Genomic DNA, 72,089 nt, shown 5'->3' with positions numbered 1-72,089 from the left:
TTACTTTACGGTATTACAAACATCGTGACAAAACCCAATATACCCTGTTCGTGGCATAATAATATGAAATCCTTAATATTATATATTCAATGATCTGAGGGAATATTATAGAAGAATAATAACAGCATCTAGCTTTACCGTTTACTTGATGTTTGGTGAGGTTTCATAAAATTAAAAAAAAAAATCACTTTCGAACTAAACCTCAAACTTTATAATTGAAATTACGAAGTCATATGGATGTCAAAATTTCCACATGGTGATGAGTTTAACATATTTCAGTCTTTTTCCCTTATAGGGTATATTCTAATTGAGAAATTTCACTATTAAAGATATTTACTTAATTATACCCTGAACAAAGACCACACTCTCACTCATTATTCCCGTCCTGCTATATGGTGCAGAGGGTTGGACGATGACAACATCTGATGAGTGGGCGTAATGAGTTTTCTAGAGAAAGTTTCTGTGGAAGATTTCGATGGCACGATGAACTGCACGAGATATACATTCAGCCTGAGCATAGTTCAGCGAATTCAGAGACAGTGTCTACGCTGGCTAGGTCATGTCGTTCGAATGGATGAAAACACTACAGCTATGAGAGTATTCGATGCAGTACACACCGGAGGAAGCACTCCGTTGGAAAGACCAGGTCGAGAAGGACTTAGCTACACTTGGAATCTCCAATTGGCGCCACATAGCAAAAAGGAGAAACGATTAGCGCGCTCTTGTTAACTCGGCTACACGGTTGTCCGGAAAGTAATGGAACTGACTGACTGATTTCGGTAGAGGGCGTTCCTAGCTAACGAACGATGGACTGGAGAGTCAGGACTACCATTTTCGCGCCACGTGTTTCTGTGAGTGGTGCAAGCCGAAAATGCAGCGTTCGTTAGAGCTGTGTGAAACTCGGTAAGTCTGCTACAGAGACGTTCAATACGATCAGGCAAACATGCCCAAATGTTGCTTTAGCACCAGACTGCTGGAAGACCTGCGACTTCGACAAACACCGACAATGTGACTCGAGGTCACAAAGTTTTGAACTCAGACCATTGACTAGGTATTCGTATAATTGCCCATATGTAAAATGTATCAAAATCTGTGATTCATGACATTGTGACGGAGCACTTGAACATGCGCAAGGTGTGCGCGAAGATGGTCCCAAAAATGCTCACTGACGACCAGAAATCGCGGCGAGTGGAAATGCCAAGACAATTTGAACATGTCTGAAAGTGACCCTCCAATTTTTGAATAACGTAATCACAGATGACGAATCATGGGTCTTTGAGTATGATACCGAGACAAAGGCAAGCATATATGTATGTATGTAGTGTAGCATAAAAATGAAGTTCCAGTGTGGAATATTTTGTATTTAGGAAGGGTATTATTGCTTCGGTGTAACCGAGCTTAACTTTGTCTTGCTTTAGGCACTCGTTTACAAGCTAAACTTGTGGGAATCGGGTATTTATGTATATGTGTATTTATCTGTATCCATATTTGACCTTGAATATTGCTAACAAATTTATTGAATATTGCTAACAAATTTAGTGAAGTAGATTTACTCAATGTAACTAATATTTTTACAAGTGAGTCCTGTAGGAATCGCCAAATCTAAGAGCGGTATATAAATACTTGATTCCGATAAAATGAACTCTATTGCAAGGAGATAAAATCTTTAAAAATAAAAAATCAGGAAGCTCCTGCTGCTACTCTCTTCTAAAATTGATCTTATTGGCATAATCTTCCTTAGAAAATGTCCAAAATTTTGCTCAAAAGCCTTTTTTTTTCGTTTGAGAATTTTTTTTAGATTTCAAAAAAAGTCGCTTGCTCATATGTAAATACTAAAACTTAGATCAAGTACCATTTCAACACGTACCCACTATTTCTCTCAGTGCACAACGAAATTTTAATACTGTGTACGATGCGTTGTGGGCGTATGTTGATTATGATAAACTGGCGAATTATGTTGTCATTTTAAATTTTGTAGTGTGCACAATACAAAAACTGCATTTTCCATTCTTCAAGCACATTTTCCTGTGCACTCACATACACATACATATATACACTCGCAGACATGAAAACATATATTCTTAAGACGGAGACACATAAGAGGCATGCTAAGGCAGTGCGGACAAAAATTAAGTATCTCGGCATGTGTGCGAGTATGTATTCTTAATGTATGTTTGATTGCGTCTTTGTATGTAACCTAACGTAAAGATATGTAAACGGTGCAGAAATTATAACAGAAGCAACAAAAATGCAGCATTTCCATTGCCACCATTAGCCTTTTGCATTGTTGTTGCTTTTTGCTGCTGAAGGGATTTATGTTGCAAACGCACAAAGCACGCAAACAAGCTTATATGTGTATGTGTGTAGCATGAAGCGAATGTTTGTAAATGGAATATGCAAATTTTTGAGTTGTCAACTTGTTAAGTTTCAAGAATTATAAAGCATTCAAGTGCGGACGCGTAAATCGAGTTGACACGCTGCTGGCAGACAGCAGGAAAAACACCGCTAAACACTCAGACACACACATACAGACATGTTTATATGGCGTACAGGTTTCTGCAAAGCGCAATGTGATAGCTTGCTATAATTGCAGTCACCCAAAAGACAAAAAATAACAACAAAATAAAAAAAAATCTGTTAATACAATATCTTAATAGTCTGAACAACACACTGTAGCGCAGCGAGCGTTATTATCTGGCTTTTAAAAATAGCAAACAAGAACACTTGAAGTGCATACATAGGCCAAAACTAATAGCTTTTATGTTTAAAAATAAATGTTTTACCAAAAATCACCACATCGCCGACGACTAAAAATATTATCGAATTTTCACATAATTTCCAAATTTAACTCGCGTGCCTCATGCACCGCGCCGTGGCGTGCGGAACATTAATTTGTAAACAAATAGCCGCGCTAGGGCGCACACACACACACACGCACGCACACGTACAGTGACGACGGCACAAACAATGCCTAATTAGATTTGACGGCTGTTACGTCAATGCTCATATATTGCACTGCTTGACTGATCTATTGAACAGCGTCTGCCCCAATCGTGCCCACAAGCGCATAACACACACAAGCACACACACCAAAATGCCATATTCGTGCAAAAAATCGGTGCTAACAATACTACGCGGCCGCCGCGTCCAAATTCATCTTGTCTAATTTTAACGCGCGCGCATGAACAATACGGACAGCAGCGTTGCCACATCGCGGCACCGCAACTCACAAATGTTGCATCTCATGTCCGCGCTGCTGACGTCGTCGCTCATATACAATAACAAAACTATGTATTTATGTCTATACTTGCATATATCGAATAAACGCCGAAACGGCCGCTTTGGCACATAGTTTCGCCCGATTTAGTCGTGTCTCGTCATCGCCTGTCAAAACATGTGATCGCCCAGCAAATGATCCGCACACCCCGCTAGCCATTTAAGCGTCCATTTGAAAAGGTGATTGGCGCAGCAGCACGCCGCTCTTCAGCGCACCGGCGAAACCCGCACAGCGCGGATTCGTTGGCATTTCCGAATTTGTGAAAACAAAACGATTAGCGGAGAATTACGTCAAAGAATTTTCTCTTTCAATAAACAATGACGAAAATAGCAGTGGAGCATCATCGTCGACAAAATGCAAAATAAATGTTTCTACTATATTTGTATGTATGTATATACCAAGGTAGTGATAGCGGGCATAGCTGTAAGTTCGAATGTAGCGAGAGTGTGAGCGCTCGGCATGAAATGAGAATTTCGTACATTCTTTCATATTTTTGTTTGCCGGTGCGGTAGCCTAAGCGATCTCAGGTTAGTACGCCAAAATTTGCCTTGACGTAAGGTCATTTCTTGCTCTCGGAGTTGTGCAAACTTTGGGTTTCAGAAAGAACAAAATACCATCTTGCTCAAGGGAACGAACATTCAAATGCATGGCTTCAAGCTATGTTAAGGCCCTTGAAACGTTGGTCTCTACACTTATAATTCCTACTCCTCCACATAAACACAAGCCAATTTATTATCCTCGTTTTCGACACATAAAATATAACTAAAGACAAATTGATCACATAAGTCTGCTCGACTTTTCGAATAGACGGCTTTCTCAGATCCGTAAAAATTTGCAACAGCGCATGTAGCGATTGCGGCCCAGGGCTGGCCAAGCTACCGCAAAGCCCAGTTATCAAGCAATAGAGGAGAATACGAAAGCACCGACCCGCTCCCATTCTACCGATAGCGGTTCTTGGGTACATTTTCTTGCTAGCACATTTGCTTTGCAATTTCCTGCGATTCCGATGTGGACCGGCTTCAAACCAGTCTTATCACAATGATACTCGATGCTATTGATAGCGAGGTTGGGCACTCCTCGACCAACTCTGCACATACTGTGAATGAGTTCAAGGTTAGTATCGGCGCTCTGCTATCTGAGCGAAAGGTCACATCTCTGAAGGAAGCTGCACTCCGGAGCAGCAAATCTACTCCCACCTTAATGGCTGGAACTTCCGCTTGGAAGACACTGCAATAGTCAAGAATTTTGAAGCTCGAAATGATGGAGATCTCCTAACAGTAAACGCCTCCACCAACCTTACCCCCAAGAAGTTCACTGCCTCTCTTCTCCAACGTCCTCTTCTCACCCACAGACATCCCACCGAACTGGCGGGAATAGAAATTAAATGAAAAATTATATTAGCATCACAAAGGACTACATTAACAGTACACGTGCTATCTTCGATCAGCCATTTAACAACTTATGTTTGCCACGAAGAAAAGGTTGGAGGCCTTATAAAACTATTTAAACTATCAGCATGACGGACGGAGTTGGTTTAGCCATGTCCATCTGTCTCTATACATAAATACCCTTTTTTCCTTAGGAAGCTACTCATTTGTCGGAAGCACCGTTATCGTAGCACTATAACATATAGCTGTCATACAAACTGATCGATCAAAATAAAGTCTTTGTATGAAAACTTTTTGATTTGAGAAAATATCTTCACGAAATTTGACATGGATTACAACTCAAGGTAACGTTATAATCTCCGAAGAAATTGTTTAGGTCGGACGACTATAGCATATAGCTGCTATACAAATTCATCGATCAGAATCAAGTTTATGTATGGAAATTAATTCTAAAGGTTATTTTTCTTGTTTTTATACTCTTGCAACAATGTTGCTAAGGAGAGTATTATAGTTTTGTGCACATAACGGTTGTTTGTAAGTCCTAAAACTAAAAGAGTCATATATAGGGTTATATATACCAAAGTGATCAGGGTGACGAGTAGAGTCGAAATCCGGATGTCTGTCTGTCCGTCCGTCCGTCCGTGCAAGCTGTAACTTGAGTAAAAATTGAGATATCATAATGAAACTTGGTATACGTATTCCTTGGCTCCATACGAAAGTTAAGTTCGAAGATGGGCAAAATCGGCCAACTGCCACGCCCACAAAATGGCGGAAACCGAAAACCTATAAAGTGTCATAACTAAGCCATAAATAAAGATATTAAAGTGAAATTTGGCAAAAAGGATCGCATTAGGGAGGAGCATATTTGGACGCAATTTTTTGGAAAAGTGGGCGTGGCCCCGCCCCCTACCAAGTTTTTTGTACATATCTCGGAAACTATTATAGCTATGTCAACCAAACTCTACACAGTCGTTTTCTTCAGGCATTTCCATATACAGTTCAAAAATGGAGGAAATCGGATAATAACCACGCCCATACAAAGGTTATGTTGAAAATCACTAAAAGTGCGTTAACGGACTAACAAAAAACGTCAGAAACACTAAATTTTACGGAAGAAATCGCAGAAGGAAGCTGCACCCAGGCTTTTTTCAAAATTGAAAATGGGCGTGGCCTCGCCCACTTATCGACCAAAAACCATATCTCAGGAACTACTAGACCGATTTCAATGAAATTCGGTATATAATATTTTCTTAACACCCTGATGACATGTACGAAATATGGGTGAAATCGGTTCACAACCACGCCTTCTTCCAATATATCGCTATTTTGAATTCCATTTGTTGCCTTCTCTGTATAATATATAGTACTTTAGGAACCAATGATGATAGCGGAAGAAAACTTTACACAAATACGGTATTTGGAAAATATGTAAATGACGGATAATGAAATCTCGATTATGACTTTATCATGCGAGAGTATAAAATGTTCGGTGACACCCGAACTTACCCCTTCCTTGCTTGTTATATATGTGACCTGGTCTACGGAAAGGGGACTTAGGTGTCAAAAAAAAGGAGAACAATTAATGAGATAACGAGAAACTGACGATTATTTTTAACAGCTTTTCCCAGAAAACTAGTTTTCGCACGTTAGCTCCCTTTTCGTAGACTAGGTCACATATAAGTTTTGCGAGAAGGTTTGGACTACCTTAAACTAAACTCTGAAATTAGAATTATCCATATGTACTTAAATACTTAAATACATCATTAATAATATGTAGATGAGAACTCGTTATAAATTACTATTTATTACTTTAATATATATATTTCTTGATAACAATATCAACACTTTCAAAACTAAAGAATACAATCGCTAAAATAAAATCAAATTTACACTATTGTAAATTATATTAGAGGCATTGTTGAGATTGTAAACTGTGTTCGTGGTATGAATAATGTCAAGCGTGGGTATTCAAGGCACGCTTCAGTATCAGCTCGGCAAATTAAATGAGAAAATGGAAATATCAAGCGTGGGGAGACGAGTTGAAATCACACACAGACACACGCACACATAGGCAGAAGCATGCCTGTTCAATAAATATGATAACAACAACAGAAACTGACACTTGGCACGCGCCTAATAGTGGAAATGAGCGGAAAGAAAACTAAATGCGATCACAGATTCACCTGAAGTGGAGACCAATGCTGCAGCCTTACCAAAGACATTCGAAAATTAGCAAAGCAGCAAGGTGGCAATCATTACTAAATCCATCGTGTGTTTGACGGTTCGTGCGGTCGCAGGCAGGGCTCGCAGACGAGCCTACCCACACATGCGAGTGAATGAAACGAAACCGGCCTGCCTTAAATGGTGAAAATACAAATACAGCGTCTATAAATCAATTTGAATCAGTGTGTGTATGTGTGAATGTGTGTGTGTGTTTGTAACTTCCACGTATAGGAGAATATCAGTGGGTTGGCAATGCAATTAAATTGAAGTGATTTTTGCAAAACAAACAAAGAAGCACAACACCGACGACAACAATACCAATGGAATAACAAATACTATAAATATTTGTGTTCTTTAATATATGCAGTAGATTACAAGTATATGTATCACAATTATCGCAACAAGCCATACCGATCAGTATGGAGTTAGTTTTTTAATTTTATAAAAGTAACAATCGCCGAAGAGTAGGGGCAAGCAATAAAAGCCGGTGCGCGGAAATTCAAGCTGTTAAACCTTACCTACCCCAACTTAAGATTATCCAATAGAATCATCTGCTTAAGTATTACTTTGTGGAAGTTATAAGTCACTAAAGTCTCCTCTAGGGCACGGACTGACGATCGCCAAATCTGTTCTCTGTGGCTCGCCTCCAAATCGCCGAAAAGTATACTTATATGCTTACTATTGTTGTTGTAGTGTTAAATATATTTCCAAGTAATGTTGACGAGTTGGCAAGCCTTGGTGAACCTTGGCCCTTTTCGGATTGTTGGCCTAATCAGGACAGATTAGGTTAAGAGGTCAAGGATTACCTACTGATAAGTAGGTAACTGTTTTATAAGTTGAGGTATGACATCACTTCCCAGTTTCCTGTACAGTCAATCAGCCTCATTGATTAAGAGCGATATACGTTTTGGATATAATGGGTAGTCGAAAAAGTCTTTTCGTATTTCGTATTTCTCATCAAACTTCAACTTATTCTTTTTTTTTACAATGAACCAAATATGTACCATTTTGGTCGACCACTTTTTCCCATTTTTCCGCTAGTGACACTATTCCATCAGTGTAAAACTTTTCTGGTTTCTCGGCGAAAAACTACGGCAAGTAATTTTCACAGGCTTCTCTTGAAGCCAACTTTACTCCATTAAAGGAGTTCTGCATTGAACGAAACAAATGGTAGTCCGATTGTGCAAGGTCAAGGTTATATGGTGGATGCATCAAAACTTCCCAGCCAAGCTCTTACAGTTTTTGCCGAGGTATCAAAGATGTGTGTGTGGTCTAGCGTTGTCCTCATGGAAGACGAATTCCTTTCTGTTGATCAGTTCTGGCCGTTTTTGTTTCGATTGCTTGCTTCAATCTCATTAGTTATTGACAATGAAATAAAATCAATCGCGTGACCAGGCTGGAGCAGCTCATAGTAGATGATTTCTTTCCAATCCCACCAAACACTCAGCATATTGCGACCATTTGTTGAGCTTTAATACGTTTGGATCATGATCTTTTTCGCACATTATTGTATTATTTGATCCACTTTTCGTCTCCTGTTACCTATAATTCGCTTCAGAAATGGTTCGATTTCATTTTGTTTCAGCAAAGAAACGCAGAATTCGGTCCATTAAATTTTTCACAGACAATTTAGCCTTTTTTAAATGGTTCAAAACCGTTTGATGTAGAATGTTAAGTTCCTTAGCGATGTCATGGCTGCTTATGTGACGGTCCTGGTCAATCTTTTCGATAATTTTTTCGACTTTTTGAACGATAGGTCGACCAAATCGTGGTACATCTTTCACATCGAAATTTCCAGAAGGGAAGCGAGCGAACCAGTGTTATGCTATACGAACTGATACAGCCTCATCTCCGTAAACTTCGCAATTTCAACTGACCGACTGCTAATTCCCACGAAAAAAATAGAATCAAATTCAATAAATTTAATTAGATGAAATATATATCTAATTTCAAACCTTCAATGCCTTCCAAATCTCAAAAACTTACAACGGCTCTCAAAGACCGACCAATGCCTGTTTGTCTTACAAAATTAAATTATTGAAAAATCCAAATTGTTTGTGTACTTGTATTTGTAAGCTTTTTGTGCGTTGGGCTCAACTGTTTTTTGTGTTTTTTATTCAGTGAGATTAGCGGCAAACAACAACAAAGCTAGCTGCTCGAATAGTTGCAATGTCAATAATAATCTATCAAGAGACGTCTCAAAGCAACTTTTCCTTTGCAAATGAATGGAGAAAAGTTTAAAGCAACAAAAAAAGAAGAAATCATGTAAAAGAGAAACGTGTCTCAAGCCAACATTTGAGGCGGAACGCGATGCCAATATATGCATGGCCTTTTCCAGCATTTTAACTCCACCTCTAATGCTAAACTTGGTCATAACTATATATGTACATGTGTATGTGCGTTTGTAAACAGCGAGTACGCTTAGTAACGCATACATATGTATTTTTGTATTTAGGTTTGTATGTATGTATGGCAGCAAATGCTGAAAGCACTTGAGCTTTCAGTTTTCTTTCTTGTTATCAAGTATTTGCATTGGTTGAGTGGAGTAGAGTTGAGTTGAAAAAATAACACGCAACAGTTATCGCCATAAGCAAGTTATTGCTTTCCACCTCACACACTTCACAGACAAACAGTTTTATATGTGTATATGCATAATTATAAATTTTATACAATTATAATTTCTTTTACTTGAAACGCCATTCAATTTTTATAGCCATGGCTACAGGCTTTTGAATTGTTGTGCAACAACAGATTTGATAACGTTGTTATAGCTGCGCTGCTCTCTTTCTCTCTCCGCGTAGATGGATGGTTATGATTACGCTTCGCGTTTATTTATCTTTGAGCTTCAATTGCTTATTCGGCCAATGGAGCCCGTCGAAAGCGCCAACATCTTATAATAGACTTGCAAAGGTAACAACAATATTTATGTTCTCGCAACTTGTTGCCACAGAGCATAATAGTTTTGTTCACCTAACAGTTGTTTGTTACAGTTAAATCTAATCGGGATAGATATATACAATCAAATTAATCAGGATGGCGAAACGTGTTGAACTCTTAATGTCTGTGCATCCGTACTAACGAGATATTATGATGAAATCTAGGAAGGTTGGTATTTCAGTTGAGCGGTACTGGACCATTGTCCTACTCACTGCCCTTAATCGATTAAGAGAGAGGAATCTGTGTTTTCAGACCGTACTTAATTCTACTTATTGTACTTATTCCGATATTTCTAATATAATGATTTCCGATTCCCTGTTTAATGATTTTCTCATGTCCCAAATATATTATATTCAGCCTTTTTGTAGCGTTTATATCATATATACACTGTATAGTGTATATTGACTTTGCCACGAAGTTTGTAACACTCAGAAGGAATTGGCGGAGATCTTGCAATCCGGAAAGCTGAGTCGATTGCGCCACGTCCGTATGTCTGTCTATATATACGCACACTAGTTCCTCAGTTTATGAGATCTCTTTTCGAAATTTTGCACAAGTTCTTTTTTCTTCAAGCAGCTGCTTATCTGTCGCAACGGTCATTATAATCTCCGAAGAAATTGTTTAGGTCGGACGACTATAGCATATAGCTGCCATACAAACTGAACAAATCAAGTACTTGTATGGAAAGCTTTGTCATTTCACGAGATATCTTCAAGAAATTTGACACGAATTATAAGCTAAGGCAACTATGCAATATCTGAAGCAATTATTCAGATCGGACCATTGTCGAAAAAGTCTTTTCGTATTTTTAATCAAATTTCAACTTATTTTTTCATATTTATACTAATAAATAAATAACCAAATATGTACCACTTTTTGCTATTTTTCCAAAAGAGACATTATACCATCAATGTAAATCGAAATTTCGAAATTTCCAGAGCGGAAGCGAACGTACCACTGTTGTGCTACACGAACTGTTACAGCATCGTCTCCGTAAACTTCACAAATTTCATTAGTGGCTTGCGTGACATTCTTCCCTTCTTTATAAAAAAAATTTCAAAATATACCGAATTTCTTCATTATTTTCACTCATTTTTGAACAGCTGTAACTTTTTTTCTACTTCCCCGAATCTAATTTTTCTTCGTTAAATGAAGCTTAAAATCTCCCCTTTCCAACACATAGATGGTATGACAAACAGTGATTGGTAGCACTGGAGATATACGACATCTATTGGAAAATTACGAAAAGACATTTTCGACTACCCAAAAGCATATACATACATAGCTGTCTTACGAATGTACCTTTTACCTTCTTATATAATATGATTTTTTTTTTTTGTAAAGGGTATTCTACATTCTTTGTTGCTTGAACAACAGAGAATCTAAAATGTTCGGTTGCATCCGAACTTAGCTCTTCCTTACTTGTTTTTTATTTAATTTCTTCTTGCTAATTTAAAATTTTTTTCTTTATTTATTTTTTTTTCCTTTTATTTTATTGTAAGCTCTTTCAACAAATGGCGCACAATGGCCACTATTTATATATTTTATTTTTATATTATACATATATATATGTATATATTTTTTTTTCTTCTTCCTATTTGTTAACCACTACATTGGTTTGCTGCAGAGGTATATTTGCCTGCTTTCTGTCTTCGTGCGTCTTATAAATTTGTTATTGTTGCGATAAATTTGAAGTCAACACGAGATTTACTACCGGAAAAGACAATTACGTAAATTTCGTATTTGCGACCGATTTCTCGCTGCTTGAGCGCGCTTAAACCTAAGCCACACACACATTAGCACAGAAATAAGCAACCCAACCAGCGGCAATTGCCTACCTTTGCTCACGCCGCCTGCGCCTTGCCCCTTGCCATAGCCTGTTGGCCCTGCCTTGAAGGCGCGCTTTAATAGTAGGCGTCCAAACCTCATTTCAATAATTCAATTGTCTTCGATTTCATTACTTTACAGTTGGCCAGCCATAAACTGTGTACCTATGTACGAGCATAAATAAGTTTGCTTTAAGCCTATATACTAAACTTATACAGCATACATACATATGTATATGTTTCTCGGTAGCATATACATACATATCTAAGGCTTGTTTACGTTGCAAACGCTGTGTAGGCTTACATAAGTATGTATACCCATATACATATATAAATGCACAAATACATAAATATATATACATATATATATGTATAGCTAACATTCGCAGCGGTTTGATAGATTTTTCAAACAAACAATTCGGTGACAAATAAGATTGTTGCAATAAATATGAAGTTCATTCATAAAAATCGATTTGCACTCAATTCAATTGGTGGCATTAGGCAACATATTTACGCCAAGAGTTGCGGCATTATGGGCATATAATGGCTTGTGGCACCAGTTGCACAAGGTTACTGTGATTTTGATTGCATAAAGGAAAAAATAACTAAATGCTATATGCATAACTACATACATACGTAAGCGCACAGTGGGTTAATACAGACAGTGACTACGATAAGTCTCATTGAGATAATGCAAAATCAACAAGCGTTTTGGAATATTAGTAATCAAGTTTTTTTTTTTTGTGTGTCATCTTAAATGTTAGTATGTATTCCATAACTTAGGCAGTATTTGCCTAATTTTTCCTTTATTAATCCAGTATTTTTTAAATGCAACATCATTCACATGGCTACCTTTACTAGCTGCGGGTTAATTTTTCTTTTTGGGCTTTTCATTAACTTTTTGGGTATCGCGGCCCATATAAGGATATTTTCGGTACCGAATACAATACTTCGTATATTGATAGAATATATGTATGTATTTTGATTTCAACATAAAATAAAATCAACAAAAAGGACTATTTGTGTTCAAACAGGATATCTGGTTGGCCAGTCAATGTATGTTTGGAAGTGTTTTTGGTTTGATTCGTAGGGTTCAGAGATGCTATTCCAGACAGGACTCATCAAATCAATGTTTTGAGTGCTCAAAAATCCAGTTGTTTCAGGCGATCAGTGAGAGTTCGCATTGTCGTGGTGAAAAGTGATCCGTATTCGGCGGTTGCTTTTCCTAGCCGCCATAAATCGGCCTATACTGCTGCAATTTCACGTTCCATATTCGTACGAAATTGGCATAGACCGTAGACTTGACGTGCATAGCTCCACAGGAAATAGTCCAACGGCATCGAATCGCACGACCGAGGCGGCCAAATGACAGGGCCATTTCGTGAGATAACACGTTCCCTAAACTTGGGTTTCAATAGATCGATTGTGACATTCGCTGTGTGGCTTGTGGCGCCGTCCTGTTGGAACCACATATTGTGCAAGTCCATATCCTCCAAATTCGGGCCAAAAATATGCGGTCATCATTGAGCGGTAGCGCTTTCCATTTACGCCCCAATGACGCCGCCGGCCCATAAACCGCATCAAACCGTAATTTTGTGTGTGGATTATTGACGAAGCCATTAAGCCAGAAATGAGCTTCATTGCTGAAGAAGATTTTTCGGTGAACGTGAACGTTCACATTGTTTCTTAGCCTAATTCACGGACATACGACGATTCCGGTGGTCAAGCGGCTTTAGTTCATGCGTCAACTTGATATTGTAAGGATGTATGTAAAAAAAAGAATTCGCAAAATTCGCCACAACGACGTCACAGAGAGGTCCAACGCTTGAGAACGACGTGTGAGAGACCGATTTGGATCTTCCTTAATTGGCAATATTCTCAACACTACGTGCACTTTTTTGTCTTACTGGCACGCGAACATTTTTTACTGTGTCTGTAGGTTCTAATTTTTTCACTAGATCCTCAATTGTTTATCTAACAGGATGATTATGACGACCATAAATTGAACGTAGCGCTCTCAAAGTTGCTGCCACAGGTTCCGAATTCCGGTAGTAAATTTTAATGATTTCGACTCGTTGTTGGATCATATGTCTTTCCATGATGAAATACCAAGCCTTCCTGAAAAGAGATGCCAAAAGAACGGTAAAAAATATGGCATCGGCAGCTATGCCTAATCGTCGTTAATATCAATACTTAATTCGCAAGACCATGTCTCTAAACAAGTGTGACTCTCACGACGGTTAGACTTGACTAGAACTAGGAGAGTTCCTCCAAAAGACAGACATACCACAATGTGGAGTAACTTCATAAAATCTGAAAACAAATTCAAAAAGTTTTCAAAAATGCCCAAATGTAGTATGCTGTGCCAAAGAGGAGCTACAATGCCAGCATTCGACTACTCAACAAACTTTTGGCACGCGTTGATTACGCGCCACATGCCGCCACCTTTTCAATTAAACAATGTGTAATCTTGCTAATTTCTTTATAGACATCCATACATATGTAGATATGTAGGTATGTATATGCGCACATATGTTTAACTCGCCAAACGCATAAATGTCCGAAATTTTAGACAACCATGAAATCATGGGCCACAGCGAACGCATGAACTCATTTGGAATATTTTTTTATTAGCAACTTGGCACAGTTTGTGAAAGATAAACAGCATTTATGCGCTAAATTCGCATACATGCATATGTATGAATCGCATAACGCCATATTGGCAACACGCGTCGTCGTATGGTTTCCGCATTTGCGGGTATTTCGGCAGTGCGCACTAATTAGACATAGCCAAGAATAAACGCACACGAAATATTTGAGGAATCCCTGACGTCGAACGAGCGCTGACCGGTGCGTCTCCGTATTTGTATGTATATTTGCATATATGTGTGTGTGTGCGTGCAGCGCTGCCGGCGAAACCAGCAAATGCCCGCCTGCTTGGCTAGTTAGTTGATATTGAACTGCCGGGTCGTTTATGATCGCCGGCAAACGCATGAAAAGCCATTTATTTGCAACGTTTTACGGCGGTCGTCGGTGCGTGCGCCTGTGTGTGTGTGTGCATGTAAACAATTTCGCATTAGCCACGAAGGTAAATTCAAATATTCAATTGTGCGCTTATTTGCCTAATATTTAGCACAGCGTATTTTTATTTGTTTTTTGTTTTTGTTTTTAAACTGTTATTTTTAGTTTTTTACTCAGCGCGCGAGCAATGAACGCTCACCTAGAATGTGTATGAGAATTTGGTGCGAAGGTGAAGGTGAGTCGCCGTGAAGCGCCCGCAAGGTTTCCTTAATGGGCAGGCACACACACACACACACACATACAGGCACATAAACATAATTGTGTGCTTGTGTGTGCGCGCTAAACTTATTCAACGTCATCACTTGTGGTGCCGCGTGAAAGTGTTCTTACGTAGCCGTTATTACGTTATCAGAATAAACAAAGTTGCTACAAGAAGTACTTTCGGAGCGGAGAGCAGAGCGTCGGTGTTTTTACAGAGAGAAGCTCGGGCGCGGTCAGCTACCAATTGGCACATACTAACAAACACCCACCCACCCGGTGTAGGTAATAAGTGACGTCGTAAGTTGTTACGTCATTATGTTGTGAGATATGTGGGATATCCGTACACACACACACACACACGGCACTAGCACTGCCACAGCGCCATAGTGGTTGGCATAGGCGCGTTGCAAACAGACACCCCAACGAAACCAACTAAGTACTTGCATTAATTTATTATTAGTAAATAATAGCAACTCAGCGTTTATTTGAGCGCCATTGGTCAAGTGCAAGTGTTTGTCAGCGTGTGTGTATATACGTACATATTGGCCGCACTAGCTTTCAATAATCTCAAAATAGTGCAATTATCGCTCGTGAGGATGTTTTTAAACAAATTATTTTTAATTTAGCTGCACGCCGCACACTTCACAGTTATTTTTAGCGCTGCACGATTGCCGTGGCCTCATCCGCAGATGAACTTGCCCATTTTGCGAATCTCAATTTTTTCTGCTCGATCGTGTTTAAAAATAAATGGGAAACAAATTTAGTGGCGTTAGCACAGATAGCATGTGTATGTAAGGGGGAGGGTGAGGTGTTGTTCTGCACATGTGCTGCAAATTGCTTTAGTGCTCTTCAAGTCATATGTTGAGAAAGCGATTTATAGCAGTAAGGTAGCTTCGTGCTCAGGTGCAAACGATAGTGATGACGTAACTGCTGTACAATTGGCTGCTACATACATACATACATATGTTAACATTAGATTGGCTGCAGAGAGTCTCGAAAAGGGTTAGTGATTTTTTGCGGCAAATTGTAGAGCATTTGTATGAATTTTAGGAACTGACTAAGATATTATAGTAAAGAATTTTTATTGGAAAATGGAAGAAAAATGCTTATTGTTTTTTTTTTTCCTTTTTGGGTTTTGGACAGTCTATATCAAATAGTAACTGTTCATTATCTGGTTTGGCTGTATTATTTTCTTACTCCTGGCTTCTGCTAATATATGTATATACAACCGAAATTTTTTTGCACACATGCTATTCTCACCAAATTAGTGAATACCGTACTAATAGGGGTTACAAGAGTTTCCTCGGATAAAAAACAGCCCTTTTAAAATTTTTTTTCTCATGTAAAAAATTAAATATTTTTTTAGAATTTTTTATTGTTACAAACATAATCGACTAACAAAGAAATTCTGAAATTTTTGAAAAAAGTATTTCAAACTCGTTCATTGCGACGCCATTTCCTCCTCGGAAAAAAATGTGCCCAGGATAACTCCTTGCAGAATCATCTAAAGTGAAAAAATACGTGTTTTAGTTAAAACCTTAACTTAGAATTTGGATGAAGAAGAGGAAAAACTGATAATTGGATTTTTGGCAGACAATTTTACAAAAAAACTAAAATTTTGTGCCTTTTTTCAAATGGTTGTAGTTGAAAAAAAATCCTTCGTCCAATACTTTAAGATTTGTAACTAAAGGACCTGTGTACAATTTCATGAAGATCGGTTGAGTAGTTCTTGAGTTTAATACTACTTTGCATAATTCTTCTAATAAATAAATAAAATATTTCTGAAGTTCTCGAGAAATCTTACCAACCGACTTCAGAAGCACAGTTTGGGGTCTCCGAAACTATTACTCGGATCAACTTGAAAATTTAGGACAATACTCTAGAGATGTAGAATTTAATAAGACAATAAAAAAATTCGGTTGTTTGAAACCCGTAAACCCATGTAACCCCATAAAGCATATAGCTGACATAAAAACTGAACAATCGAAAATATATCCTTGAATGGCGAACTTTTTTATTTGACAAAATATCTTCACGAAAGGTAATTACACAAATCCGAAAAAATTTTGAAGATTGATCCAGTATAACATATAAATGTTTTACAAACTGACGGTTCAAAATCGAGTTCTTGTATGGAATCTTTTGTGTTTGTGAAGGGTATTACAACGTATTTTTGTATTTCAATGCATATCATGGGCTGGGAAATATTTACTCGATAACTGAGCTTCCACCAAGCTAATTCTTCAGTTTCGACAGCATAAACTGCCACAGGAAGTCAAATCTGGAGAATACACTAATTGAGTGATAACCCAAATTTCTAAAGAATCTGTGATTGATTGAGCATGCTAATTATTGTCATGGCGAAAAATCTACGAATTTTCTATCCACCAATCATATCACCCACCAAAAATACCAACAAATCAGGCAAGTAGTATTGACCATTTGAGCCAGTGCAACGAATTTATTATGAACTACAGGGCGGTAATCAAAGAAAATGGTGAGCATCACCTTCGTTTTTGAACGACTTCGACGTGGTTTTATCGGTTTCGGCTCATTTTTGGATTAGATTAGATTAGATTATTGGACAGTTTCGAACTCAAATTCAGTAACCCACAGCTTCTCACACTGGTAATGATGCGTTCGATGATCGTACGGTGCTCAGCTACGTTATCAAGCATCATTTTTGAGACCTCTAGTCGAAGTCGTTTTTGCAATCGATTTGAACCTAAAATCGACATGCTTTATATCCAAAACTTTAACCAAAAGGTATTAAGTCGATTCATAAGAAATTTTAAGATCCTCTGCGATCTCACTGATTTCGACATGTTTTTTTGTTTGGTTTCCGTTAATTTTTGGGGCTGCCATTTGCTAGATTAGTTTATTTCGACGTCAAATTTATAAACGTACAGTTCGTGATTGGTAATGATGCGTTGGATGAATATACGGTCGTTTTGCGCCCTCTACACGAAGTCCTTTTTGCAAAAGATGCATGTTTTTTCGTAAGAGTCTAAAATCGCCATGCTTCATACTCAAAACATTAACCAAAATGTATTGAGTTGATTTTTTAAAAATGTTAAGATTATCTGCGATCTTTCTGATTCCAACATAACGATTTTCCAGTACCGTTTATTTAACTCTTACGTTCTTATCGTCCGTAACAGAGGTTGCTGCACAACTCGCAAAAGGAAAATTTTCGATGACTTCGCGACCTTTACTAAATGCTTTGCGGCAAATACTTATATTCCTTATAAAAAATTTAGACTGCTCAAAACACTTCTGCAACAGTTTCCACGATACCGTAGCCGTGATTCCATCGGAAACACAAAATTTTAAACAAACTCGTGGTTTATTTTTGTCATGGTTAAAATCGCCACATAAATTTTTTTCAGCTGTCAAGCATACACTAATTGTCAACTGGAAATCAAACTTCACAGGAGCATAGAAAAGTTGTACAAATCTAGGAAAGCAGTTTTTAACGATGCTGTTACGTACTAGGTTTTTTTGTATCGCTCCGGCTCAATTTTGATCAAATGTTGTATATAAGCAAGATTAGCACAAACGTTCAATAAAAGCACCAGCAACATTTTTTTGGGGTCGAGATTGAACAGAAAATCAATTTAATTTCACAAAATTCACAATTTCCTCAAACACATCTCTTAAAATAGCTCCTAAGGTCTTTTGGGCCCCAAAAAAAGTAGTCAATAATTTTCATCTTTTATATGTTATACAAAGTCTCTAGTATTATTCCACCAAAAACTACTAAAATAATCAGAACTGTTATATAAATTTTGTTAAAAGTACGAAAATATTACAAAAATTTGCAACAACAAGACACGCTGCTCGTGCTTTGCCTTTTAAGGCATTCTAAATTTCGTTTCCCACCAAAACGGTCAAAATGATTCAGCCACAATGCCGGCAAACACTAAACAAATATTCACGAAATTTGCGAATACATTTTCATTGATGACGTCGGTGAAGGCTAAAAGCCAAAAGCCAAATAACTACACCTCACAGCGGACACACAAACATACAGACATTTGAAATAAACAAAAGAAGAGCCGCTGCGTTACGAGTAGAGTATCTGTAGCGCATAGAACAAATTGTATATATGTATGTACATATGTTAATATGAATGCATGTATTGTATGTAAGTATATGCGCAAGGCTATTTGGGGAAAATTAGATAAGACTGAAGCACAATATATGAGAGTCTAGTGTAAACAGGAATAAAATTACGCTAATGAGCAATAGTAGCAAATGAAGGAAAATTTAATACAACTGTTTATTGTAGATACTATGTATGTACATATGTATTTAGCGCAATTTAGCATATTTAAATAAAATTAGTGCCAGGGAGCGCACAAAAGTACGCGCTGATCAGAAGAGCGGCAGCCAGCGAAATTTCCTGAGAGTAAAAACAAATTATTAAGGCACGAAAGTTTTTCTAAATACAAACATATATTTATATGTTCTTTATATGTAGTATATGTAAGTACATGTGCCTGTGTACAACGAATTCGCCTAAGCATGCATGTATTGGCATTTTTATATGCTCTTTGCTTACGCTGTTGCTTATTTATAGTTGCTGTTGTTTGTGTTGTTTACACAAGCAGAAACAAACTGTTGATTGGCTGTTGTGCGCTTGCGCCAGCCCCGTCTGCACGAAAATGGCTGCACAACAGGGAGGTGACCCACACTACGATTGGAGCTACGCGCCGCCGTTCCCCGCTCAATGTACAAAAACAAAACAACACACACACACACATTTATAAAGCAACTAACTAAACCAGCCTGCACAAGTGGCAGTGTGTAGCGTGTTTTTCGAAGTTCGAAAAGCGGCAGCTCACCGCACAGGGGAAACGTTGGCGCGACTCTCGCCGCGGCGCTCCCAACACCAGCACTGAGCGCACCGGCCCCTCACACACGACACACAACCAACCGAGCCAGTCGGTATATGTAACTACGTAAGCAAACATTTCGCTGTGCTGTGGTTGGGGAGCACGCAAGCCGGCTAAACGCATACAGCGACAAGTCGTTTGTGTGTGTGTGCAGCGCCGTACAGCGGCATTGCTAGTGGCTGGCTGGCTTGCTGGCTGGTGGCTACCGAAGCGGCTGCAAGTTGAATTTTCATTCATAAAAACCAAATGTGTGCTCTTCGCGTGCTTCAGTTGTGTTCGAACAAGCGCGTCGGTTAGTTCTCCAATTGCTTCTAGCAAGCAGGCAGCAACTGTTAATCTGCATACATACTTACATGTATAAGCAATTAAGTGCAGCTAACACATATATAGCAGCATACAAATTTTAATAAAAAAAACAACAAGTTAAAAGCAATATTTGTATCAAAAAGTGCGAGCGAAAATTTGCTAAAAAAACATCAAGAAAGACAAGCAAAGTTTAAGTAAAAAAGTGTGCGAAAAATCTGTGACGGCAAAAATCGCAGTTTGACAGACATTTTTAACTACCGTTAATCTGAAATTGTTTGCGTGGCCACTCATCTATTGCAGTTCGGCGACAGCAAGCAAATGTGCACAAAAACAACATTCAGTAAACAAATTTTTTGAAAAAACTACCCACTGGTGGATTCTAAAACTCAAACCGAATACAAGTGTAGCCAAAGCAGGATTTCCTCAGTGCCAAAAGCGTGTCGAGCAAAGTGAATTCGCCACAATTAACGCCAAAAGCAGGTGAGAAGCGTGAAAAAGAAAGTGCTTACCCCGCCCCCACAGGCGAACAGCGACAGTTTTTCGTTTCTCATATGCACACATGCCTGTATGTGTGTAAGTGTGTGGTGATTTGATAAAAAGTGAAAGGATTTTTTATTGCTCCAAATAACTGTGTAAGACAGGCAGCCTCGCAAGCGGCTCGACTGTCACAAGAAACAATTGTTGTTTTCAATAATTTAACTCGCTAAACATATGTATGTACATATGTACCGTATGCAACTAATACATACATATGTGTGCAATAATATACTTAACACTTGATATATATTAGTGCATGTCTATAGGTATATACATACATAGAAGTTTGCTGGTTTGCCGAAGCGGTCATACGAATACCGCCTACACCCCCACAACGCGTAAACGCCGCGTATCAGCAGCAACAGCAACAACAAAAAACCTGCAAAACAGTGTTGAATGGACGCATGAATGAATTGCCACACACGACTATATACTTACATACATACATATATGTATATGACAGCAATAAATGAAAATATTTGCACATACCAACAACACACACGCTAGTGTATGTGCCGTTAGATAGCAACTTTTAGTGACGTATTTGTACGCATACGCTGCTGATATCAGCCGCCCGGTCACTTCTCTGCATATATTTATTTATATTGTTTTTGTTTTTGTTTCTGGCTAACGCTGCACTCGTTGCTCCTCGACAATACGTGTACGCGCAAATTTGTTATCGATTTATTGCGCGCAACAGCAGCAAACGCACACAGACACATACACCCACATATTCTATATTCTACAACAACCACATAACTGTGTATTACTAGTACGGGAATTTGCAGCCTGTGTGACTTCAATTCAAATAACTCACGTCAAATGTACGTCACACACTTTGCCGGCTTGCTATACCGTTATCCTAACCACGGCCATTGCCACCTAGTGTAGCGCCAGCAATTCGTGAAATTTTTGCCGTTCGTGTCTAATTCGCGTGTGACAATTCCAGTTGTGAAAGTCGAAAGTGCAAAGAACAAACCCAAGTGTTTGACAACAACAACAACAATAATAACAAAAAATATATAAAATACATTTTAGCCAACAAGCAAAAGCCGTTTAACTTAAAGGTCCTGCAAGTGTTGTGCAAGTAAAGTGTGCCGTAATACACGCACACGTAACAACAACAACAACAGTAAAGTTCGTTGAATTCTTCTATTAGTGCCATTCATATCCAGGTGAGTGCAAGTGGAAAGTCGCGTCTCCAAAAGCATCTCTCCATATAAAATCATAAATATATTGTAAATATCAGCATTTGTTGTTGGAAAAAAGTAGTTGCAAATAAATTAAATAACGCATTCATTGACTCACACGCCTTAAAAGTATGTAGTTTTATTTCACCCATTTATCCTAAATGCCGTAGTGTTTGTATGTAGTGAGTATGCAGTTGATTGTTGGGAATGACACTTAGAAATACTATATATGTATACTATATGTACTTAATTAGTTACGTGAAAAAAATGGTGATAAAAATTAACAAGTAAATACAAAAAAATATAACATATACTTTTTTCGTACTTTAAAATAAATATAAATATATTGTATAGTTATTTTTTTAATTTTATATATAATTATATTTAATAATTTAACAATATTTGCCTTAAAATGTATGAATTTATTTTTATTTAAATTGAAAAAAGTTATCTTAATTAAAAATTTTTTTAAACAAAAGTAAATTGAGAAAACACTTAAAAACAATTTTGGAAAAAAAGGTAAATAAAAATAAAAAAATGCAAAATTAAAGTTTAAAATGTTTGGCCAAAAATATTGTTTATTTAAATAAAATAAATAAAAAATAAATAAATTATTTTAAATAATACAGAAAATTAAAAAGTTTAATTTAAAAATAATATTTATTAAAACAAATATATAAATTTTAGTTTTTTATTATTAAAACGAATTAAAAACTTTTAAATGACAATTAAATTAAATATTAAAGTAAAATACAAAATTTATGATTAAAAACTATATTTTTTATAGCTTTAAAATAAAAATGCAGAGAATTTTAAATTAGCATTGAAATATTTTTATTTATTATATTTATTTTTTTTATTTTATTAAATGAAAAATAATAATACAATTATTATCTTACAGAGTAAGAAGCACTAGCTGCCAGGGCTTACGGCTTTGAAATATTTTTTCTGTGTTTATATAAAAATAAATTGATAATTTATAATTTTTAAATCACAAATTAAATTAGTATCAAAGAAAAAATAAAAATATTGCTAAACAGAAAATATAAATATAAAAAAAATTTAAATTTTTATTACTAAAACAGATTAATATTTTCTAAATTACAATTCACATTAAATAGTAAAGAAAGTGTACATTTTTAATTAAAAATTTAAATTTATTTAATATTTAAAATTTGTATTGAAATATATTTTTTACTATATCTTTTTATATTTATATACAAATTTTAATATTAAAAAAATAATAAAAAATTTGATTTACGAAATATATTTACATGCAAAAATATAAATAAAAATTTTTTATAATTAAAATAAATTAATAATTTTTAAATCACAATGCATTTGCCAAGAAAGCGTAAAAAAATAATTTAAAACAATTTATTCATGTAAAAATATGTATATTTTATAATACAAATGCGGAAAATATTAAATTTGTATTAAATTAATATTTTTTATAAACTTATATAAAAACAAATTGAAAATTTTGAAACCAGAATTTAAATTAAATTTGAAAGGAAAATAAAAACATTGATAACCAGCCGATATTAATAAACAAAAATGAAAAGTTTTAATTTTTTACTGCATAAATAAATTGATGATTTTCAAATAATACGAGTAATTCTTTTTTACAGTTAAAGTCCTTTGAAAAAAAAATATATATACATATGTATTTTATAGGAAGGAAAACTGAAAATCTTAAATTGGCATTAAAATACATTTTTGTATACTTATATGAAAATGAATTGATAATTTTTAAACAATAATTACAAAATACAAATTTAAACCTTTTATTATTGATTTTTTTTTAATAATTTATATGTTTTTTTTTTATTTGTATTTATTTATATATTTTTCTTTGATGATCAATTATTAATTTTATTTAGATTAATACAAAAAAAATGTATAAAATAACTAAAAATATATGATTTTGTTTATTTGCTTTTAACTAAATTTTAAGTGAAATTTAATATTGGGGAAAGGAACGCCAATATTAATTTCACTTAATACTCACACATCCTTAAACATTTAGCACTGTTAAAAAAAATAATGCTGCCACTGTATTCATAATTTGGCATGCGTTGCAAAGATTTATACCATTTTTTTAATTAAATAATTAGTTAATTAATATTTAGTTTTTTTTAGAAATTTAGTAGAAAGTAGTCATTTATTTTCATATTTCACACATTTTAAATTTTTCTGTCAAATCAAAGTGATGCCAAAAATGAGTGTAGTCAGTAAGCCATCTTATATTTTGGTTGCTTTTTACATTGACAGGGGAAATCTTTAATTTTGCACTCACATGCCTTGATTCAGGATATGTGAAATCAATTCCGAAATATATTTAATAAAAAAAAATATTTTTTCGTTATAATATGTTTTTCTTCTGATTAACGCTTTCAGCGACAAGAATTTCAGAAATGATCTACCACCTTGAGCGACAAGAAATTTTTTTTTTCGTTTCAATCAAATTTACTTTATTTAATATAACGTCATTTTTTATTGTTTATTTTTACAAAAACTAACACTAATCAATATTTTTGTGCTAGAAAAATGTACATTTTAAAAATATAAAAAATTTTAGACATATATTTGTGCAATAAAATGGCTCAACATACAAATTGTTAGAACATACTAAATTATAAATTAATCCACTATAAAACTATTTTTGCAATATTTTGCTGTCTTATAAAATGCAAATTCCGCAAATTTTTTCTTTTATTATATTTTTCAAATTAAATAAGTACATTTTGATTACACTTATAAAGTTTACTTTGTATGCTAAATTCGAAATTCTTACAATTTATTTAATATTTGGCAATAATTGTGAACAAGTGGTTAAGATTTTCATAAAAACCACAAGTGTCAGCTCATAAATAAAAATATATATTGAGATATACATTTGAATATACTAAACTGTAGCAAAAAATATAAATATATACGTGCTTACATACATATGCATGTATGTATAAATATATATGCATGCATGTATGTATGTGTGCGCTTATTGTTTATTTATAAATAATCAAAAAATATTGCTCTCTTCAACAATTTTCGTTTTGTCCACTGCGCTGGCCAACTAACTTGAGCAAATCGACCGTGTGCTAAATATAGTTGGATAAACAAAAACATATTTCAAAATAATAATTCTATTTTTTATGAATTGTCGCTTGAAATATTAGCATACATACAATAATATATATGTATAGGGTGATGTAGTAGATTTTTATTTATTTATAACTATATTTTTTGTTTAATTTAAATTTAAATAATTTGCGTATATTTTGTTTTTAGTTTTATTTTTATTTTTTAATTTGTAACTAACTACGCTTCTATTATATTTTTTTTATTTTATTTTATTTAATTTTATTTAATTTTTTTTTTTAATTTTTAATTTAATTTTTTTTTAATTAGTTAATTTTTTTTAAACTTATTTAAAATTTTCTATTATTAATTTCTAATATATGGCGTATTATATTACCGTTACATACAACAGCTGCGCGTAACTGTTTATTTTTAAGGCTCTTGCCTCATATGTTTCACCTACTATATTTATGTTTTTGTACGCTCCAATCGCAAAAATAAATCTCATTTAGCCTTAACGTCGCAATAATTCAAGCTTAATGCAAAACTTTCAATAGTTCATTGCCGGCGCAGCAGGACACAATGCGGCAAATTTAAATATTTTATTGTTTATTTAGAATTTATTTACTAAGACATTTATTTTATCGCATGCATATACTTTAAATTAGTTGGGAAATAAAAGCCACACACACACCCAACTATCGTCTATATGTGTGTATGTGTGCATGTGTACACGCTTACTTAAAGATAGTTTGCATATTTTACACCTGAGATAATTGAAAGCGCCAGCCATATTGAACGCTACACCATCTAAATTACGCCAATGACCACACAAGTGTGTGTGTGTGTGTGTGTGTGCGGATTAAAAAATACGTCGCTCGCTGGAGCTAGAGCAGCGGCTCAGCTGTGTGCAGCACAAAAATAAATGCAGTTAGCGATTTCTTGTAGCTTGCCGTCGTTTACGGCGACTCCTGCCTGCCTGCCGCATGGCCTGACTGCCTGCGGGGCGCAATTTGACGATCGCACCGCAACGGCTATGCGACTGTAATTATAGTTTTTAATAACAAATAATAAATAATAGAAATAATTTAATCGTTTCACAGACGCTTAACGGGGCGTTGCACACACACACACACAGACACACTTGCAACTTTTATTAGTTACGCCATATGCAAAGTAACTGGGTATTAGATTTTATTACACTACATGCATATATTTTTTTATATAAATATAGCTATAGAGTAGTTGTGGCTGTAACTGTAAAAGTATTTTTTTAGTTTTAATTTAAATTTGAGGCACACATTGTTGCATATTTCGCAAATGTTGCCTTAAATCTTAATTATTACATGCTCAACGGCATAGATTGATATGCAGAAATTTGCAGAACATACAGTGATGGCGTAATAATTAGTGAAAATTGCAAAAACTAAGAAATTAAAATATAGCAAAGGTGTTTGGTAAATACATATTAGTGAAGATTTTAATTTTTAGAGATTCAAATTTTTTTATTCGGTTAGGTTGAGTAAGTACTTGCGAAAGCCTAAAATCATGAAAAAATTTAAAAACACTAATTAACCCTTGATAGGTACGATTTATTATCGTTTAGAAGCTCAGCAACAGCACAAAATTTTTAAATCTCCCTTTCTTCCTTCCCTGGCTACAACATATATAATTATATTTGTAATAATAATTCATTAAAATTAATTTTTTTTAACTATTTATTTTTCCAAATTCGATTTTCGGAATCAGTTTCACGGAAAAATATTTTATGAAACAAAAAATAAATTATTTTTTTTTTTTAAATACTTTAAGAAATACATGAATTTGAAAATAAAATTTCTTTTTTTTACTTTTTCTTAAAATATTAAAAAAAGAAAATTATTTATTTTTGTTTCATAAAATAAATACATAAAACTGAATTTATTTTTTTTTTAATTTTTTTCTTAAAATATTTAAAAAATAATAATAAATGAAACTGAATTTATTATTTTTTTTTCATAAAATATTTTTCGGTGAAACTGAATTTGTTTTTTTTTATTTTTTTTCTTAAAAATTTTTTTTGGTTTCTATTATTATTTTTTTTTTGTTTTATTTTTTTTTTTTCTTAAAACTTTTTTTCGCAAAATCGTGCCCAAAATCGATTTTTTATTATTTTTTTCATAACATATTTTCGATTCCGAAAACTGAATTTTTTAACGTTTTTTTTATTTTTATTAAATATTACATATAAAATTATATCAATATTTTAGCCACCATAGTAAATACTATTTTTATTTGTTGTTTATTATTTTACTTTAACTAAATGTTGCGAGCAAAATTTGCAAACATTTTCGCTAATGACTGGTGTAAGTAGTGTCTGGTCACTTGGCTAAATGATGCAGAAATGTAATTGCCGGCATTCATGGATGAAATTAAGATACACACAAAAGCCAAAAAAGAATATTGCTTAATTAAAAGTAGTAAAAATTTGGTGAAACTGTGAGAGTTTAGCGCTTGCGTACAGGCACACACGCTGCACGTGTCCATACATACCGAAAATAATTTGCAAAACGGCGAATTGTACATACATAAGTATGTACGTGTATGTGTGCAAAGTCATTTAACGCTCAATAAAAATTCGCGTGCTATGAAAACAAAATAGCGGACGAATTCCGACCAGCAAAAAAAATCACATCAAAAAAAAACCGACGCTTTTACACGAAATTGCCAAAATACACAGAGACAAATATATTTGTAAGTATATATAGTATATTTGTAGTAATTTGACTGACTGCCGCGTTGGCTTGCCGCGCGTGCGACTTTGTAGTCAATTACAGCGCTGCAACGCCAACACACCCGCGCCTATGCGAATAAAAATGCACATTTACCACTAATAAACTGCAACACGCCGAATGGCCAACAATAACAATTTGCCCAAAACGAAAATGTTTGAGCGCTTAGCAGCGACAAGTGATGAGAAAATCACATATTATTTTTTTTAATTTTCTTTTTTTCGCTTTTTTTTTTAATTTTGCCACTTTTCTCATATCTATTTGCCTACAATTGATGCTTGAAAAAATTGCTTATAGACACACAAGCGTATTTGTGGCAGTGTGGCAACATTGTCGGCGTGTCTGCAGCGCTCGCTGCGACATTAGCGACGGAAAATATGAAAATAGTCAGCCATAAAAATATTTATAGTTTGTTTATCGGCGGCTTAAATATGCGGAGATTTTCTTTATGCGCACACCCAGCAACACAGAGAGCGCTGCACAACACATTCAACACAAACAAATTTATGTGGCAACAACAATGCGGCAATAAATGAACAATCAATCCACATGACCACTGGCCGATTAACGGCGGCAACAAAAGCGACAACGGCACGGTCAAATGAGGCGATTTCGGCCTTGTTTTTGTTGCTGTTGTTATTGTTGTTGCAACTCATATTCCCATATAAACGCTTTGCGGGAAATTGCCGTCTGTAAATATACATATGTGTTGCGTGTGCATGTGTTCGTAAGGCATTTGTGCGTTTAGCCCGAGAGAGTTTATCGTCGAGTTTCCCATAATGCGCGCGTTTGAGTTGAGCTTGAGTAAACGCTTATTGTCTTTGACCAGCGCATTATGCCACAACTTGTGTTGCCTTAACAACTTAACAAATTGATGATTGCACAATTAGCCAGCCACAGGCGTTGTGTTCAGAACTCATCGTTATTTACTTAAGTATTCAATAATAACGGCAAACACTGGTGGCAATATAAAAGCAGCTTCTCACGTCACTTTCGTTGCGAATGCAATATTTACAACAGCACACACACACACACGCATGCATAGCTGATATACTGTACGCACAAGCGCGCACCTAATAGCCAACAGTAGCCTGTTTAGTTAGTGCCTCACTTGGCCGCCGCGCATTTAAATTTAGAAAAAATAAAATAAAAAAATAGAAAAAAATAAAAATAAACTTTTGACACATCACACGTCGCTCGTGTGGCCGCAAGCAAATATTTTCGTTTCTAATTTTTTATGAAAACACACACACACATACATATATGCACACATACGCAGAGCAGCATGCAGTGGTCGCCACTTGTCGCCGCCGGCAGCTGCCGCGCTGTCACACGGGCATGTGAATGCAGTTGTTTGTTTTATTAAATTCTACTCAACGCACAATTTCTGCATTGTTGAATATCCATGACATGGAAAAAACAAAACAAAAACCAAGAAAAAACTGTAATACAATGTTGCGCTCCGGCATAAGCAGGCAAAGACCAAGAAAACGCGCTGAAAAAAGTGATATGTTAGGCATTGTGACACCTTAGAAGTTGGACAGTCGTTTGTAGTTGTTGGGCTGTAGCGGAAAAAAATTGTTACTGTATGTATTTGTGTTTGTATGTATGTAAGCCAAAAGTGCAATATACCAGGAATTTTAGTACTTTATAAGTTCTAAAAAAATGTTTCGAGTAGTGCAGAAGCCTTTGAAAGGTATAAAAAATGAAAAAAAAAACATAACAGTTAGAACTGAGGTATTTTTTGCATTTTTTTAACAAATTTTCCATAGTAATGTACTTACCGTCAAAAAGTAGAGACTTCCACAAATATTGGTTAGTCGAAAAAGTATTTTCGTATTTGTCAATAGATGTCGTTGCAGTCGTATATCTCCAGTGCTATCAATCACATTGTGTCATACTAAATAGTGTTGGAAAGATGATAAACTTCAAAAAAAAAAAAATTAAATTCGGGAAGTTGAAAAAAAGTTACAGCTGTTCAAAAATGAGTGAAAATAATGAAGAAATTCGCAATATTTTGAAATTTTTGTATAAAAAAGGGAAGAATGCCACGCAAGCCACTAATGAAATTTGTGAAGTTTACAGAGACGATGCTCTGGTTCGCTCGCTTCCGTTCTGGAAATTTCGAAATTTCGAAATTTCGATTTACACTGATGGAATAATGTCTCTTTTGGAAGAAAAGCAAAAAGTGGTCGACCATATGTACCAATAAAATATAATAATTTGTTTTTATTTATTTATTATATTTAGCATAAATATAAAAAATAAGTTGAAGTTTGATTAGAAATACGAAAAGACTTTTTCGACTACCCAATATAATGCTTAAGGTTCTTTAAAAAAATTTTGACTTGCGATTTTGTGATTGAAAACTAGTGTTTTTTTCGATATTATGTCAATATTAGCGGAATAAATTTATATTTTAAATATAAAAAAATACAGTGTGCACATATGAAAGTAAATTTTCACCAGCTTCTGTGAAAAAACACAATTTTTGTAAAATATAAAAATAAAAAACCCAAAAAACTGGATTATTTGAGTTTACCACACAATTTTTGGTGTTATGTCAAAAATGTCTGTATGCAAAAGTTATAGACCTTTTTCTTACCAACGACATTGCCATATAATATTTCTCTGTATGACTCGTAGTTTTGCAAGAAATTGAGATAAACCATTCTTAACCCTTAAAATTCAGCAAAGCTCCTCTTCCCTGTCCTTTTCCCAACCACAGATCACCCGTAAGCTATTTTTCCCTAAAAGTTTGTTATTTTATCTTAATTTTCGATGAGTTTGGTCCCACAATGATTATTTTTTGTTTTCAAAAATTATTTAATTGACCACTTACTTTGTACCAAACTATCCATACTTATTTATTTATAGAATATATCGGGGTTTTTGTTATAAGAAAATCTTAAATAATCTTAATGAGTGCTGCCTGTCAGTTTTCATGTAATTAGAAAGGAATTTATTAACAGTACTTTTTCAAAATTATAATAATTTTTTTAATACAACCAACAACCATGTTCTGCAGTCAAATGTGAATTCTTAATTCAATGTGGTCATAAAAGCTGCACATTACACACATAACATACTTGCGAGCGTGTTGGTCTTTTTTCGTTAATATCTAATGTGCGCCTGTGTTCAGCTTCAAGATGTCAACATACTCTCATATAAAATTAATAAAAATTTTAATGCATCTCGTGTGCGAAATATATTGCTGAACTGACAGCAGAGTGACAGATTGTTATCAAAAATTGTGGAAAAATCACTGGCACAGGTAGAATTATGACTGCAACTGTGCGCTGTTTTATTTGTAACTGCAATACAACTGTACTTATTATTATGTTTTTTTGGCATTGAGCGCGATTTTCTTTGTTTTCGTACAAAAATAATTGCCTAAACATTGCAGAAATTATTCGTCTAAGCTGACCAGCACTACATATTCAAATTAAAAACTTTGATTTCTTAACAACCAAATGAGGCAACTGACCACTTATGGAACTGAGTGAGCTAAAAAGCTGGCCTTAAAACAATAGCCAATTGCCTCAAGGTCGAATTTGAGACGTAAATATGCAAATACACAACACGCAAAAAATATTAAAAAAAAAACAAAAACAATAAACTAAACAAAGCACGTTGTATTGCAGTAAAATTATTTTCACTTCAGAGGAATTTATGTATATTTTTATTTTATAAAAAAAAAAAAATTTGTTTCCATTTTTTAACTTTTTTTAATTTTGATTAATTTTTTTTTTTAATTTTTTTAGTTTCTATATTATTTTTTTCTCATATTTTCTTTAACGCTTTTAATTTAATTACTCATTTTTATTTTTTCTGTTTATCTATCATATGTACATTTATTTTTTCATTACTTTTCTTTTTTAAAAATGTAAAATAATTTTAAATATTTAAAAAAATTCAAAAAAATTGTTTTAATAATTTTTTAATATTTTACAAAAATCAAAAAAAAAAACATACTCTTTTTATAAAACATTAAAATATTAAAAAAATTGTTTTTTTTTATTTTTATCTCTTCTGTTTATTTATCATACCTTTCGTATTTTAAATTTATTTTTCCATTATTATAATGTTTTAAGATTTTGTAATTTCTATAAAGTCTTTTCTCATATATAAATTTTATTTTTTATTTTTATACTTTTATTTATTATATTTTTAATTAAAATTTTATTTTTATAATTTGTGTCTTATATTCTATTTTACTTTTATTTTCTTTTTATTATTTTTGCCATGTTTTTTATTACTTTTTTTATTTTTTTTTATATTTTGTTTTTTGTAATTTTTGCTAAATTCACACCTCACCTTTTTTGTTTTTTAATTATTTTATTTTATTTATTATATTTTTATTAATTAATTTTTTTTGTTTCTATTATTAATATTTTTATTTAAATTTTTTCTTTTTTTTGTAATTTTTGGTAAATTTTTCGTTTTTATAAATATAAATTTTTACACCAGCGCCATAAATGCCAAGTAATTTTGTCAATAAATGTTGAAGTAAAAATACAAGAAATATTTTTACATAAAATCGCCAGCGTAATGTAAAACTTGCCGATAGCAACAAAAATGCGCAAGCCACACTTTCAATACGCGGCACTAGCCACAATAATAATAATAATAATAGTAATAATAACACAAATACAATAAAAACAGCAGCATATCACTCTTTATGGAGCCGTTAAGTAGCCGATATGCAAAAGTCCAAACCGGCGGCTGGTCCGCAACGATTCACTTCACCTCAAGCCAGCCAGCAGTACGCTTTGCAGCAACTTGTGGCGCACTTTTTTAAATCCACTCAGACCGCCAAAAGCAACACACAGCCGAGGGCAACAACAATAAAAAATACCAAAAACACCAAAAATAAATAAACATTGATATTAAAACGTTGTTTAATATCCACACACACACACGCAACGACTCCAAAACAATCATGTAGCTGCCTTTTTGCTACAAGAATCCATTGGCTCAAGCAACAAAAACATCAAGTAATAAAAGTGTTCAAAATAAATATCGCTTAAAAGCCATGGCAAAAATCACAACATCGGCTTAAAACATCAAGACAATCGTTGCAAGGCGAATGCGACAGACGAGCCACCAAAAGCGTACAAGACAGCCACCACCGCCTCCAACGGCAGCGCAGTCGACGACACAGCGACGTAAAAGGTGCGTCTCGGCGGTGCGCTGTTAAAGTGCTGTCGTGGACGCTTGGCGGCGGGAAAGAGCATAAGAGCCACACATCGTCCACAGCCGGTGACCGTAAGCCACAGCAACACAACAACAATAACAAGAGCACAAGCCAACACCATGGCGCAGCGCAACAGTCACAGTTCAAGCTCTAGCAGCTTCTCATCTTGAAACCGGTTGCATACTTAATTAAAATAATACTGCCATATAACTTTGCATTATTGTTATTAACTTATTCCATTCTTAAATATTTTTGCCCGCTCAAACTAAAATTTGGTTTGTTTCTTAATATGGACGCACGCAGCTTGGTATGTGTGTGTGTGCTTTTGAATTTATAAAAGCCGATGGAAATGCCTATTTAGCTAGATATTAGCCAGCTTTAATATTGTCATTCATACTTAACGAACTGCTAATGAAATATTGTGTGCTTTTTGAGCGTGTGTGTGTGTGAGGTGAGCGGAGTGGAGACATGTGTGTAGCTGCAGGAAGTTAATTTAAAGCCGTAAGCGCCATGGTGCGATGCGAATAGTTCGTTGTTGCGGGAGAAAAGTTTTATAAATTGAGGAAAAATTGCGTTATGCACTTTGTTGTTGCTTTCCAGAAATTAAATTTTATTTTATAGTAGTATGTTCCTAGCCAGTTAAAAAAAAATTTAACAGAAAATCACAGTGTTAGGCAAAATTAATAATTTTGCTATATTCTATACCTAACTAAAACTATACGAAAACTAAAACTTAATCTAAAAAATATTAAAAAAAAACAAGAAAAAAATTTAAATAATAGTTTAATATTTTACAAATTTTTTTGCTTTTTAATTTTTAATTAAATTTTTATTTTAATATTTAAAATATTTTCAAATTTTAGAAAACTAATTTGAAAAATTTTTTTGTAAAATGGTAAAATATTATAAAAAATGTATTGAATTTTTTTATTTGTTTCTATATTTTTAAATGTAACTTTTCAATATCTTACAAAAATTAAAAAAATTGGAAAGAAACCTAAAAAAATAATTTTTGTAAAATATTAAAAAAAAAAATCATTTCAAAACTAGAAATAAATGAGCAAAATTTCAATAACTGGAGAATTTTTTTATTTTAGTTTGTATGTTTCACAAAAATTTTCAAAATTAGTTTTTTGTAAATATAAAAATATTTAAAATATTAAAACAAAAATTTCAATCAATTAGAAGATTTTCAATTTCAAAAAAAAATTATTTAAATATTTTTTTAAATTAAAAAAAAAAAACTCTTTCTATAAAATGTTAAAATTAAAAAAAAAATATTTATTTTTACAAAATATAACTTTTATTTTTTTCCATAACATATTAAATTACTATTATAAAAATATAAAAACATATGTGGTGAACAGTAAATAATACGCGGCAATCAGCTTGAAAAGTTATTCACAAAAAAACATTAATACTTTACTCCAACAATTACCGTTGAAAGTATCGCGGAAGTAGCAAAATTTTACTCAAAACGACAAACTTGTTAGAAAACTGTATATCTTGTTTTTCTGTATGTATACTAAAAACAACAACAAAATATCAGCAGAGCTTAAATAAATTCTACGTGGATATAACAAATCGCAACACCCGCTCGGCATATGCCAAAAAGCGAGCTCTGCTGACAACCGTATCGAAATAAAAAACAACTGAGCAGCAACAAACATACACACACACACACACGCACCATAGCAATTTTGTGGCCAAGCAGCGCGATATAAAGAAAACCACTTCTAAACTCTAGCAAAAGAATAAAGAAATCAAAATAAGCAACAACTTCGGAACTGCTGCATCATTTAAGAGGAGTGTCAATGATGTCTACCGATCATAGGTGCTCACAAGCGCACACATACACATGTACATATACACAACAACAGCACAGCCATTCACCAGTTACACAGCGCCATGCGAGCAGCGCCGCCGCCTGTTTAGTATAGCACGGCTGAGCTGAGCTTAAACGCGGCTTTGCTGTTTGCTCAAACGCAGCGTTTGCGCGCGATTCTTATGAGATGCTTAAATACACACATTCGCGCGTGTGTGTGTGCATGTGTGTTTAGCTTGTGATTCATTGCTGTAGCAGTGAGTTGTTGGTGTTTGACGTGTAGTCGCCACTTTTTATAGCAATGCAAATTTTTTTGTTGAATAATGTTTTGTTTTGGGTTTTTCAATAACTCTATGGTAAATTTCAGTGTGTGCGTGTGCTTGTATATGCTTAGCTGTGTGCGTGCTTTCGATCAAGCTTTGCTGGTTTAGTCACAAATATGAATGAATTATTCCAATTCAGTATCAGAGATGCTGTTGTTGTTGCATTGTCGCTATTGGAAGTGATTCTAATTCCGTTTTTATAGGTTTTTTATATCTTTCGATTGTTAACACTGGCTGGCTCTATTTATTTCTTATTCATATTTAATACAGTGAAACAATATCCACATTTTTCGTTGTTTCCCTTTACTTATCAGTTAATCTTGAAAGAGAGATCATAGAATAGAGGCTAAAAGATGCAAAACTGTTAAAAAGTTGTCGAAAAGGAAAATGATGCTTTTAAATTTGCAAAATATTTATGGGACTTGTTTTGTAATTTCAAATTTTTAAGAAACCCAATTTTTCGAAGAAAGTGATTTTTAGTTGCGCGTGTGAAGAAGGTTCTAATAATTTGTAAATTCTGTATAATACGAATTTAGACGACTCAAAAGTTACATACTTCTATGTTCTGTGTAATTTTGTAAATTTTTCTGCATATAAAATATTTTAAAATATTAAAACTATTTTGGAAAGCCAATTCGAGATACCAAGTGCAGCCAGGCCCTTCTCCACCTGATAACCTGATCTCTTCAACGGAGTGGAGCTCTTCCACTTCCTCTGCTTCCCCTGGCGGGTACTGTGTTGAACAATTTCAAAGCTCGAGTATTTTCAAACAGATTTGGAACATTAGTTTTATATTAGTTAGCCTACATTCCGGCGCAATCTTTCCACGACATCAGTAGGCGTAAAATTTTATTATTATAGATTTTTAAGTATCTTTATATGTATAAATAATTTCTTTATGTAAAATACTGCCCACAAAAAATATTAAAAATTAAATAAATAATAAAACATGGCCTACATTACGGCGCAACTGTTAAAGTAAGTTATTATAACAGAAATTACCCTGGACATCTCTAATAATTTTTAGAAAAGAAAGATTCGTTATGCATTGTGTATGAACTTCAATAATACTGCATATTTTAACTGCGCATAATTACTTATATATTAATAAAGCTCCTAAAGGTAGGCAACACTTTATTTTTATAATAATTTTTCAATTAATTACACGCAGACTCATCGAAAATCATTGCAAAGTTCTACATTGAAAATATGTTCAAAAATATTTTTAAAAATTCGTTGAAAGAGATTGAAAAAAAATATTTGTTTTACTTTAGGCAGATTGAATGTTATATTAATTAATTTTACTGATATAATATATTTATATCTTTATTTTTACCAAATATTCGTCACTTTAATAACGTCAATCATTTTTTGCAAATTTAATGCCTACAAATATTGCCACATCTTTCAAAAAACAAAAAACAAGAAAAAAGGAAGCGCTCACACACTTCGGTTTCACTTTTGACCGTTGATAAAGCATAAGTGCTCGTACACACTTCACGGCAATTCCGTCAATGAATAACTCGTACAATTTGCAAAAGCTAAAGAAACAAAGAAGAGCAGCGTTTTGGGAGAAGTAGTGTGATTCGTTTTTTATTTATTTATTTAAATAAATGAATAAAATGCGCACAGTAGTTATTTTAGCGCAGAGATGCTGACATCAAGTGCACTTGAAGCGAAGAGCAAATTGTAGGAAAGAGCTTCCTCTACATAAATAATGAATATATTTGCCTATATATGTGGTATATATATATACATATGTATATATATTTATGTATTTGTGTGCATATTCTACATATACATACATATGTACATGCATGGAGGCGTTAAAAATTTATTAAAAAGCAGTGAAAAAGTCAAGTAAAATGAGCAGCCGTGAGGTCGGCGCTGAGGTTTCGACTGCTACGCGTATGTACAGGTATAGCTGTATATTTGCTTACAACTTGGTACTCATGCCGACTAAGTCGCCAATGCGGTGCCGCGAGCGTTGATGTTGTTGCAGCGACACTACTTAAAATTGGCGAGCTGCTAAAGTGATGTTTTTCAAGCGCCAAGCAGTTCAAGTGAACACCACTATTGTGTGCTGAGAGGTTGTTGGGTTTTATTTATTACTACATTTTTTCATGCAAAAATAATTTTAAATTTTCGCTGATACCTATGATAAACAGCGTCCTTTTTTGTCACTTTTTGGATCGCAAAATGAATTTTTTTCTTCGTTAAATTATTCCGATTTTCAGTAATTTTTACGAAATAATGCCAACGTCTAAACGCTAAGCGTTGAACCCTAACAAAGCGTCACTCGTCTAATTTATGACACATTTGAAAGACAATAGAAAACCATAAAACAATCAATTTCGACATTTTCTACACCGTCAAGTGAAATTCAATTAAACGCATGAAATTAAATTAGTGACATCAGTGGCGGCAATGATGCATATGTTTATGTTTGTGTGTGTTTTTTGGATTTGTGTATTGACAAATATACATACAAACATGGGTAATCTTACACGCGCGCTGACGCTGAGCATAAAAGCAGCTGCCGGTAAGCTGTGAGTACACATATGAGCAACTAGTTCTACATACATACAAATATAACTACATAGGCATATATTTCAATATATTTTAATAAATATATGTTTGAACACCTCTCGTGTGTAAATAATGGCAAATTAATGTCGTTTCGCCAAGTAAATTGTCAAGTGATATTTTTAACAGCTTTTTAATGCTCAAAAAATTGGTAAGCTTCACTAAATGTGAACACATACATACACACTTACGAAGATATGTGCACATAAAAGTGGCATTTACCTATTCACATGCATTTTAGACATTTTTATGAGACAATTGATGCGCATGCGCGTATGCTTTTAGCGAAGTACGACTTGTTTCTACTCACACTCTCTCATTGGCGCACATTTACACACATATGAGACTGCCGAAAGTGGGTCAGTGCTGATCGACTTGAAGAAAAAAACGCCTAGCGCACGGCTTGCCAAAAAGCATTATGGGAACTGGAACACTTTGGTAGCTGCCTTATGCGCACACCGCTCGCACTGTATTGAACACACAGCTCGCTCCTTGGGTGCACACTTAAAATCATACATACATATGTATGTATGTGTGTGCATGAAAGTCACTCGCGCTTCTTCATTTGGTAGACTCCTTCGTCACTCGGCCACTTGCGTCTAAGTGCTTAATCGATTTCAATTCAATTGTGCACAACAACTGGTTGCTCTAAACAGCGTTGTTGTTGCTGGCGACACGTTGCAATTGCTGGCGTGGCGCTGAGTTGTCAGCGCGTTCGTTCGCTCGATCAAGTGTGAGCGCGTTGTTTGTGGCTTGATCGGCCAAGTGCGTGTCGTGTGTGGGTGCACAGATGTCAAATCATTTGGTGGCTGTTATATTATACTATTATTGTTGTTGCTGTCATAAATAATCAAATAAATATGTAGTAAATATATATATATACAAATGTAATGAGCGATTGCGCCAATGAATGAATTGCTAGTTTCTATTATTTGTAACCATAAATGTGGCTCAGTCGAAATTTTTGAAGAATTGTAACTAGTAATTGTTTTTGAACAACCCTTTATATATAGCGGTTTGGCAATAAAAGCATCTAATTGCTGTCAAAGCAATCCAATTAATGTTTAGTGCGCAAGATTTTGACATTTGTTCACAAGAAAGTGGACCCCGTAATGGCAATTAAAAACAAATATCTTTAAATTAATAAAATTTTAATTGCCCTAAATAAATTACAACTAATTTAATTAACTAATTTAAAAATTAATTAATTTACTTATAACTAAACTAATTAACTTATTTAAACAAAGCGTTAGAGCAGGCTATTATTTGTTTAATTTATTTGAAAGACCGTTAAACAAGATTATTGTGTCACCAAAAGGCGTATTTTGGCTCCTTAAAAGTGAAAAATTTAGTATCTTTTGGAATTTTCTCCTTCGAAATTTCTTTCAGCGTGCTATTTGTCAAAAAAATCAACAAGTTAATCATATTAAGGTCCTTTTTTGTAGAAAATGTTTAAAGCACTTAAATTTTAGCAAAGTCACACACCTTTCGCAAAGCAATTTTACATTATCCGTCAAAAAAAACTATGATTGTGTATTTTTAATTATTTCTAAAATCTCGAGCAACAATTTGAGCTAGAAAAATCTTTTTATAATCTTAAAAAAAATGTACATACTCACTCTCTGTGAGAAATCACTGGCAGTTCCACCTATGTCGCACACCATTAGCATGCCGGTTAAAAAAATTAGCTGAAATAAATATGTCTGAAATTATTAAACCTCAAACTAATATTAAAACATTGTTCTTGTTTTTTTATTTTTTACTACTTAAGTATTAAAATTGAGCACAAGCTTACTCTTTCACACTCCATCGGAGACACAAACCTTGTTAATGCTTTCAATGGCACTTTCCTAAAGGATCATGAAGTGGGAAACAAAAATAAATTTTGCAAAAAAAATATTTTTCAGCTTAACCAATTTATTTTTAACGTTTTTTTATTTGATTTTCTTTTCAAATCTTATTTATTATTATTTAAAAAAAATATTTTTTAGCTTTAAAAATTTTTTATTGTTGTTTTTATTTGATTTTTTTTTTCAAATCTTTTTTTTTTTTTGGTTTATTAAATTTTTACACACACTTACATATATATACATATGTACATATATATATATTTGTAGTGAATTTGAGTCATAAATTCTGCTCTTTGATCCTAATATATTTTCATTACATCCTAGTCATTTCTTCCATATACATACATATATTTTTTGTAGAATACTTAAAAAACAAATATATTTTGACAACCGTGAGTGATAAAGCAGCATATAATTTTATTTAAAAACATTTTATTTACAGTGTACTAATGTTCTTGTGACCTAGCACAGTTTAACCCTTAATTTAAATAAATTTATAAATACTTTTAAAGCTTTTGAAACCTGTGGTGCTTTCATACATATTTATATTCCTACAAATATCTTAATTCACATTTAAAACTATAAAACTAATAATTTTATTACGGTTCTGCTTGCAGGTGGCGTAGCCCCTGGAACCCCATCAGCGGCCATGATCATGGAAGGGCTTGAAACCCTTGTGGCGCCATCGCATCACGCATTCCTACTAACCGAATCCGCCGCCGCCGCACACTTCAATGTGCTGAGCTTCGATACGTGTCTCTTTAAGACCACCGCACAGACTAGTCCCTCGACCGCGGCCACATCAGCGGCCACCTATCTCAGCACCCCATCACATACATTTGGCGGTGGCCATTTGGGCGCCGCCCAAACGCTACTCCACTACAATCTCTCGACGGCGAATAACAATCATCAGACGGCCATCGCGTGCGGCAGCAGCAGCAGCAGCAGCGCGTGCAATACACCGACCAACAATAATATAGCTACCGCCGCGGCAGCAGGCACAAATTCAGCACTGAGCGCTGCTATTTCGCGCACAAATTTCACGCGTATCGGTGTTGCTAACAACAATAACAACAACAACAGCAGCAGCAATAGCAACAGCAGCAATAACAGCTGTAATACAGTAGCGACCGCAGTGCAGCAAGCGAACGCAGCGCTAACATCACCTACCCTCGCGGCAGGCGCCGTCACAGCAGTCAACAATACAAATAATAACAGTAATAATAGTGGACGCAATTCTGCTACACATTTGAGTCTGCTCAATACCGCACAACACAGTCCGAGCAGTCACGCGGCAGCCAGTTTAGGTGGCGTCGTCGCCACTCCCAACGGCGTAGACATCGCGAGCGGCGTGGTTAAGCAGTCGCAGCAGTCATTGCCGTCGGACGCGCAGTGCGGTGATACGCAGACGGGCGATCTGAATACGCCCGTCACCACATCCAACGATATTCCATCATTCTTCGGACCATCAACCATTGTTGAGCCGCCACCCATTACAGGTAAGCAGCGCCCGCGAAATACATACATAGTACATATGTATTAGCAAACGAAATTCTCTCTGAATATTTATTGTATATATTTAGTCTTGGTCGTGACAAGTTTGCGCAGGCAAATTTTTGTTTTATTTCAACCTAAAATCGGTCAGATATAAATTATGATGCGCGAAAACCAGCTCCACTTCGAAAGCTTACAAAACGCTGACACATATCACTGTTGATTAACATTGAAAATCACTTCGAACAGGTTCCATTTGTAGCGATTTTTTTTTTTTTTTAAGTAATATATCTTAGTGGTACCTCCGAATTGTTTCTCTTTTAATTTTTTTAATACTTCATTATTTCTAATAGTTGTTGAAAGTGATAAACGATTGTGTTGGGGTTTTGCGGTCTATCTAGTCTAATTGAGCTATTAAATGAAGTAATTAGTCACTAAACTAGGGACAGCCCAAAAATATAATGAACATGTTTCCAAATAGTGCAACAGTGCGCCAGTCGTTTCTTCTTTTCGCGATTTGGCGTCAATTCGAGACACCATGTGATGCCAGGTCCTTCTCCATCGGAGTGGAGATCTTCCTCTAACTCTGCTTCTACCGAAGTAGGAATTGAATATAGCGACCTACGACTGTAACTGCTGACCCAGTAGCATGACTACACCCCAATACACCCCACATAACTAATCGAAATACGGCGGTCAAGCACCATCGCAAACAGTAGATCTGAGTAGAACGCAAGAAAAACTCAATACCTTTCGGTTAGTTTATCGTTTAGCATCACAGTTGCTCCATAACATTTCACATGCGTTGATTTAACTCTCCTTCAAGCAAACTAATTTTGTTTTCCTTATCCCAACTCCAACCTAACCTTTTAGTGAACACACGACAAGTACGTTGTAGCAACAACAACCAACCATTACACATAAGTGGTCAATTATATATTTTCTTACAAATGTTAAACAAACAAACTTGCAGACAATGAAAATGAAATATCATACAATATATACGTATGTATATATTCACAACAACAAAACTCACGCGTACTTATTTGCGAAATTCCTTAGCTAAAAGACCCTGTGCTTCAGTGTTGTGTCGAATAATAAATTTATCTTGGCTAAGTTGCGTTCCATTTTTTGACTGATCATGCCTTGATTCTGCTGAGTGTTTAAGTAAAGACTTTTTTCTTCTTATTTATCTATGTCTTGCATGTTTTCATATTTTTCTTCGCTGTTTTTTGTACAATTTTTATTTTTATTTCCGTTGTTTATCTCGTGTGTGTGTGTGTGCCTACTTTGGCGCACTGCTGAAAAGACACTTTGGACTCTCGAGTGCTGTGTTAAGGGCACTTAAGATCTTGTTAAAACATGTTGTTTTCCATGTTTTCACTTTTAAATTGTTTTTGTTGCTTTGTCTGTTTTTGTTAAAATTGAGAAAACAATAATCACATTGTAGTAATTCTTTGCAGGCAAGAATTTTTTCCCCAAAATTATTAGTTAAGTTTTACAACATTTGCCACGATATATTTTGGCTTTCTTGAATCATTTGTCTGCTTGTGAGTGATTTTTTCGAGGTTACAATAAATTTTGAGTTATTTACTTCTGGTGAAAAAATTTGATAAATTAATGTATAGTAGCTGTTCGATTTACATGGGCGCTGAAAGATGTGGTCTTGGACAAAAATGTGACGAGGGTTAAGAATATTTTATCTTATTTTTTCTTTTAGTTTTTATATATTTATTTACTTTTGTTTGTTTTTTTTTTTTAAACATGTGCAAACTTTTCCACACTTTTATGAAACTTTTGTAGACAGATTTTAAAAAATATTTCTTATTGACCAAAAATTTCAATATAATAAGTAAAGTTTTTTTTGGGGGCAACATTAGTTCAATTAATATTTTGTGTAAAAAATTAATTATTAATTGTTTAACTATGAAATTAGAAAACATTTTATTTATATGAAATGAAAACCATTTTGAATTTGAGATTTTTATATTTTCGTCGATTTTTCATTAACTAATAGCACCTATTTTGAAAAATTACAAAAAAATAAATAAATAAAATTTGATATTAATTTTGATTTCGAAAAATGTGGCAACGCTATTTGTATAGTTTCGTGTAACAAATTAAAAAGCAAATAAATTATTAATATCTACAGTTTTAAATAATTTTTTTTTTCGATATTTTATTTTTTATTAACTGTTATCTCTCACTTTTAACTGAAAAAAATTACAAAAAAATAATAATTAAAATATGGTAAAAATTTTGTGTTCAAAAAGTGTGGCAACGCTGATTTCGTGTAAAAATTTTTTAAAAATTAAATATTTACAGTTTTAAATCAAATTTAAGATGCCAGTACCCAAGAAGTAACTTACAGAATTTCGCCTTATCATTCCTTACATAATATTTATGACGAAATACTTTCCAAACGAGAAAACGTTCGCCCAATAAAAATGCCAGTAAGAAGCACATAATGTATTATATATACATACATGCACATGTATGTACATACATACATACATATACACTTGTGAACATACTCCACAACCCGCACTATAACTGTTTATCAGTCACATTACTGTAGTAACGGTATTAATTAATCGTGTCGTATATACTATTAAACATTTCCGTTCAGTGTCAATGTTTCCCCCGGCCTTATGCCACAACTACTAGGTAGTTATCACTAACGGTCAGGCTGCGCTTCTTAGTCGTACAGACTGTCATAGCGCTGATCTCGTGCTAAATACGCTCATTCTAATTGAATTAAGGATTGTATTTGATACGGACATCTGTGAGCGCGTAAAGCACGCTAAATGTAAATTTGCTTAAGACACTGCAACCCCCTCCCGACCACAAAACTACATACTTGCTTAGTTTGATTACACTTTTTTCTCACAACTTCGTTGGAATACAAAGCAGTGGCGAACGCTAAGAAACATGAAAAATGTAAATAAAAAAGCGCAACAAATTGGATTTAATTGATATAGTAATTTCAGAAAGGAAATACAAATTTCATAATATTTCCCATTGCACGCAAATGGCGACAAGACTAGACGAATGGCTTGTAGACGCCTTTAACTGGGCATTTATGAGCATTTGCTTTGCATAAGTTAGTTTCTTTATGGCATTTAAGTATATATTTTCGATTTTATTAACATTTCTTTAACGTGCATATATAAATTAGAATAAAAATATGTGAGGTAGATTTTTTTTTTCATTTTATTAATGAATATTATATCAATAAAATTTATTTATTTTTTTTTTATTTTAATGCAACTTTTGAAATATTATATATAGAAATGTAGCTACTCCTACTTGAATTCGCTTTCTTAGTTAAGTAAAAGCTAAAAAGTTCAAAAATGTTGCCTACATTCAGGCGCATATACTATTTTAGCCAAATTACCTGCCTTATGCTGCATTTACATTTACATTTTTACATAACATTTTTACATGACATTTCATTTTTTTTGTTGGACTTTAAAAAAAGTTGAATTTTTATTTTTAGCTCTTAAAGTTTGCTTTTGCTGATATGAATGGGCCTGATTTTCCTGTATGAACATAAAAGAAGCATACAAAATTTGTGAAAAAGCAAACTTTACTCAAAAAAGCATTATTTCCTATATTTTATTTTATAAGAGCGATTGAAATTGAACACGCCGTAGTCAGACCCAAAAATCGTGCCGAAGTCAGCCCCAAAAATCGTATCGACCTGTGTTATACATTAGAAATTTATGGCAAATTCTGAAGTCTATACTGTCTATCCATATTTTTTTAACTATTTTTACGCTAAAACGATACGAAAATCTAAAATTATTGTTAAGAAAATTTTTCTTTAGTTTAAAAGCAAAACGCCGGCGAGGCAGCTGGTGGTCTAAAGGCTTTATCTAATTGTTGAGCACTAATTCAAAAAGGTTATTCCTACAATTTCGAAATTAAAAAAAAAATAATGAATATTTTTTATACAAAACGTTCAAGCTGGTTTACTTACAGCTTTTATAAACAAAAATTTTTTACTTCATAACACAAAATCTCATCAAAACTTAAAAACAAAAACATGTTATTAACCAAATTGCAAAAACAGTTATTTCCACTATTTGAAATGCTTATTTTATTTCATTTTTAACAGCTAGAAATCACAATTGTTTTTTATTATTATTTTTTAAATATTCTTCCTTGCCACCTTTTTTCATAACGCCTTTCAATTGCCACTTAAATATAAAATTAGCCAGTGTATAAATATTTTATTTAGAAATCCTGCCTGCATTCAGCAGCAATTAATTACTTAATATTTCTTAATTATATTTTTTATGATCTATGTATTAATACATTTGCGGCTAAAAGTCTCTAAAAACAATTTCGTATAAGAAAATGCTACTGCAACAAAAAAGAAGAACAAAAGCAAAAACAAAAAAAAATCGAAGAGAAAAAATCCAATAAAATACATTTATTAGCTATGAATACATAAAAAGTTGCTGTCATCATAAATTTCACAAAACATTTAATTTCGAAAGTCAGCAAGTAGTACGAACGACAGCAATGGCCACAACAACAATAGCAGCAGGCAAGCGGCGAAGGAAAAATTTTGGTGTGCCCACGCAAATGGAAATTGTTGCATTGTTTTTGGAAAAGTTATGCAGAGCAGCAAGAAAATTGTCAAAATCTTTGCTTTTGTATGTGTCTGTGTGTGTGTTTGTGTACGCTAAGTGACCAAAATATACCGACTTGCTGCTGTTTGTCACATTTAAATCTGCTTGACTGAGTTTTGTATCTATTTTGCCTTAATTTTTTTTTATTTCATTTTTTTTTTAACAAATTTTTTTATTTTTCTTTCTGCAACGCATTGCCATTACGCTTTGCGCACTTTGCCATCTTAAGCATTGCAAATATTTCATACGAAACCGAAACATTTTTCTTATGCTTAATATTCGTCTTATATTATATTGTATATGTAGATGTATATGATTTTTTGTTTGACAATGATGAAGTCGCTTTTAATCGCCAAACTTGGCAACGCCGAACGCATTTTTCATGTCACAAGCTGGCAGAATCCCCAACGAATTTCCAAGTGCATTAAGAACAATAAAATAATATTAACTCGTCCGGACGCAATGAACTCAGCGGCTAAAACATGCACAATATATCATATACATATCTACATATATACATACGAACATGTATGCATATATATTTATTAGCTGAAAATAAGCCATAAAATTTTGGCAATTTATAATAATTTATTAGCAACGCGAAAAGATTTAAATGCAAGTATGTAACAGTATATTTGTATATTTATTATATGTATATATATATATGTATGTGTGTGTTGCGCGTAATAACTGGCGCAGGAACTTGCACTCATTATTTATCTCTCTAACTCTCTCCCTCTCCTCTTTAATACAACGGAACTGACGTCTGCTTCTGCTGCTGACGTTTGAAATTTTATGTTAAAAGCTCTTAAGCATAATAGATTCATTAAAAATTCCACTGAACTCTCCAGAGATGCAACAAATTCTCGTTAAAACGGTGCTTCACATAAGAAAAAGATTAAAAAAAGTTGGCGGGAATGTTTAAATGTTTCCGTACTACTCGGTTGAGGTGCATAGTTCAGGCAACTTCCACGAAGATCCGTTTCGTGTGCTTTATAAAAGTTCGATAACAACCATAATTTTTTTCCGCAAATTTCAGTTGAGCTTTGGAATACGCTATCAGCAATGAGTAAACTCTCAATTTAGTGTGTAATTTCAGATGTGAGGCGGCAATTTCAAGCTTTAGCGCGCAAAAAATGTGAGAAGCCGATGCCAAAGCAGTTAATTCCCATATTTCTTAGATCCAGTTAGTCACATAGGTCGAAGTCTGTTTAAATTGTAGCGAAACTCTCTGAAGTATTTGAAGCGTGCTCTCGGTCATATCAGTAATTTATGCCTGTGTGATGTAACGGCACGTGACGTATCAATTTTTAATTTGTTTTTCGAGTGGAGTTTCTGTAGTCAACATTTCTTAAACCAAAAAATAGTTTAGTTGAGGCTATGTTGCGTTTACCAGCTGATTAACGCGAGATATCTCACTTAAGTCTTTTGTGATGGAAAAAGGTTCTAGGTTTAAATAACAAGACTTTCATGTACCCACGATGAGCTTGGCACCTTTCAGAAGTTTATTGGGACAACTAATTTTCGTTTCAGCCAATGCGTCTGCTTACCTGAGTTTAGCAAAAGTAGACAAACTGTCGAGAGTGAGTTTAGTGATAGAAGAATTAAGCGATATGTATTCAGTGAATACCGTAGGATGCCGAAAATTAATAACTTCTACCGGACGAACGGTACCGAATAGCCCTACTCATCTGTAATTCTCTTATATACCTGAATGCTTGCTTTCTATCCAGTATGCTTTATCAGCTAGAATATAGATAATACAAAACACGACAGTGACGGCTCTTCGGATTTCGTACGTAGCTCATTGAAACGTGTAAAGGAGAATTCTGCCGACAATTTTCTACAACAGCAACTTCTCTTTTAAGCTAGATCACTAGACTAATGAAAGTGTAAATCGTTGTAGGGCTAGACAAAGGGCAACTTTATTTAATCACAAGCGATCATAGACACTTTTGCAAAGCAAAAACTTGTAATTAAATGTATGCGACAACACCAGCAAAAAAACTCAACAGAGGTTTAATTAAACACAAGAACAACGATATATGAAACCACATAAGAATTATAGTAAGAAAGCGCGGTAATCAAAGCAAAAACAATAAAAAAATTAAAACAAAAAAAAATAAATGAAAGTGCGATAAAATGTCATTTGAGAATACTTCACACTGCGGCAATAAGTGCGCTGGCTTTGACTGCCTGCGTCATTGAAGAATTCTTCCGAACAAACATAGGCATGGCATGTATGTACTTTTGCTCGAACACTGGTGGCACATATACAATTGTGTTGGTATCTTTGCGGCACTGCTCATAACATCACTGCAACAAGTGTTCACATGCCGGCACAGTGCAAACGCAGGATTGATGTCAAGCCACATTTAAAGCGCATTGCAACTCAATCAATTCGCAACCAAAGAATAACGCGAATGTTCGCAATGCAGACAAAGTAACACAGAGTAAGAAAAAATGGAATGAAAAAAATCAGCAGCGGCAAGAGAGTGTCCATGCAACGGTGTTCGGAATGTAATTAGTCTTCTTAGCACACCAATGCTGTGCTTCATTCGCACTTTTTTCCCTCCATTTGATGCTGCTGATGCTTTGGTGGCAATCAACATTATAGCCAACACGCCTGTTGTTGTTGTTGCTTTCCAATGCATTGCTGCGGCGCTCGATATTTTTCTTGTGTCGCAATTCGCAATTGAAGCTGCTGCTGCCGACCTCCCGTGTTGATTTCTCGCGAAACGCGAAGGAGCGTCCAGCTGACTGGCTCGCTGGCTGGCTGTTTGGATGGTTGGCAGCCGCTGAGTTGCTGGCTGCCGTTTGGCATTTTGATTTTGTCAATTCGAGCAGTCAAGTTCGTCGAACGTCTTTGCGTCGGCAACTACTGGGCGGCATTCGCGGAAATCACTCGGTCATGGATATCTTTTTTGTGGAAGCGCTTGAAAAATGCTGAACGATTTTGTTGCATGAAATTAATTGATAGCGTGCAGCTGGGTGTTGCAGCATGTAAATTGACACGTTGCTGACTTTTTTATTTATATTGAGGGGTGTAGAAAAAAGAGCTACATGTTGTATAAACGTAATCGCACATATGTACATATATCTGGATAGCGTCCAGTTACTTCCAAAGACAAAAATTATTTTAGTGTCTTAATTAATTAAAGCTCTTTAACTCACCGTTTTCAACATGCACAATTATAAATGAGTTTATTTTACATCTATTATTTACAGGTTCCATCGAATCCGAGGATTTGTCCCTCGAACCCCAGCCCACGACCAGTCCGGTGCTGTGCAGTCCATTGAAGGAGGAGCGCAGCACGCCGCCAGCTTTGGCAATTGTCAAGGAAGAAACAAGTAATAATAGTTGTACCATGTACCCTACACATCTAAGTCAGAATCAGACAACAACAACTACAACATCAGCAACAAGCACGACATTATGTAATAATAACGCCAATACAAGTACACAAAACAATACACAACAACAACAACAGCAGCACCATCAAAGCCAACATCACCATCAACAGACACATCACACACAACACCACCAACAACATGCCGGCCAACACTCACCACACCACCATCACCCGTATCAGCATCAGCAGCAGCAACATCACTTACAACAACAACAAAACCAAATAACACACCACAATACCTTACACCAACAACACTTGCAACACAATAGTCATCATGCACACCACCAGCAACAGCAACAACAACAACACCACACACATTATCAGCATACGGCGCATAGCCTTCATCAACCACACGCCCATCAACACCACCATCACCAACAACATCAACAACAACAACAGCATGCGCAACAACACCAACAACAGCAGCAACAACAACAACAACAACAAACGCATGCAACTAGCAATAGCAATAGCGGCAAAATATCATATCGTGGCATTTTCACCACTACAGGTAATACAGCAATGAGCGGCCTGCATTCCGCAGCCGCCGCAGCCGCTGCCGCTACCCAGCAACAGCAGCAGCAACAGCAACAACAACAGCAGCAGCAGCATCAGCAAGCTGCGCAACAACAGATTGGTTCGCCACAATTGAGTGTGCTGCCTGGACAAATGTCACCACCGTCCGCCGGTCTTGGCAATAGTTGGGGTCTACCCAGCCCCGATAAGACACTCTTCCAACCGCCCATATTCAGTTTACTTGGACCCGGTCCACAGAGCACAGCGCAAGCGCATTATGCCGCCCAACAAAATATGGCCCAGCCATCGTCCACTCCCTCACCCTCCCATCACATGCATACCGCCGGCTACGATGATGGGCGCGCGGCTGCGCAACATGTCGAGTTGCTCGGCCTTAACATGGACTGCTCGCCGATTATATTGAAACAGCCGCCACCAAGCTATAGCAGCACCAGCAGCTTCACCAGCCTAGCTGACATGCAACAAGCGCAAGCCAATCATGAGCTGCAACAATACCGCCAACAAATATCTGTTGCCGCGACCAAGTACCAGTGGCTGGATTCGCCGGCCGAATACGGTGGCGCGCAACAGTCTTTGGTTGTGCCTGGGCCGTCATCCGCTACCTCTTCCGCAGCCGCAGCGTCCGTAATTGGTGGCATAATTCCAAAGCAAGAGGCCTACTCGGATCCCACACCGCCGCACCATATGCAGCCGCCATCATCGCAAGGCAACCAATCTGGCTACTCTGTTGTGCAGCTAGCTGAATACAGTCCGTCGACGAGCAAAGGTCACGAAATACTGTCACAAGTATATCAGCAAAGCACCATGCCGCTCAAATTGGTGCCTGTGAAGCCACGCAAATATCCGAATCGGCCCAGCAAAACCCCTGTGCACGAACGCCCCTACGCCTGCCCCGTGGAGAATTGCGATCGGCGTTTTTCGCGTTCCGACGAACTTACCCGCCACATACGCATACATACCGGTCAAAAACCCTTCCAGTGTCGCATTTGCATGCGCTCTTTCAGCCGCTCGGATCACCTCACAACGCACATACGCACGCACACAGGTGAAAAACCCTTCTCATGCGACATCTGTGGTCGTAAGTTTGCGCGCTCTGACGAAAAGAAACGCCACGCCAAAGTGCACCTCAAACAACGCATTAAGAAAGAGTCCAAGCTGAGTCAACAACAACAGCAGCAGCAACAACAACAAGCGGCCGCCGCAGCAGCAGCAGCGGCTGCACAACAGCAACAGCAACAGCAACATCATCATCATCACTCAGCCCATCACATGCTTCATTCCGGCGATTTGCCTATTGTGACGAGTAGCGCCACTAGCTTGTAGGCCGAAACAAATTCATCATCGAATGATTCCATTGCACGAACAACTCCGCCATCATCGTTGACAACAACACCGCTAATGGTGCAGGACTGGCATGCGGAGCTTTCATCGCCCTTCTCACCCAATACACCGCTGGACGTAATGCCCACAGCGGAACTTTCATTGCGCGGCAATCGTAGTGAGATACCGCCTACGGCTTTCCCCTTCCCCTTAGACATATTTGGTGAATATACTGAAATGCCCGAAGACAGCGACTTAACCGAAGATGATGCATTATTGGGTAGTGAAGATTACGATATGGAAGAATATGAAGAAGCCGAATCGGAACTGGATATTGAGCTGAACACGCGCAACACCAACAACAGCGCCATCAGCACTGCTGAAGCGTCTACAAACACCACTTCCATCATACGTATGAAAAGCGATAGCACAAATGCATTGTCCGTACATCGGGTTGGCAGTGAAACTGGCAATGAGTCTGTTGGCAATATACCGATGGCCATATTGAGTGGTCTCAACGCGCGTAGTGCATCAGTGGGCAGCAACCAGGATATGGTAATAGTATTTCTTACACAGTAATGCTAACATTTATAGATTGATATTTTGAAAAACCTTATACATACATATTTGTCAAAGTGTGGTGAATCCCTAGAAATTAATTGTTGAAATGTATATAATGGCACTTGGTAGGTGACAAGTAATGGCTGAAAAGCTTTAAAGCTTTGTATATGCAAAATCACTTTTCCACTTTTGATCTGTTGTTATATTTTCGAGCTTCAAGTAAGAGTAAAGTATTTATGTTGCCATGTTTTCATACTTATTTATTGGCGACGCTAAAAGTTCTTACACTGTGTGTAGTTTAAAGTAGAAGCGAAAGCTTTAGAATAAAAATGTTTCCAAAACACTTTTAACGTTAACTTTTATTTTTATTTGTACAAAATAAAGTATTTGCGCATTTTCCATAAATGTGCTTTTGAATTACTAGTGAAAGCTTCGAAAGCTTTTAAAAATAGCTTTGTTGGTTTAAAACTCAAAAATATGTCAACGGCAGCGCAGTTTGCTCGTGTTATCTTATCAAGACATAAATAAAAAATGAAAAAATCATTTTTTTTTAATGTGATGGTATTGAAAAGAGAATTTGTTATTTTCACAAACATCAACTGCCAATTGCCAATATATAGCTTTTTCACAAAAAATTTTGTGAAATCAAACAAACCACAAAACACATACAATTCTGATTTACCGCACTAATTAAGTCAAAAATGCTATAAAATCTTGGAAAACAAATCTGAAAACAACTCTACTATAAAATCACATGCGTGCGAAACACTCGATGATGATTTCAATATGAAATATTTTGAAATATGAAAAATAACTGAAAAAAGCAACAGATATGTATTTAAAATTAGATATGTTAAATTAAACAAATATACAAAACAAACATAGTTAAGCTAATTAAAAAACCATGAAACACGAAAACAAATTCGCTGGAATTTGAGAAAAACTCAAAGAACAAATTTAAGAAACTAATAGAAGTTATATTAAAAACGCTTTCATAGGTTGTTATATTGTTGACTTCAAAAGTTTAACAGACCGAAACTGTTTGCTATCAAATATTGCTGTTCAAAACACAAACAAAATACAACCAAAAGTAATAATAAAAACATCAGCAAGGTTCCAAACCAGCTGCAAATACAAGACATTTACCACAGTTTAGCCTACTATAAAGCTATTATTTTGACTAAAATTTACGATGTTATTAAGAAAATTACAAAAACAGCAAAAACATAAAAAACTATGCATTAATAAACTGTTACAAACAAGAAAAAAAAAACAAAGCAAATAACTTTCCACTAAGCTCAACATAAAAACATTTTCGTTATCAGTATGAAAATATGAACAAGAAATAACTGTTAATTAAAATCAATAACAACGCCTAGTAACAACTAACCAGCGCATAATTTGCTATACATAATATAAAAAAGCGTTAAATGAAAAATATGTTGAAAGGCATGACGCTTGCTGTTTCAAGCGAAAAACACAGCAGATTTAGCACAAAGCAAAACTTAAATTAACTTATGTATATCTCTAATACTGTGATCTCATTTATAATAAATTAATTTTAATTTTAAACTTCAATTAAAAACGCAAAAACTAACATTTAAACTAAAATTAATTTAATTAACTGAAAATTAATTTAATTAACTAATTAAAATAATTTTAAAAAAAGTACGCCTCATTAATAGCTAATTATTTCACATAATTTATTTTACATTTTTATTTTTTATTTTTTTAATAAAAAAAATATTTTTTAAATAAAAAAATTAGTATTACTTTAGCATATGAACTTTTAGCAACTAAACTCATTAACTTAAAATACTAAATTTCCATACTAATTTATTTATTTATAATTATCCAAAATTGAAAAAACGAAGCAAAAAAACAAACAAACACAAAAACAAAACGTCCAAAAATTTGTATTTGATTTCTCTTAAGTGTTGCATGTTAAATGTCTTTGCAAGAAAAAAAACACGCAAATAATTGTATACTTAGTACATACATACTTACACATATGTGTGCACACATATTTTTATGCGCAAACGCATATTAAATCCCTAAGTTTTAATTAGCATTTAAGTTTTAGCTCCTTAAGTGCAGCTGTAGGCGCTGGAATGTTTGGCCTTTCGCCGCCAAACTCTCTTTAGCATATCGAACAATAGTGGAACCAGTGAAATTATGTAAGCATAGCGTAAATATTAGCAAATAGGTTCGTTTGTAAATTTGTATTTCTAAGTTACATCTACATATGTATATGCACAGCCATTTAATGTACTACCTTGCGCACTTTACCTTTTATTGTTTTGCCCTGTAAGTGTTTTTATTGTCTTTTGAAAGCCCTTAATGTTAGCATGCGATGTACTCGTTTTGTTTGCAAAAAATTTAAACTTATTTCTTATTTGATGTAATCAATATGTTTTGTAATCATAAAAAAAAATTATTATAATATCTATAACGTATATGCCTAGCAGCGCGTATTTGTTCTCCCTTATTTTGTTAGAAATTTATGTTTTCTCTATTCAAACTGTTTGTAATTACTGTTTAATTTTTTTCTACGTCCGTTGAGAGCATGAAAGTGCTAAAAGATGCAAATAAAATACAAATAAAAACAAATACAAATATTATGTATGGAAAAAATTTGTTTGACTTTTTATTTCAAAATATTATTTTTAGGTGTCATATTTTTTTCAATAAAATTTTAAGTACATTATAAAACAGCACAAAACTTACAAACAGACACTTATTATGAGATTCTTTAGATAAACTGCAAAAAAAAATGTTTGTTTATTTTTTATTTGGAATGAGTTATCCTTAATTCGCCTGATTTCCACTCCAAACACGGCTTATTCAAACCCACTCAGCTTTTGTCTCACTGTTTAGTAAAACATATAAGTTTTCCCACTTATAAAAAACATGCTTTCTTCTAAATCACATTATCCGCCATCGTGATGGATCTATAGTTTTGAAACACTTTGTTAGTAAACGTTTTTAAAATTGTTTTTGAAACCTAAGCAGTTCCTTAGATAGCACACCTAATTGTTCAAAAATTATAATAGATTATTTTTCTGTGCTTTTCATTTAACTTCTTAAAGTCGAGCGAGATAAAAGTGCAATTTTAGAGGAGCTTTTATTACTAGTTGAAAGAAAACTGCTCACCACTGAGTCGCTAGGCCAACACTTCACATATAATGACTGTAAAGATGTTACATGTTTTTTTTTCTTCCCAAAATCAAAATTTTCCATTAGCAAACGTTTCTTTTATTTCATTCCTTCTTTTAACGTAAGATCAAATATCTGCGAGTACAAGTTTTTGCTAACGACTTCAATGCAGGTTTTTCTTTAATCAATACAGCCTTACCTACCTAGTACGGATATTAGGGTTTTGTGTACTGTAAAATAAAAGCAGCCTTAAAGTCCAATGCAGAATAACGCTTGCCATCAGTTGCTACTGTGGTCTGAGTAGATAATTGAGAAGTAAGATTCTCTCTCCCCGAATAAAGACCAAATTTTACAAGTCACTCATCATATCCGTCCTGCTAAATGGTGCAGAGGCTTGGTTGATGACAACATCCCTTGGCGTTACGAGTTTTCGAGAGAAATATAACCGCATAAGCGGCATTTACGCCAATAAAGAAGAAGAAGAGAATAATATCTGTTGGCAAATCCGTCGAATAAAATGGCTCACCATTGAATCTCAAATAACTGAAAAATATTCTAATTTCTTAATTTTAACCACAATCAAAAATGAAGAAAAAGTTAGTGAGAGCATTATTCCACTTATGAAGCATGAAACTCGTTTGACTCTTTGGTTGCATGGAGCATGACTATTCTGCAAATTAGTTACATGCAACATACATATAGTATGTTTCCATTGTTGAATATTAATTGTAGTTGATTTTTCATTGTTTTTGGTAAATATGTTCTTTGTTTTCTGCTTACAGTGTTGTAAGAACAATGTTATTGTTGTATTTCTAACATTATTTAATATTAATAACAATTTACATTATGTATGTATGTTAGTTATTTTAGAAAACAAAATTATAGAACGTGCTCAGACTACATATAATCAACATTGCTTAAACTTTCTTTCAATTTCCGAAGGCCTTTACGGAGTATATTATTGCTACGTACTCATAGAAAAAGAAACATTATGCTGTGCTTGAAAACTGAAAATCGTAAAGTTGGTTTCTAGCTTAGATCTGATAGAGATGATCAAGAACAAAGCTAAGGATTTGTGGCTGTATATGTGTGTCTAGTTAGTAAAACCGGTTTTGTATTGTCATTATGTGTAGGTATAACATAATTTTAGCTAAAGCCGTGCATAAGTTTAGAGTAGAACTGTTACAAAAGACAAGCTAGGTATAGGGCTTAGATGAGCGCTGAGTAAACTAGGATAAGTTTTAGTAAAAATTCAGTATAAGTAGGCGTTAAGAAAAGTATACGAACAAAAGTAAGGGAAATGTGGTAAACTCTCTTTAAAGTTAAGTGTGTACTTTTTTTGTTTGTTTTACAATTCTTATATTTTGGCGAAATAATAATTTTGTTAATCGAAACAGGAGTTTTTGAATTGAAACATAAGTTTTTGAATTAACAAAATTATTATTTAGCATAGCCGCTAAATTAACCCACAAACTAGTTAAGTAAGGTATGCGAAGAAAGCACAAAAACTCATATGAAAATTCTCATCTGGCAAATTCAACGAAAAGTTTGCAACTTAGAAATGCGTTCATTTTTAGAGTGGCTTAGTGAGTGCATATTTACATATGTATAGATATTTACAATAACAAAAGTTATGAAAAATGTATGCCAATTTCCAATTTACAGCTACGCATGTTTACTTAGAGTCTTTGGCGCATATAGTTATTATATATAGATTTAGGTGTTTTTTATTTAAAAAAAAAAGTGTATTTTTCCAAACTGAAAAAAAAAAATTGAAGAACCTTAAGTCTTAAGGCGACAAAACGAACAGGTTTTACATGGCCTTCAACATACATATTTACAAATAAAAGAAGATAACTTGGAACAGCTGGTGCCATTATAAGTAAAAATTTATCATAAATTGTAGAAAATTTATCTAGTGTGAAAAAAGGTTTTAGTTATTTAAAGAAAATGAAATTACAGTACTAGAGTAATTTCGTAAAACAAACTTAATTAAATTTTTCGATGGACATTTATTGTTAAAACAATATTAAACTACATAAAAAAGTTGAAGGAAATAAAAAAAATATTAGCTAAAACAATTTATAAACTTAAATGTGTGGAACAAGTGTTGAGAACTTCACTTCGCAAATCATATTTATATATATACATATATATTTGTTTATAATCATATTGCTGCATTCTAGTTAAAAGTCTTAAATTTGAAAACGTCTGATAATATATATGTGTGTAACTTTGTGCACATACATATAATAATTATATGCATAAAATAATAATTTATCCATAGACAGCAGCAGTTATCTGTACAGTGTATGGTGTTGTGATTTTTTCATTCATCATATTTTTGCATTATACATACATATGCTGTTAAGTATGAAGTATATAAGTACATAAATATTTATAATTAGAAAAAACATTAAATTAAATATTTAAAACAAATCGTAAACAGACATACATACGTATATGTATTATGAACGCTAGACAATGGATTGTTTTTCTTCCATATTAGTAGATACATGAATATATTATATATTAAAAATTAATGAAGAAATCAGAAATAAATGTATACAAATACATAAGAAATGATTGATTAATATCGTCAATATAATCATCATAAATTACTTGATTTAGAAATTTAAATTAAATAAAATGTTTTTAATACAAATTATATCATTAATTAAATAATTAAATAATTTTTTTTTAATAATTTAAATTTATAATTTAATGTAAGTAATAATATAAATTTTTATTTTATAAATAATCTCAAGTTATTTAATTAATTTTTTTAATTAATTAGATTTTTGTTTTGATTTTTTAATGTTAAATTTAGTTATTAAGAGAAATATTTTTGTTTTTTAAATTTTTAATTAATTATTTTAATTTTTAAATTAGTTTTTTAGTGCTTAATATAGCTATTAAAAAAGGAAATATTAAGTACTTGTAAAAATTGTATAATTAATTAAATCATGAATAATTTTTAAAAATATATTTATTCAAAAAATTTATATTATTTTTTTTATTTTCATATAGATACATACATAATTCTAAATTAGTACATTAATTTTTTAAAATAAATTTAATTTTGGTTTTGAAAATATGTTTAATACCAGCAGTCCTTGATTCATTAATTAATTTAATTTTTAAGAATACTTTTTAATTAATTAATTAAATTTTTTGAATTTAATTTCATTTTTGTTTTGATTTTATTTCTTTATCTAAAATACAATTATTAAAAAAAATAAAATATATTTTTTTTATTTTTCTAATTAATTCTCGATTTATTAATTAATTTAATTTTTAAGACTACTCTTTAATTAATTTAATTTTTTGAAATTAGTTTCATTTTTGTTTTGATTTTATTTCTTTACCTAAAATATAACTTATTAAAAAAAATTAAATATAATTTTTTAATTTTTCTAATTAATTAGTTAATTATTTTTTTTCAATTAATTTAATTTTTGTTTTGATTTTATGTTTTAATGTTACGTATGATTAATTTTAATACAATTACAATCTTTAATTACTTAATTAATTTTATTTTACTTTGAATTTGTTTTTTAATATAAAATATAATTTAAAAAAAAAACAAATTATATTACTTTTTAATTTTTAAGAATAATTTCAATTCAATTTTTTTGAAACTAAGTTAATTTCTGTTTTGATTTTTTTAATATAAGATAATGTTTTAATTAATTTAACTTTTGTTTGGGTTTTATTTCTTAATCTGAAGTTAAATTTTTTAATTAATTTAACTTTTGTTTGGGTTTTATTTCTTAATCTGAAGTATTATTATTTAAAAATATTATATATCTTTTAAATTTTTCTAATTAATTCGTTCAATAATTGTTTTCAAATTATTGAATTCAATATAAGTTTTGTTTTAATTTTATTTTCTAATGTAAAATATAATTATGAAAAAAATAAAAATATCAATAAATTAATTATAAAAATTAAAAAATAATAATTAGTTGATTTAAGTAACTTTTTTTCCAAAAAAAAAAAAATAAAGTTTTTCGAATTCACTTTGTTTAATTGTATTTGCATTCAATGTTAATAAAATATATCGAAACCAAAAGTTTTTAAATGTAATTAAACATAATTTATATTAAAACGTACATTAACTAATGCATACACATACATACATACATTTATGTATTTAATAAATAAAAACAAACAATTCTAGCAAGTATCATACAAAATAATTATAACATTAAATTTAAATGAAAAACAAAAATTAATTAATTAATATTTTCACAAAATTTAATTAATATTTTTCCATAGTTATATTCATACACACAAATATACAAATTGTATGTGTCTCCATACATTCCACTAACAATCATTTGAAGCAAATCTTTTCCCTTTTTCAGTGTTAATACAATAAGACATTTAATATGAAAAAATCTTATTTTCAAAAATGAAAATAATTTCCAAAAATATAGAGAATATATACATATAAACATTGCTAGAAATAAAAATTAATAATATCAAAAAATTATTTAACACAAATGAAAAATAATATAAATTGAAATTAATAAAAAATCAAAGAACAAACATATTAAAAAAAATTCTCAAAAATATTTAAAATTAAACATTAAATTAAAATTAAGACTATGTACACAAAAAACAATAACAATATCAGAAGTAGTCCAAAATAAATGCAATAAATAATACAAAATTAAAAAATTCTTAATAAAGTAGATATAATAACAAATACATAAAAACAAAAATTTAAATATATATATATATATATATATATATACATGTTAATTTTACAATAAACAAAAGCATTAAAAATAAAATTATTTAGGCCAAAATAAAAAATAATAAGAAATTGAAAAATAATGAATAATCCGCAGCAAGAAGTTAATAAGAAAATATTTTAAAGCATGAGAGCATGTAAAATCTCAGAATTCAAAAATCTAAAACTAAATTAAGCACTACTTATGTATGAATTTAAAGACTTTCAATTAAGCAACCAACATATACATATATACACATGCAAACAAGCTGAAGTCAAGTTTACACAACTCAAAGCAAGGAAGAAGACAATTTCTGCGTTTTAAGCTGAATGAATGTCGCTTAAATATATAAAATTTATCTACAAAGCACATATACATAAGTGCTAAAAAGAAATCTCCCACATGTTGCAATGCAACTTTTTTTCTCAACATTGTATGTATTCATGTGTGTTATAAATATGTGTATATGTCATATAAGCATATTTGAATGCTGCTCTTGAATTTCCCCCTCATTCGAAAAGACTGTCTTTATGTTGTAATCGTATTGGTGGAAAGTAAGATTAACAAAAACACAAACAAAATAAAAAAACTGACTAAAGCAAAGGTTAAATTAAATTATCTAGAAATTAAATTAAAGAATTGGCAGCATTTGCTTCAAGCATCTTGTGTTACTTATCACATAGTATTTACCACAACGCATATACAAATATAATAAAATATTTTCATAAGTTGTTGTGTTCCTATGTATATCATTTACATGCATATTTACATTATTTATATGCACATATACATATATATTTGTATATTTACTTGTGTGAAATTTTTTTCTATTTTTACACTTAACTATAATTGTCATGACATTTTTCGAATTGTATGTACAATTTTATTGTGAGTTTATGAGAAAAACTCAAAAAGTGCAAATAAAAAATATATTTCGATTTTAATATATGTTAAATTCAATAACAGTACACACTCATTTGTGCTTTCATACAAAAAGTTTCCTGATGGAAGCTAACTAACTATGAAAGTTCGAGAACTTCACCTGTATGGACCATTCTTCTTTATAAACAAAGTTTCAAATCACTTTGCAACAATGCTCACTTATTGAGTTTCTTTTGTGAACCTACTATATGTTCTTAAAGTTAAATTATGTATTTTACTTAACTTATTTATAAAAAAAATTTTATCAGTATTTTTCATAAATATTATTATTATTAAATATTTAAAATATAAAATGATTATAAATCAGAATAAAAAATGAAAAAGAATTATTATTGCAATATTAACTTTATTTTTTAAAGAGGAGGAAGGTTTGTATTTCTAATTTTACAAGCTTACATTGAAACTACAAATTTAAAAAATAGAAAAGTTAGAGTGATTTGATCCCAAAATATCTATTGGACAACATAACATATTCTTCGAAAAATACTACCAATACAATTTTATAGAAGTCAGTCTTACCAGCAAACTGCTTTGTTATATGATATTGGTATGTATATCGAAAAGTTATTGAACAACCTTATATGAACCTTACACGTGACATACTACACGCATGATCTTGGTGGCCAGCCAGTGCTGGTGCGGCGATCTCTTTGTCTTCGCCCCATAACGAATATAGAATTCAAAAGAAGGTAAATATCAGATACTCGTCGCAAAATGATACACCATGGATAAAATTATGTCTACAATAATCTAACGAAACAGAAACATTTATAAAGAAATACCACTGTGTTCAAATTGAAATGTGAATTTTGTCAATTTCATCCCTTTTAAAGTAATCCCCTCCCACAGCAAAATACTTATGCCAATGAATTTTCCAGTCATCATAGCACTTGGAAAAATCGTCCGTCGTGATGGCCATCAGAGCCTTCTCCGATTCAGCTTTTACTATATCCTCAATTAAGTCAAAACGGTGTCCTCGGAGTGCCCATGTGAATTTGCTGAATAGCGAGAAGTTACACAAAGGTAAATCAGGCGAATGCGGTAGTTGCATCACGATACTAGTTAAAATGTGACAAAATGATCACAAATATCCAATGCAGTATGAGATGGTGCATTATCGCACTTCTTTGTTCAATAAATTCAGACTTAGTAAAAATCGAAGAATTCACTTTTAGAACCTCACGTATGTATCTCAAATACTAATGAATATTTTGATGTGAAATTTGGCATAGATATCACTAACAGTAATACCAACTTACAGAAAAAAAAGCATCAAACGCCATAATAACTTGGGTTGCAATACTGAACACGCGAAGAATGCATGCTGAACATCACTTTAATGAAATTTTTTCAAATGCTACACATACAAATGGTTGAAAAATTAGATGTTGAAGTGGAAAAACCCGGAACATGACCCATCTCAGAGCTGTGAAGACTTTTACAGGATTTCTGCATGCAAGATTCAAAAACGCGGTTTTCCGATGAAGTTCTTCAAAGTTTCAATTTGAGTCATCTGCTACCAAAATTTAACCTAAATTTGGAAAAAAAGGATTTAACTGTACTCATTGAATGCCTAATTAGACGTTTTGGGAAAATCTTGCCCGGAAACAAAGAACTGCAGCAGGAGTAGCGCTGTTTCAACAACCATAGGAAATGAAAATGACTACGAGAACACAAGTGCTTCTTGCCTTAGAAAGCCTCAGCACTTTGCTAACCATAAATGCTAGCGCTGAAGGATCCTTTTCTTCTTTGCGCCGAATCAAGACTTGACTCAGAACAACGATGCTCCAGTAAAGATTGAACGGCTTAGCACTCCTCAACATAAACTACGAAATTGCAGTGGAACCAGAATAAATAATAGAAAGAGTTAGTAAAATTAGCAAACTCGTACTGACTTTACGCTGTAAATTAAATGTTGAAATATGTATAAAAAATAAAATCATAGTTTAAAGTTAAACATTTCTTAAATCAGTTACAAAATCATAAAGTCCCCCCCTGTACCATATATACCATATACCATGGCACTAAAAAAATTTACCGCTGATTTTCATTGAATAGATAAATAAGTCTCTCAACATCGGTGGTTAATCGACTATATACATATCAGCTAAGGTTCTGAGTGTGTTGTCGCATCAAACTACCTGTTATTTGGCAATAGATAATCGCTAGAAACTGTAAGCTTTATGCTTACAAAAAAAGGACCAATGCCTCATATCTTTGGACGCGAACCAGATCGAAGATCCGCTGTTCTCTAGCGACGTAATAGTGATTGACTGAGCTTCGGGTGAGCGAGCGCTGATTAAACACTGTTCAAGATCCTACTGTCTGAGAGTAGATCGCAAGAGGTCTGTTGAACTGCTTGCCCTCAACAAGGCCGTACCTTGTACATTGGAAATATCTGCAGTGAGGTTAAAAGCCTTTTTCTCCTCCAAAAAAAACGGAAATTACACATTATAAAACAGTCCCAATCGCACGTATATATAGCCAGAGGTTACCAAAAGCCTTTATAAGCACATGCAGTTTCTAAAAGGATCTTCGTTTGTATATAATTTCCTCAAAGACCGTGCCGAACTCAAACCAACTTACACATATAAGGTTTTGAATTATATGACTAGCCGTGTGGTCAAACTTATCATAATAAAACCGTTAAGTAGACGCGGAATGCCATTACCCCGGTTACTGCAGCTGTTAGGCGACGAAATGTGCTGACGCCAACCATTCTCACATCTGCAATGTTCAAAGGTGTAAAAGTCATCATCTAAACAAGTGGCCAACAACCAATCCGACTAACGTTTTGCTCCAGTTTCACGGACAATCGGTCGCGCAATGCTAGATTGACGTCGAGTTTGACACGCTTGGCATGCAAAGCAATTCGATACGCCACATGCGCTCGCTGCCTGGTTGGCTGCTGCAATGAGATGACGTTGTCGCGTGGCAAGTAGCGAGTGGCATGTGGCTTTCATGTGTTAATGAGTGACCATTGGTGATTTATTTCCCAAATAAATGGAACTACTTCATTTGCCGTACGTCATTTTGGGGCACTGAAAAGACTCGTCATTCACGTATATTCAACATTTCTTACCAAGGCTTTTGTTTTTGTTAGATATAAATAGATTTTCTTTTATTAAAAGCTACATGCAACAAATCCACAGTGTGTTGAATTTTGTCTTTCTATTTCGCTTTGCTGCTGTAAATAGTCTTTCGCACGAAAGGACAAAAAGAAATGAAGCGAAACAGCGCAAAATGTGAAAAAAGACACACTGCTTTAGTGAACTATTAATAAAAGCATTATCAAGTCCTATGACATTTGACTAATTGAAAGCTGCTGATTGCGCGAAAAAGCCGATGAGGAGCAACACGTGTGTATCCATCACTCAAGGTGTACTACAAAAGTTCTCCCCCTCAAAATGACGGCATTGAAAAATGCAAAGAAACGCTTTAGTGCTTGTGAAACTCTTAACCGAGGGTTTCTGACTTTTGTCCATTTCTGTGGCAGTCTACTTGACCAAAACAGACTGCAGCTCTGCTATTGCGACTTTCCGCCCAGGCACTCTCAGTCTGTGCCACTAATTTTAATCAAAAGCAATTCATCATTCCACAGCATCCACACGCTCCCTGTTCTACTGCAAACTGGAAGCATGCATTTTTAACACACTGCTTCGAAGCGATCGCATTTTTTCAATGGTAGGTACATAAAGGGTGGTCAAAAACTAGTGGTTTATCTATAGTGAAGATTGTTAAGTTACCTTCATATAACTGAAAACCCTAACAGCAGTTTGTAGCTTTGGGCTATGACATTCTTTCATAGTAGCTACGATGTGAGAAGGGTGTAGCTTCGAAAGTTTTTTTCCAGAAGGTTAATTTAATCCTCGTAGCTTAGCCTTATTACCGCCGAACCATGTTATGAGAGCAATGTACGTATTTATGACTCTGGATCGTCCTTTATTAGTCAGAGCTGGAACCCGCTACCAAGATCTTGAAGCCAACTCAAATAGACACACGAGTGAATATGATGCACCCTATATGTAACATAGAAGCACAAACGTAGGACAGTTGCTGGTTGCCTTTACAATATGTTAGGAAAGCTTTACTTTGCTTACGTTACCCATTGGCTTTCCGCCGGTGAGACCCAACGAACGCTGTAAATACTTACTTAGCCGACATGAAATTTCACGTGCAACACGTTCAACTAATGCAACACAAATGGATTGGCTCAACGCGGTCGCCTGTCGCTAAGATGGCAGTGATGATGTTGACTACAACAGCTGCTGATCGTCAAACCAGCTCCGGTATCAGTTGACAATATTTCATAGTAAGTGTTGGCACATTTGGTAAACAGAAGCATCTTCTTCGAGCCGCTGTGAGTATAAATAAAAGGATCGATTTCGGTGACGCATACAGTTTTGGCGAGTTAAGCCGAAAATAAGTTTTTAAAGTCCACCATAAGTTTTTTAGAACTTTCAAATATAAATAACACGGACTCTGTCACATTCGGTGTTTTTATGGAATAGAGATAATTTAGACGGAGGTGAGTTAGAGCAAGTCGACTCAGCATGACTACGACCGATGTCACAAATATAAAGCGAATAAGGCTGCCGGGTGATCTCCGAAAGACCATTGAGGTCTGATGTTTTAAGACTTTCCTTTGAATGTAATAATTAATATAATCATTAACGTATTTGACGGAGGAGCAAGAATGACTAGCTCTATTATGACTCAACTTACATATAGTAATTGTTAAAAATCGAATCAAAAGTCTTCTTAAATTTGCGAGTTGCGTCTTAATGTTATCGAACTCTCTTACTATCATTTTCTGATATATTAGTAATATAAGAATAAATACTATAAACATTTACTTGCAAATTTATATGTACTTATGCCATTTCTAGATCCTGTTTGCAACAGAGTGCACAATCGAATCTCACGATCTTGAAAACGTTCTACTATAAAATCTTATCAGCCTTCATCAGTGCGCTCGAAAATGACAAACAGGAACACTTAAACTCACAATATTAGTGAATGTACGAGCACTTAAGGAATTTATTAATGCCAAACACTAAAATCCATATCTGAGCTTGATGCACGGCATGCAAAAGAACACGACGGAGTGAGATTTTACCCTGGCTTAATATTTACTACGTAAGAGTATATGCATTTAATAAATTTGTTGCCGTAGACTTTGGTAAGAGCTTTAGTGTTACTAGCGTTATTTTGGTCTAAGGAAAAAGTTTTAATATTGCAAGAAATCATTTTGAAAATCATATCAGTTTTATTTCTCAAGAATCTTGCTGGAAAACTTACATTTTCACGAGGTTTTACCTGAGTGCTTATGTATGTTATCAAATAGGTCTGCCACAAGTGAGAACCAGAAAAATCGCACATAGACCATAAGAACCATATTTATTGACGAAAATAGAATGAAAGAAGAATGTATTCAACGATGTCAGTTGGGTGAATTTTTTCAGATCAAGATGCCAACCCCAAATAGAGCCCTTCCACAACACTTCTTCTTTATTGGCGTAGACACCGCTTACGCGATTATAGCCGTGTTAACAACAGCGCGTCAGTCGTTTCTTCTTTTCGCTACATGGCACCAATTGGATATTCCAAGCGAAGCCAGGTCCTTCTCCACCTGTTCCTTCCAACGGAGTGGAGGTTTTCCTCTTCCTCTGCTTCCCCCGGCGGGTACTGCGTCCAATACATTCAGAGCTGGAGCGTTTTCGTTCATTCGGACAACATGACCTAGCCAGCGTAGCCGGTGACTTTTAATTCGTTGAACTATGTTAATGTCGTCATATATCTCATACAGCTCATCGTTCCATCGAATGCGATATTCGCCGTAGCCAACGCCCAAAGGACCATAAATCTTTCGCAGAACTTTTCTCTCGAAAACTCGCAACGTCAACTCATCAGTTGTTGTCATCGTCCAAGCCTCTGCACCATATAGCATGACGGGAATTTTGAGTGACTTATAGAGTTTGGTTTTTGTTCGTAAAGAGAGGACTTTACTTCTCAATTGCCTACTCAGTCCGAAGTAGCACCTGTTGGCAAGAGTTATCCTGCGTTGGATTTCGAGGCTGACATTGTTGGTGGTGTTTACACTGGTTCCAAGAAAGACGAAATTATCTACGACTTCAAAGGTATGGCTGTCAACACTGACAGGAAATATTTCGTCTTGCCCTCGTTCAATGCCAGACCCGTTTGTTTTGCTTCCTTGTCCAATCTGGAGAAAGCGGGTATTGAGGACGATGATATTAATATCATCGGCATACGCCAGCAGCTGTATACTCTTATAAAAGATTATACCTGCTCAATTAAGTTCTGTAGGTCGAATTATTTTCTCCAGCAGCAGGTTGAAGAAGTCTCCAGAACACAATGAAGAAAATATAGCTGCCGTAACTGAGAGTATACACGAAGACCGTGGAAGTTCGTTCGCAGCAACTCGACTTACCAATGTAACGACTTAACACATTTTACGTCGAGATCTCAAATTGAAAGCATACAAAATACAGCTGGTACAAGAACTGAAGCAGCTCTACCTACCCAAGCGACATCGCTTCGCTCTTTGGGCACTTGAAAATTTCCGAGAAGATCCGACGTTTTGAAGGCAAATTTTGTTCAGCGATGAGGCCCATTTCTCACCCAATGGGTATGCAAACGAGCAAAGTTCCCGCATTTGGAACGAAGAACAAGATTTAAGAGCTGCCATTTCATCCAGATAAGCCAACGGTGTGATGTGGTTTGTGAGCCGGTGGAATCTTCGATCCATATTTCTTCAATAATTAGATGCCTGAAATCGAAGCTCGTGATTTCGGTGCCACTTGGTGTCATCAAAACGGCGCTCATTGCCACGCATGGCATCAATCAATGGATTTATTGAGAGAACACTTCGATGATCAGATAATTTCAGGTTTTGGGTCAGTTGATTGGCCACCAAGATCGTGCTATATCACACCGTTAGACTTGTTTCTGTGGGAAACACATGTGCTATACGCCGGTTACCAGTCGAAACGCTCCAAAGAGTTTTCAAAAATTGGACCCAACGGGTGAACCATCTGAGACGTAGTTGTGGCCACATTTGAATAAGATAATCTTTAGAAAGTAAAAATAACAAGTAAGGAAGGGCTAAGTTCGGGTGTCACCGAACATTTTATACTCTCGCATGGTAAAGTGATAATCGAGATTTCATAATACGTCATTTACATATTTTTCAAATACCGTATTTTTGTAAAGCTTAATTCCGCTATCATCATTGGTTCCTAATGTTTATACTCGAATTATACAGAGAAGGCATCAGATGGAATTCAAAATAGCTTTATATTGGAAGAAGGCGTGGTTGTGAACCGATTTCACCCATATTTCGTACATGTCATCAGGGTGTTAAGAAAATATTATATACCGAATTTCATTGAAATCGGTCTAGTAGCTCCTGAGATATGGTTCTTGGTCCATAAGTGGGCGGCGCCACGCCCATTTTCAATTTTTAAAAAAAGCCTTAGTGCAGCTTCCTTCTGCCATTTCTTCCGTAAAATTTAGTGTTTCTGACGTTTTTTGTTAGTCGGTTAATGCACTTTTAGTGATTTTGAACATAACCTTTGTATGGGAGGTGGGCGTGGTTATTATCCGATTTCTTCCATTTTTAAACTGTATATGGAAATACCTGAAGAAAACGACTCTGTAGACTTTGGTTGACATAGCTATAGTAGTTTCCGAGATACATATGTACAAAAAACTTAGTAGGGGGCGGGGCCACGCCCACTTGTCCAAAACAATTGCGTCCAAATATGCCCCTCCCTAATGCGATCCTTTGTGCCAAATTTCACTTTAATATCTTTATTTATGGCTTAATTATGACACTTTATAGGTTTTCGGTTTTCGGTTTCCGCCATTTTGTGGGCGTGGCAGTGGGCCGATTTTGCCCATCTTCGAACTTAACCTTCTTATGGAGCCAAGGAATACGTGTACCAAGTTTCATCATGATATCTCAATTTTTACTCAAGTTACAGCTTGCACGGACAGACGGACGGACAGACGGACAGACAGACATCGGGATTTCGACTCTACTCGTCGCCCTGATCACTTTGGTATATATAACTCTATATCTGACTCTTTTAGTTTTAGGACTTACAAACAACCGTTATGTGAACAAAACTATAATACTCTCGTTAGCAACATTGTTGCGAGAGTATAAAAAGTAGAGAAGATCGAAATGGATCAACGTTTATTACTAGAGACTTGTTTTGTTGACATAGGTAGTAATTTGCTCGACTGAAATGTATAGATCTGGATTGGAGTAAACTAATCAGCTACTTCTTCTCTATATATTTTATAACTGTTTCTTGTAAACTAGGTCTTGCTTAACCGCTATGGAACAGAACATATACCTGCCGAAAAGAAATGTTTGTTATTCCCTAGAACTGGCTAGACAAAACCTCATACCTTTTTAACATTCCATATTTCTTGCAATTAAAAGTCATTATCATTCTATAAGAAAGCTATTGTAATCGTTTAGTTTTTGCTTAGTATTTATCTTCTAAGCTTCATACAGGGAAGTTGATCATATAGTGGAATATCTTGCAGCGTCACAGTGACTAACCTGGATCGAGCAAATGCTTGGCCTGGAATCAAATAACTTGGTTTGCGCATGTCATAACACAGACGATCCGTGCCAAAACCAACAACAATGACATAAGAAGTCACCAGCGGCAACAACAGTAATAAACTGAAAACAAGAAGTGCTCGAATTGACAGCAATGAAATTGCCGCTTTGCGGTCGGTAAGGCTGAAATGGACAGTGCAACGGTGGAACGTGCCATGCAAAGTGGTCACTCAAGCACACACACACACACCTGTATGGTTTTACTTTTTAGCGTGAATATACACATACATACATATATATATGTTGTATGAATCACATTGCCTAAGTGCCGAAGGAGTTCCAGTAACTGTGGCTTCCTGATTTCGCTCGTTGAAAATAAAGATTTTTTACGAGCGAATTGCATTCATAATTTTTGCGCCGCTTCTGCGCGTGCGCAGGTGAGTGCCTTCGTACCCACCGGCCAAAGTAGCGGATTTAACATACACAGCTCGTGCATACCTTCACATACCTTATACACATATACCTAAAGGCGTACGTGTGAGTATTTTTTCAGTTTGAAAGTTTTTATTATAGCTTGTATATAGCTCCAGTTTGTTATTGCTATTTTAAATTTCATTACATTCCTGCTTGTCATACATGCGCAGTTCGGGTCTATACCTTCAAAATAAAAAAAGAAACAACTTCTATAGAACATATTAGTATCTTTTAAATTAATATGTAAACACTGAATTATTTTCAAAATTACCATTGGCAAAACAGCACCCGGAAATTGGAATTAAATTGCGGGTAAAAGATATTACAAACAATTTATTATGATAGGTTGGGAGGACTGTCCTTAATTATAATGTCAAATATGGGTGCGATCTATTAACCAGAAAAGGCCTACGAGGACTCAGTTTCGTCAAAAAGACGATCCTACGAAGCCTTCAAAGACGGTCAAGAGATCGTTGAAGACATGCCTCGTTCTGGACGACCTTCGTCAACTGATGAAAATATTAAAAAAGTGAAGAATATGGTCCGCGAAAATCGTCAGGCAAGTGTTAGAGAGATCACAAGAGAGCTCCACATTTCTCGAGAATCGAATGATTTTGGTGGATATTTTGGGCATGAAACGTGTTCCTACTCTAATCGTCCCGATAAAGCTGAATTATTTTTAAAAGGAGTACCGTAAATAGGTCTCTTTAAACATGCTTGATCGTGCGAATTTCGATCCTACATTCATGAAACGGAGTATAACTGCCGATGAGACATGGGTTTATGAGTTTGACATACAAACGAGTCAATAATCATCGGAATGGAGGAAAAAAATATGAAACGAAACCAAAAAACCACGCCAAAAACGCTCAAAACTTGAGGGGAGGCTCATTGTTTTTTCGATATTCGTGCTTTGGTGCATCATGAATTTATTCCGAAGATACTGACTGCCAATAATGAGTTCTATTTGGCCGCATTGAGGCGTTTGCATGCGAATATCCGTCGAAAACGGCCGAAATTGTGGTAGAATAATTCATGGATTTTACACCATGATAATGCACCATCGCATCGAGCCACTATTGTTACCGAATTTAAACCCAAAAACGCAATGAATGCCATTAAGCAAGCATCGTATTCACCAGATTTGGCTACGTTTGATTTTTTCTTCAGTTTTCAGTCATCCCAAAAATCCCAAAAAATGCTTATGAAAAGTGTTTAGAGGACTGGAAATCGTTGGCAGAAGTGTTTTACATCTAATGGGGATTACTTCAAAGGCGAAATAATAAATATTTAAAATTTCCGAGTATTTTTTGTTGTAATATATATATATATATGTATTTGTTTTTGATCATAAGTGAGCTCGCGCGACTTTTGCCCAGAGCTTTATCATACCCAAATATTTGCGAAGGATATGATATCTTCAAAGTACCTGCTTTCTGGAAGAACTTTATTTTACGGTCATCCAAAACTAGTTTATGGACTTTTTAATGTTTTCGTCGGTAAAAACCTGTTTTGGGCGTCCACTGTGTTAAACTCTTCGATGCTCATTTCACCACGTCTTGATGATTTATTTTCCTGAAGCAATATCCGGAAACTCGTCATCAACCCAAGTTTTTGCTTCCACTGTATTTTTTCCATTCAATTTAATATTTCATCAACACGCGGAATTCCTTTTTATCCATTTTTTCACAATAACAAAAGTTGCTTCACTCAAAATCATATAATTCACAAACTAATGATCCGATAGCTGTCAAGTTTATACCGCCTTTGATGGGTTAAGGCTACCTAAAATTCACATGAATTGAATTATAGTATCGCAGTTAAAGTGTAATATGTAAGGCCGGGGACTTTTCAGTTGACGTGTTATATAATTTGTAGGGCTTACGGCATTTCCTTTGGGTATTGCAAGCATCATGATAAACTGAATATACCCTGTTGAGTGTATAAAAACCCACTTTTGTGGGGTTACGATTCTTGCCGACTGCCTCTGTGAATAAGCAAATTGTCGGTCTTTTTCAAAAAGTTGATTTTTTTAGCAAGATTACCGAATTTATCGATTTTTTTCAATTGCACGTGAGAGAAGTGCATTTAATATCAATTTTCAATCCAGATTCACAACTTCGTTTGCTTACTGCACACGATTCATAAAAGAACTGACAATAGTTTGAAATGTTTACCTGGTTAAGCAATTAAGTCATACCACTATTGTATACAGATGTCTGCCGTCGAAATTCTTCTGGTGCAACTGACCACTCCCACATATGCCATATGTATAATGTCTTCATGAATCGCTTTACTAACTATAAAAGCTATAAATGTGCGTTTTAGTAAGATCTTCATTGCATTTGCTTCGACGAAACAAGCAACCCAACCGCAAAGTGTCAACAACTTTGACACGCCATTTTATCAATCACGTACGATCGATATCAGTCCGACTTGTAGCGGCAGGGATGTGCTCGAAATGTCCGTCTACTGCGCATAAGTGCAGGCAGGTTGTTACTACGTTTAGATTTCGTGTTACGGTTCTTCTGACTGTTTTAACTTGAAACGTGTCCTCGCGCCTCTCCAACGCAGTTGGGAGCTGCTTTCGCAGAAACAACGCAGCGTTTCATGGCTGAATCAAATACGGACTTTTGCAACAAACAGTAAAAGTAATTCGCCGTTTTGCACTACACTAACTGTATATTTGTTGCATGTTCCTCTGTAAGCTTATA

The 72,089-nt window shown here is 34.3% G+C and overlaps 1 protein-coding gene across 1 annotated transcript; it reads left to right on the top strand.

Annotated features, from left to right (window-relative positions):
* Nucleotides 1–20,156: 20,156 nt before the first annotated feature.
* On the top strand, nucleotides 20,157–52,453 carry LOC126767954 (dendritic arbor reduction protein 1). Its single transcript, XM_050485789.1, has 3 exons — nucleotides 20,157–21,849; nucleotides 40,115–40,996; nucleotides 48,860–52,453. Exons 2-3 carry the CDS (start codon nucleotides 40,147–40,149, stop codon nucleotides 50,902–50,904), a joined length of 2,895 nt encoding a protein of 964 aa, XP_050341746.1. The 5' UTR covers nucleotides 20,157–21,849; nucleotides 40,115–40,146; the 3' UTR covers nucleotides 50,905–52,453.
* The last annotated feature ends 19,636 nt before the right edge of the window (nucleotides 52,454–72,089 follow it).

This window comes from Bactrocera neohumeralis, chromosome 2 (assembly GCF_024586455.1).
Source record: "Bactrocera neohumeralis isolate Rockhampton chromosome 2, APGP_CSIRO_Bneo_wtdbg2-racon-allhic-juicebox.fasta_v2, whole genome shotgun sequence".
In the NCBI taxonomy this organism is placed as follows: domain Eukaryota; kingdom Metazoa; phylum Arthropoda; class Insecta; order Diptera; family Tephritidae; genus Bactrocera; species Bactrocera neohumeralis.
The sequence above is the reverse complement of the archived record's forward strand: the minus strand, read 5'-3'. Positions and strand labels throughout refer to the sequence as shown.

Coding starts and splice junctions, on each gene's coding strand:
- LOC126767954 (XM_050485789.1), top strand. CDS start 40,147: ATGATCATGGAAGGGCTTGAAACCCTTGTGGCGCCATCGCATCACGCA. Junction 40,997..48,859: donor TGAGCCGCCACCCATTACAG/GTAAGCAGCGCC, acceptor TATTATTTACAG/GTTCCATCGAATCCGAGGAT.